General features: G+C 38.0%; 1 protein-coding gene across 1 annotated transcript; it reads left to right on the top strand.

The window, feature by feature from the left end:
• The first annotated feature begins 19,255 nt into the window (after positions 1 to 19,255).
• On the top strand, positions 19,256 to 41,694 carry triqk (triple QxxK/R motif containing). The gene is made up of 4 exons (XM_082185617.1): positions 19,256 to 19,342; positions 23,174 to 23,245; positions 31,002 to 31,087; positions 39,071 to 41,694. The coding sequence occupies exons 2-4, from the start codon at positions 23,185 to 23,187 to the stop codon at positions 39,176 to 39,178; spliced, it is 255 nt and encodes an 84-aa protein (XP_082041743.1). The 5' UTR covers positions 19,256 to 19,342; positions 23,174 to 23,184; the 3' UTR covers positions 39,179 to 41,694.
• The last annotated feature ends 30,395 nt before the right edge of the window (positions 41,695 to 72,089 follow it).

The raw sequence follows: 72,089 nt of genomic DNA, 5'->3' as shown, positions 1-72,089 counted from the left end.
GGGAGCACGGGAGGAAACGCTCTGTTTCTGAGTGGCGCGGTGCTCAGCGCTCTTTTTAGACTGCTCCCGCTCAGCAGCCTCATAGAAAGAACGGCGGGGGAGAAGATTCTGAAGTGCAGCTGCCTGTTTTGAAGCTTCTTGTGACTTCGCTACAGCACTATTAACTGCGTCTCCAAATAACCCTTGCGTGGATACTGGTGCATCTAAAAGAACATGTTTTTCTTTGTCCTTTATGTCACTTAAGTTGAGCCACAGATGCCTCTCAGTGGCCACCAGGGCTGCCATAGAGCGGCCGATGGATTTAGCCGTCTCCTTGGTGGCCCTGAGAGACAAATCTGTGGCTCTACGCAGTTCAGACACCGTATCAGCACTAATACCCCCGCCATCCTCAGAATCACCCAATAACTCAGCCTGGTAAGCCTGCATTATGGACATTGTATGTAAACACGCTGCAGCTTGACCGGCGGCGGCATAAGCTTTATGAACCAGGGAAGATGTAACTTTTACTGGCTTGGATGGAAGAGAGAAGAGAGATAGCTCGCGAGCGTCTCTTCCACCCTCGGCATCTCCCCATAACCATGCTCTTTATAATTGTGAATGGATGAATAGTGTGATGTTTGTGCAGTATACACTCGATATGACACTGGTTTCCCCCACGATCTCGACACCTCAGTGTGGAGATCGGGGAAAAACGGAAGGCTTCTGCACTGAGGCTGTGCACGAGATGGCAGGAAACGTTCGTCGAGCTTGCTTTTCGAACGAGCGCCCTGCCTATCTTCTGGCCACTCAATAGATAATCGCTCGACAGCTCTAGTGATAACATCAAGCAATTCTTCAAACGCATGATACTGAGGTGGCGAATCCTCAGACTCAGCGTCAATACTAACAACGTCCAACTCCTCAGAGCTGGACAATTGCAGTATTGGTGCCTCCATCGGGGGGGAAGAAACCGCAACGCGTGCTTCCACACCCTGATGAGAGGCACTGGATCTATCAGAAGGAGGCTGAGATAAGGCAGAGCCCGTCTCAACATCCACTGATAGATCCATTTGCGAACCCCAGGTCTGTGATTGCCGCCGTGCCTCGGCAGCGGCGGGACCAGAGCCCTGAGGAACGCGATCGGGATCGGATCACGATCGCGGGATCGCGATCGTGAACCGAGCCAAGCGGGATCGGAGCGAACGCAATGGAAGCGCGTCGCAATGCACACAGTCACCACCCTCGAGTGCTGACCATAGACTGTAAAAAATATGGACAAAGCGTCTGTGACGTCACCCATAGACTTTCTGAAGAACGGGTTTGAAGCCGTTTATGGGGGGTATGGGCGGCGCCATCTTGGAAAATCTTGGGAAACCCTAACCCCGCCCACCTTCTGACGCAGCGCGCGTCACTCAGCTCGCTCTGCTACTCCGGTTATCTCTGTGTATATTTTAGGCAACGAAATATGTTATAAAACACCACACTAACTCTTTTCGTTTTCATTTAAAGAAATCTTAAACATTATAGCCACACAAATGTGGTTCAGGCAACGCGTATTGATTATATTCACTGCACATAACGTTTGCCTATTTATAACAAAACGAAATATAAAACACAAACCTGCCTCTTTTCGTTTTAAATATAATATAAAAATATTAAACATTTTAATATGGTCCAGGCAATATGTGCATTTGTACTAAACAACAGATGTTGCAGTAAACAACATTACAGATCATCTTCGTTGTATTAAAATTTAAAATGACAAAACTCAACCCAGTCTCTTTTTGTTAAATTTCAGTTTTATCAATATTAGCTATTATAAAAGTATAAGTAAAAGGTAAAGTTACAAGAAGCTATACAAATAAAGCAAACAATTCAGTCAAACATAAAGTCATGCGCTCGATCTAGTCTAACCATACAACGGTAAAGTTAAATATAGCTTATAAAGTTATGAAACTTCCCCTCAGCCAAAACGATTGCCCAGGGAACAAATTATAGATTCACGTGACCAAAAATCGCCCGTTAGATATAGACAAGACGAATTATATCTCATGTTTAACCACTACAGAGACGCCAGAGTCCGCGGCAAACCTCAAAACGTCTAGCCGATGAAAGGCTGCTCCAGGCGGGGTACATCGCGCCGAGCGCCCGGTCATCGCTGGATCTCACAACTGGAAACAATTTTCATAAATCTTTATAAATAAACCACAGATTTGAGCTTTAAACAACTACATTCTCGCCTGAAAAACTCTTAAAACTACATTTCATGATACAGAAACAGTAGTATTATATGTCAACTGTATTAAAAAATGGCGCTTCTTATGTTGTCATTCTCCGTGGCGCTGCCTTTCAGCTGTCAATCAAGCTGTCAATCAAAGTTAACCACGCCCTTATTGTCATACATTTTATATCTAAATACTATCTAAACTAACGAGTTAGAAAAAAATTCACTACCCTCGCTGTTGTCAGGCATTCGGAACCTATCGAAAAATCCAATAAAAGTCCATGGGACCAACCTGTAAAAACATGATTTTATGCTGTGAAAACGGACATTTTAACATGGGGGCTATGGACATTTGCTCCCTTTTGGGACCTTCCCCTAGCGGATTTTCGATGTATAGCAGTTTTTCGCACTTCCGGGTAGGCTTCATTTTTCAGATCAGAATGTTGCCCCTTGGTGCTGACTGGGCATGCTCCTCACCCAAACAAACAACACAAAGAGTGTGAGTATCACCTCCCGTTAAATAACGCGGGCAGGGATGGACACACACTCTAAACTGCTGCTTGCTCGCCATACTGAATATATATATATATGTGATATAGACAGACAACACCAAATATACAGACAGATTTCACACAGAGCGCAACTGAAGACTCAGAAAGCTTTCGTTTTCTGTTTTGGGCCGGCTTTTATAGTTTCCTGGTACGTGACGTCACCCGCCTCTGACGTTCCGCCACACCATTGGACTGATTTTACATGTGCTTCAAGACGTCATCACGCAAAGCGTTCCCATAGCGTCAGTTTTCGACGCAACGGGAGTTCCCTTGAAAGGGAACAAGCATTTGTGCAATTGAATTTTTGTTCCAAAATCAGTGATAAAACCCTTGTGGCAGCTATTTTAATTGTAAAATTGGACAAAATTACTTCACAAAATTTGTTTAAAAAATAAGTAGAATTATAATCAACATATATGTTGGATTTATTTTTCACCAAGCTCATTCGGTGCATTCTGGGATCAACAATGTTGTCTATGGTGCTTTAAAATGCTTCCGTTGGTTATTTAAGTATTTGGAACCAAGCATTATATGTGGAGTACAAATACACATCTTGAGTCCCAATAATTTAGCAGTTTTGAAATACCGAGAGTGCAGCACAATGGACCGTATTTGACCGTATTGACTGTTAACCATGGCAACGCCAGGCAAATATAGCTGATGGCTTATTCTTCATACATTTGCCATTATGCATTGCCCCACAGGCTGGGTTTATATAGCATTTAAATGGCTTTGGAATAATCTCTCCATCTGAGGAAAAAGAAAGTACAGCTCCCACTCTTGCACAGCACCAAACCAAAGACCTGCTAATGGAGGACTGCATGAAGACAATTAAAGTGCCATCTAATTAAACTGTCTAATATGTATATTACAGCCATTACAGAGGCTGATTTGAAGACAGAATGTGTGCATTAAGTCACATTAAACTGTAATTGGAGTGGTTTCATTAGACAATGACTGGAGAGTAAAGTAAACAAATAAATCATGGTTTTCTGTTCTGCGTTCGTGTCTCCTCTTGCAGAACAGCAGTTAATAGAAAAATAAAAAGTCAACGCTGGTCCATGATGAAGATGGTATTTGGCTTTTGTGATTCATGCTACCTTTAACATATTCATTGAGTTTGCAACTTGCCCACACACATTAATAATCTAAGAATAAATCATATATGAACATACATTTTCTGTGAAATCTGATCAATACATTTTTTTCAAAGTGTAAAGTACGTTTACAAGACAATGATATGCTTAAAACGAAGACGTTTTTCCTTTGAGTTTTCCGCATACAGACGACACCATTGTCAAAACGGTTCCCATTCACACGGATCCGCGAAAACGGCTAAAAACCCTGCATGTAAAAACCCATCAGATGGAGATGAAACACTATAGACTGAACACGTAATATGCATGACATCATCGTTTTCAGAGATTCGCGTTTTTGTTGTTTACACGGAGACCGTTTTCAAAGACTTGCACTTTGAAACCCGTTTTCATAAGTTTCCGTTTTCAGGCACACAAAAGGCCGTTGTCGTGTAAATGAACGGCCAAAACGCATAAAAAGTTTTACGTTTTTAGTTTAAAAAACGGTGTTGTGGGTTAGTGGGTTGAACATTTAAATAGCATTTCAAATATGTAATAATATTTTCATTGCGTTTATGAGCTATACAGTCTCTGAACAAATGACACAGTCATCTTTTGCTAATTATTTATGATATTTATATTATATGAAATATAATTACTTTTAATTCATATAATATATTCATATAATTATTATATTAATTGACAAGTAATATTAAACTTTCCTTTTAAATTAATATAATACATGCATTGATATATAATACTTTGACACCACATTTTCATTTGAGCTCTTTGTGAACCTATGGCATATTTCTTTTATTCACATCTTTCACCCTGTGTAGTTCAGCTTCTTGCAGGAAGGAGGAATCAAGATCCAAAGAAAGTTTATTTTAATTCGCCAAACAAAATACAGGAATTCACAGGAGAAAGCATGCACTACACAACAACTTAACACGACTAACTCAGACTAACCTAATATATAATGAACCTACAAATATGATTAAACCATCAAAATATAAGGAAATTATTATTATGGAACAAAACACTAAACTTGCTTAAGGTAACTAGATAATCAATTAAACACACCTGTACTGAACTAACACAATCAATTAAAAACCATAGAAACAAACAGGTTGAGAATGGAGGAGAACTGAACTAATTAAGATGAACAAAGATCATAAAACAAACTCAATACATGACAACATAATGCATTGATACAGTCAGATATTTTCGTTCAGTTGCCTTCTCAAACTTTTGCTGCAGCAGTGTTTATTCCTGCCTTGTAAATGTGTTTAATTTCATTATAATTTTCAAAACTATCTCTTAGGGCGTTTTTCCACTGGGTTCGTTTGCTGCGGTCCGAACCCGAGTGCGCTAGTTCCCGGCGCCCCCCGCAGCGTTGGTCTGGTTTCACACTCAATTAGTTGTATCGAACCCAGGTGCGTTTGCAGTGATCTTACGTCATCACAAACGCACACGGAAAACGCATGGAGAATACAACTCGACTGAGCATAGCTGTAATTTGTCTGTTTTTTTGGTGCTATTATGCACAACATAGTGAGAGACAACTACGTTTATGTTCATTACATGGTGTAATTCTTATTCAGCACATATCCAGGGGACGCCGTGTTTCTGCTGCTCGCAGAAGATTTTTCACTGATGCGACAGTGATACGCATGCGCGGGATACTATACTTCCTGAACAAGCACGCACCCGAGTCCGTGTTGCATGCACATCAACGCGAACCGCACCACGGTTCGGGAGCAACCGAGCTCAGACCACCTCCTCCAGGTAGTCTCGGGTTCGGTACTCTAGTGCGCACCCGGGTCCGATGACAGCGTTCACATTAGCGATTTTTCATGCGAACCGTGCCCCGGTCCGCACTAAACTGCCAGTGTGAAAGCGCCCTTAATCTTAAGAAGAGAAGTGAATTGAGCCGTCTCTCTCGTGAGAAGTGAATCAAACTGACGCCCTCTCTATGTTCCGTGTGATTGGCTGGATCAAACAGAGAAGGTTTATGCCGAGCTTTGTGAGACCGCTGAACCTGATCTAAACCAGGTTGGATTTATCTGGATTTGTCAACTCTAAACCTACTCTGAAACTCAGAGTTTGCTCAGCTAGCTTCATGCAACAGGCCACTGTCTGGTTTCCTGGATTTCCCTGTTTGCCTGTATCTTGGACTCTGTTATTGTTTGGAATATATTCCCTGTGGTTTTGACCCTTGCCTGTCATTTGGGTTTTGATTGTCGATTACCTTTAATAAATGGCTGCGTTTTTGGATCTTCAACACGTGTGTGTCAGAGCAGATTGTGGCGCACACATCAGTTTAAATCACAAAGCTAGTTACTTTTTTTGTCTGTTCTTCTTAAAATGTTTAGTTTACATGTGTCTTCTGTGTATCTGAATAATCAGTTTGGGGTTCATGATCAGACTATATGAAAAGATGTCCATAAAAACATGCTCCGGTTCAGATATGAATTGTGATCTGCATTGCGATTGTTAAACTATTGCGGCATTCTGTGCAGAAACCGGTCTCATGCACACTGTTGTTACATATTAAATATAGTTAGTCATATTTTCTCTGTGTTGAGCTCTCCAGCTCAGACAACACCTTTGTGTTACTGTACTGAGGAAGCTAGGTCCCAATATACACACAGTGAAGTTCTTTATAATTTGCTTAGTAGTAAAATACCCTTTTAGTGATATACTGTTAGTGAACATCCCAAAGCTGCCCAAACTGCTGGAAGCGGCGTTTAGATTAATAGCCTATGTAAATATGTGCTGCGTTCTTTCCTCTCAATAACAAAATAAACACACAAGAAAGATGACAGTGGTGAGAAAACAGCAGTTAAGAAAGCATATGATCTTAGCAATGTAGATATGTTTGCACAAGCATTGCGATTCATCACTTCAGTGAAGTCACAACATGTTTTTATATATAGCACTTGTACAATAGACTGCTTTAAAACAGGGGTGAATAACCCTGCAGAGTTTAGCTCCAACTTGCGTTAACACACCTGCCTGGAAGTTTCTAGTAAGCCTAGTAAGACCTTGATTAGCTGGTTAAGGGTCAAACTCCTAAAACAAACTCCAAACTTTTGATTTTGTTTGAAAAGATGTCAGACCAGTTTGTTCTTTGATTTTGCTTCAATTATATCGGAGCCTTCACAACGCATGCGTCTGAAGGATAACAACGTAGAGCTGAACGAACAGCGCTGAAATGGTCATTTTTTTACATTTAAATTCTCTGCTGTAATGTGGTGTCATGCATAATACAGTGCAGTGATTGGATTAAATGGATAATGCAGAGACAAGCTCAGAAAACTGATGATGTGTATATATGCGTACTCTCCAGCCAGTCGCCACTCTGAATTGATGCATATACCTCACATTTTGTGATGTTGGTTCGACTTTGCTTTTTAAACTGGAAGAACAAAATGGCTCTGAAAAAATCACCACTTTTCCCTAAATTTGTAACATAAGGGATGCTATCATCTATGCTATCAACCTGTACATATGTTAAAACGTGTTTTAGGATTTCATGACCATTTAAGAATTATGAGATGGAAATATAGAGAATAGAAGACGAACAGAGAAATAACAGAGGTGGGAAAAGAAAGAGAGACAAAACACAAAGAAAGTTAATCAGGCCAAGTGTAAAGATGACAAAGCAATTGTGCACTAGACCCTTTAGACTGTAATGAAATGCTTTAATTGAACTCATTAGAATCTGAGAAAATTAGCACATTTGTGTGTGTGTGTGTGTGTGTGTGTGTGTGTGTGTGTGTGTGTGTGTGTGTGTGTGTGTGTGTGTGTGTATGTGTGCACTCAATGATTTGTATGATATTTCACTTTTGTCTTCATCAAAAAATCACTGATGCTAGATCCTGATTGTCAAGCCAGCGTCATGAAATGGCCATGCGAGAGCATCTGAACTCTCAGTGTGACACTGGACTCCTGCAGTCAGTCTCAAGAGAATAATGAGAACTCCACACAATGGCTCTGATTTCAGTCCTCTAATCAAACATATCTAAATGCCCCCCTGATTAAATGGCACTCTCAATTAATTATAATGGTGATCTTTGCTGAAGGGGACTTTACATGTAGCCTACTTGATGGAGATGAAAAAGTGCCTTCTAACTCACCATTGATGTGAGAGTGGGTTTGATTGAGCTGTCCACTGGTAATATTTTCAATTCCTTATGTTTTAAAAACAGATACATTCTACTTTACATAACCATCCAGTAAATTGTGTAAATATTTGTATACAGACAGGGGACACAGAGGCTTGTTGTCACATATTTTCTCCGGTGAAAATTTCTCTGGAAGTCAGAATGAACACAAACAATAAAGTTCTGGATTCAGAAAAAGCTATTGAAATGATTTTAATGTATGAAATATTATCATTTTCATCACATGAATAAATTACAGTATATTTAATATAGTTCACCCAGAAAATGTCATCATTTACTCACCCTCATGAAACTGTATGAGGTTATTAACTCCAAACTGTATGAGGTTATTTTAAGGAATTTCATTTTTAGAGAATTTTCATATTTTAAAGAATGTTGGTAACCAGACAGTTCATGATAGCCTTTGACTTTCAGAGTATTTTTTTTTTTAATACTATGAAAAAGCAACTGTTTAATTAGCAAGACTCTTTCAAATATCTTCTTTTATGTTCAACAGAAAAAAAAGAATCTCATACAGGTTTAGAACAACTTGAGGGTAAGCAAGCAGTGGTGGTTCTTGCTTGTATATAGCACCCTCACCCAAACATTTTCATTTTTGGATGAGCTATCCCTTCAGTGGAATATTGCAACATTTATTATAAATGATATATCTGTGCATCATTTTTATTTATTTTTATTCATGTGCCCTTTTACAGGCGTGAGGGTGAAACAAACTTATCACTCGCATGAGATCACAGCAACAGCGTACCACAACCTTCCAAAGATCCAATCAATTCCCAATAGACAAAATCAAGTCCAACCCTACATTTTTCTTGTGCAAGAAGAGGTTTCAATCGAATGTATGTCGCAATAAAGAAGAAAAGACAATTGCAACTTCCATTTCATTCCAACTTTAAATGTAGTTGTATTGTGTTCCTTTGTTAACCCAATTGTATGGTTCTTAATTTTAAGGTTTGAAAATCTGTAGATGGAAACAATAATTTATGCAACTGAACTTTTGATCCAAAGTCAGTGATGAAGCCCCTGTGACCGCTAGTTACAGTCTCCCTATATGTAACTAATACATGCATACATAAGGAAAAAATAAGTAAAACCAATGTGAATTAGTGGAGACATCACAGTGTAATTCACAGCAGTAATGCCTCCTCTGCAGTTGTGTTGGCTTTAATGAACAATTCCCACTCTCAATGGAACAGTGCAATACTGTATATGATGTGTGCCATCCAACTCAGTAAGTGTGTCATCCATTGGAATCTGCATCTGCAGATGATGTGTATTATGGAGCCTCTCCAAATGGCTCTCAACAGCCATTGGGTGCTCAGTGGATCGAATTCGCCAAAGTCGTTTTGACATTTCAAATTGCACTGGGATGAAACAATATCACAGTTTCGGGTTTCAATTTGAGGGCCCCGAGGGAATATTGTTTCAAACCATTACTTCTCATCATGGCTGAAATGGCTCTCCCCATCGTGTGCCGTGCCACTGTTAGAGCCCATGCGTCTTGGAGCACTGAGACGCACCAGTCCTGAGCTGCACCAAATGTACTGCGCTTTAAGCCGCCGCTAAGTACGGCGGTGCTGCCTTTTGACACTCGAGTAATCCTCCCCACTGACTTTGTTGAATACTCTCTACAGTAACCTCAGCACACTGATGAGCCTAGTGCACCAATTTATCTATTCCGAGTCAGACAGTGTGGAACTTTTGGAATTAAAGAACTGGCGGAATCACGCAGCTTTAATCTGCTCTCGCTGTGGCGGCGTGCGCGGGGAGTCGCGCACGTTGCCGTGGGAGGCGAATGATCTCTCCCGTGTCCCCCGCTAACCTCACCGCTCTTTCCCTGGGACGGGTGATGATCTATCTGTACTTATTATTCCTCCACCCTCCAGTGGCACGAGATGAATCATACCTGTCAATCGTGTCTCGCGCGGGGGCGAGCGTGTTTGTTTATATCGATCAGCGGCATATGTGACACAGCTGTTGACGGGGCCCGGAGCCTGCCGCGTTCGCTCCTGCTCGCGTTGGCAACCGTACAGTTGGCAGGAGAGCTGTGAATGCACACACGGCAAATCAATATAAACAAACGCGCAAGCAGATCGAGAGTGATGCTTTTTGCCTATGTAGCCAGTTGGGAGAGTAAAACAAAGAAGAAATTCATTTCAATAATGAGAGGGCCCCTTTACTCCCAGTCAGAGTGCTCTTGAATGTTCCTGATTTAGACATTTGAAACCGGAGTGTATAAACCAGTTCACTCTGCGGCCATCGTGTTGAGGTCCCTTAAAGGGTAACTCTCGCCAAAATGCACCTGAGGCAAACTTTCGTTTAAAAGCATAATTAGAATGGAAACGCCACTTTTAAGTTTGACCGTATTTTCGTTTTAGGTTAAAATGCCTTGTGAATGGGAGTGAATGGGGCACTTGTGATAGCATCAAAAATCACTATTTTTAAAACACTAAGGAGGCTCGATACAACATGAAACTTTGCTCAAAGTATCACCAGGCTCTACACATGAACTCGAGCATCGAGAACATTGTTTGTGTGCGAGTTTACTAAAAAGAAAGATTTTGAACAACTCACTGCAGTTGTGTCCGCCGGCATTTTGACAGTCAAAAATAGTCGATTTCCGAATGCGAATGAACTGACTCTGAATTTTAGTATTGTTTCTTATATGAGGATCCTTTTTCAAATACAAGGTCAATATTGATTTTTACTAACGAGAAAACAACAAATCATCCGTGAATTTATATTGAGCTAAGCTTTAGGAGCTTTCCATCTTTACTCTCCTCCCTGTTACGGAGATCGACTATTTTTGACTGACAAAATGCTGGCGGGCGGAAAACAGTGAGTTGTTCAAAATCTTTCTTTTTAGTTAACTCTTTGTTCACAAACAATGTTCTCAATGCTCAAGTTCATGTGTGGAGTCCCTGGTGATACTTCGAGCAAAGTTTCATGTTGTGTCGAACCTTCTTAGTGTTTTAAAAATAAAGATTTTTGATGCTATCATAAAAGTGCCCCATTCACAAGGCATTTAACCTAAAACGAAAATACGGTCAAACTTAAAAGTGGCGTTTCCATTCTAATTATGCTTTTAAACGAAAGTTTGCCTCGATTAGATTAACAAAAAGACCCTAGGTTGCATTTTGGCGAGAGTTTTCCTTTAAACAACTATTTTTTGTGTATGTAGGTAACAGGCATACAAGTGCAGAATTCTATTTATTTAGATAAGGATTTATTTAAATCTAAAACTGCTTGTCAAGATGAATTTTCAAAAACATATTTAAATTCAGCCATAAAATGTGATATGCCATACATTTTGTTGTATATTTCTAATTGGTCTAATCTGGCAAATGTACATGTACATTCTATCGTTAACAAACTTTGATGCTTCTATCAAAAAGCTGATTGGACCTTTCCACTGAAAAGTGGGACTTTTTTCTTTTTTAGCCAAGTGTAGATCTATTTCGCTGATATACAGTAAATATTCAGTATTCAAATAGTTATTTTAAATTGTAATATTACTATTTTGACTGTACTTTTGATAAATAAAATAACATGCTGGCAAATTACTACACGTTCGACGCCTTGGGAGTGAGACTGGATTGCAAATAAATAAAGAAGAATAAACATATCAAAATAATAATTTGATGCATTGATGATAAACAAAAACATCAGTTGATTAAAGTCTTCATTCAAATGATCTATTTATAAAAATTATTAATTATAATTAGCACCATTAATTTAATTTCCATTACTACATCCGCCTTATTGAGCGCCACAATTTCTCCTTTTTATTTTGTTCTTATCATCCTTACACTGTCTATGATACAAAGTGCAGAAGTGCAGTGAACAGTCTGCTGGTTAAGGCTGAGTACATTCCCCAGCATCTGGCCGTGGTTGCTAACCATTTATGGGTGTTAATTTGTGCTACCACTGTTTATAAAGTTCAAGGATAATTACCACAGAGGTCAAGTCACAACAGAAATTAGCGAGTCAAGGGTCTTCTCTGGTCTCACAATGTGTCTAGATTTCTTCCACCCCCACAGAGTTGGGGCTCTCGGGTGATTAGGGTAATGTTTCAACATTACTAATGCAGATGTTGGCATCTGGGCCCTTGCTTGTGTGCCGAGCGCTTCACAACGAGCGCATGTAAAGCTATGTGCGCGGCTAGTTCACTGCCTGAAAATGCATTTGCTTTGGAGCTGGACTTGCCAGTATAAACAGTAAGACTGATGTGTTCAGCGTGTTGATGAGGGAGGCCGGCGGCTGCACCTGTGTAAACAGAACACTTTCTCCCCGAGGAACTGAGCTCCACAGCTGCAAGACAGACGCCCATCACTGCCACAGGAGGCTGTGGAAATGAGGAAACTCTGATCATACATGCAGATACCAAACTAACTATCACCTAATCTTAAAGTGTCAAACGCTACCAATGTCAACTTGTCTTTTGAAGTCTCACAGCAAATCTTGTGGAGTCATTGGAGAACGGAGCACCTGGTGTGAGGCCGGTTTCACAGTGGCTCGCGAGCTTCTAATGATTAAGTGTTTGCTGAGGAATATTCGACACAGAAACACATGTTCCTTTAACTCGGGTAATTGCATAACTCAGTTTCTCAGGTCACAGAACGTTTTTCTGAAATTCTGCTTTTAAAAAAAACACTTCACAGTTTCAGATTTCATCCACTAAAGGTCTTGATCTTTCTCAGAGGTTTGTCATTGACTAATCCCGCAAAACTCCATGGGGAAGATAGTCAACACACTGGGTCTTTTACGAAACAGAAATTAGCATTATGTTATGTAAACTTTACTTCAAAAGAACTCTTCCTCATGCTTTTGAAATATAGAAATTGCTAAATAAAGAAATCAAGAAATAAATAAAAATAAAACAGATGCTCTGTGATATTTTCTTTCCCTGTTTTTCTCTTTATAGTTAAGTTTTTTTTAGAGACAAAATCAGATACATCAAAAGGTTTTAAAAGCTTAAGTAAAACAAAATATTTGCCATCAAATATGATTAAAGATTAGAAAGAATGTAACATAAAAGGGGCAAAACAAGAGACAACAACAACAACAGGACATCAGTATCAGGCATCTGGCCAGCAATGCTAAAATATTTATTTATTTTTAAATATTTATTTTTTGGGATGCAGTGAGAACAGACCTTGAGGATATCAATACTGAATTAAAAATCTCACTCCAGTAGCAAAGTATAAATATGGGCCAAGACATATGTATAAGATTTGTTGGGGGATGTTGACATCTGTCGCGTGTTGGAGATTTGCCATCCAGAATGTTGCTGTGCGTCTGTTCTTCACAGCGATGGAACGAGATCCCAACCTCCATCCGATCTGTTGAGACCATCACAATGTTAAGGAACAGCTGAAGACTTAACTTATCAGAGCACTTTAACATATAGTAACAACAAACAAAGGCACATCCAATAAATAAAGTTTATTTTATAGAAAATCTCATATTCTTTCTGTTCTTTAGGTTTTTGCACTTTAAATGTATAAGTGAATACTGTTATTGTGAATACTATTGACCCTTTTATGATATATTGCTTATTATACAAAAGCTAGTTAGCAACAAGAATGAAACAAAAGTCTTTCTGAGAGAATCATTGAATCATTCACTCAAATAATTCATTCAAATGATGTGAAAATTATATTATTGTCAATATTTTTGTTTTTGTTAATACTTTTGTCAATATTTTTGTTATTGTATTTATTTAATTGGGGTGTTACTGTATTTACAAAATCTAGTAACAAGAATGAAACAAGAGTCTTTCTGATAGAATACTGAATCGTTCACTCAAGCAATTCGTTCAAATAATGGGATTTAAAAAAAAAAATTTGAGTATTAGTCAACTTATTCTAACCCTAACCTTACTAGTCTACTAATACTCTACTAACACTCTAATGAGAGTTAGAAGACATGTAGGTGCAACATTACTTAGTCAACAGAATGTGTTAAAGGGACCATCAAAATAAAGTGAAGCTGTTTTATTTTGTTTTTATTGTTTATTATTTTAAAGCTGCAGTCCGTAGCTTTTTGGGCTAAAATATGATCCTTTTATATTATATATAATTTTTTGAGCAAGTACATAACCAGCCAGTGTTCAAAACTATCTGCTTGCCGTAGCTCGATACAAAACGGTAAGCTTGTAATAATGTTTTTAATTCCAGTGGTACTGGTGGATTTCCGCGGGAAATTCGAGCATGTCTTTGCGTCATTACGTCACATCTGTACACATAAAGAAGAGTCTCGGCTCATAGGTATATTGAGTGTGAGGTAGTTGGTGGTGGAGTGACGACTGGAGATTCACCCGTGTAAAACGCGAAAGACTTGGGAGAAAAAAGAGAGACTGCAACCGGGCCCATGCGAAAACAAGGACAAATATCAGAAGGGCATTAAATGTAGTCACGCAATGCTGATGTTGTTAACATTAACAATTTGAGAACAAAGTATAATTTGCACGGTTTGATGTGATATGATAAGCGATCGTTAGATTTAATCGGAGCGATTTACTGCAATGCTTTTTTCCCCTTAGTTGGTCAGAACAAAAGTGGATGTTACTTACTTGTTCAGACGACATTTTCCGGTGAAAATTCTTATGTTGGTCATACTTCCAAAAAGTAGAATCTGTGATTGCGAATGACAGTATCCACACCACCAGCCCGGTGATTGATAGCCGTACATTCTCCTCAAAACACTGGATTCATCCGCGCTGTGCCATGCCGAGGCACAACGCACGTGACGTTGATAATTCCGCGAATAACTGCAATTGCAGATTTCGAACAGAGATGGCGACAAAGAGGAAAAACTGCGGACTGCAGCTTTAAGTTAAAACAAATTAAAATAGAAATAGAAAAGTGTATTAATGGGTCAAGTGTTGACGAAATATGTGTATATATAGCGAGAGCCCAGGAAAGAGGAGTGCTAATGGAGAACTTTACTGAGATTTTATTCCAGAGCGATTAAAGACAATATGGCAAGGCTGCTTCATGTTTGGGATGTTCTGGAAGCCATGAGTACATGGCTCCACAGTAGCAGGGCTAGTGCATAGAACAGCACTAACTTCAAGGTAAGATATGCAGTTATCAGTGCATGAGACATTTATGAGTCGGTGCATCTCATGAGCCCAAATTCATTTAGTGGCTATCAGTGCTCGCACACTGTTGCCAAAAAGGAGCTTCTGTGTAACAGCGATAAAGCTAAGAAATCCACCATAGACTTCAGGCATGGAATAAGAAGAGAGATAAAAATATTATATGAATGAATGAATGAATGAATGAATGAGCGTGTGTGTGTGTTTGGGAGCAGGGTTGAGGATTGGAACTGTACTGATTTTTATAATAACTGAATTTTATGGTAACTCTTTTCATGTCAGCTTTATGTTTTTTCAGGGTTGTTTTTTTGTTTCAGCGATTACTTTGAATGGAGAGATTGTGTGTTATTCAGTTGGAATTTTAAACATAATGTTTTATGTTTTCAGTGTATTCTGAAAGATCTAAGGAATTAACAAAGCAAAAGATAAACTATAAGTTTTGGTGTGAATTGGCAGCAGTTAGTCAATTCATTTCATACATCCTTGCCAGTAGGTGTCAGTACAAAGTCCAAGACCACTGGGATGAAGAAACCAAAACATAAAATTAAAGGGTGTTTCTCAAAACCAAGAATGCAAAGAACGGACTTGTGTTCTTGGGGAGAACGCTCTTGCTAGTTGTTCTTGGAAGAATGAACTCACAAGGTGACGAGCACATAGAACGCTGCTGACAGTTTGAGACGATGTGTTCTTGCTGGTATTGCGCAATAATACCCCAGCACAGACACCGTCTGCAGTACCCAAACATTACGAGAATTATTGACGATAACTGCCAGGCTTTATCGCCCAAGCCTACCCTCAGCTCAGTCGAGTCTGTGAGCAGACTGGCCGGTTGGCTCGCTAGGCCCGCAGGCGCTTATGGAGATTCTCACTTTCGAAAACGTTTGAGCACATTTTCGATTCGCCATAAATTTTCGTAAAAATGCCATTATTTGAAATCTACACAGTTGATTTCTCGCATCAAATGTTCTCAGAAGTGAATTTAGTGATGAAATAGCATACGAAATTGTAGAAAAACGACTTATTGACCTGCCTCTCCTTCCTCAAATGCCGAAATGAATGCTGGGATATTTCTGCCGTCAAGTTCACACAAGTTACCAACCGATGCATCCTCGGTAAAATGGGCGTGTCAAGAACACTTCCGGGATTTTTAACCGTTCTTGCCAAAATGCAAACTTGTGTATTGGGACAGTGCTTGGGCCACAAAAGATGACGTTTCCCAAGAACACAAGAACAGGCAAGAACACAGATTGAGAAAGGCCCAAATAGTAGGCTATACTATTGGCTTCAGTGTTTCTTTTTAAGGTCACGATAAAATGGAAATAGTGACATCTCTTTTGACACATCCAAGTGTAAAGGTTTATCGAAAAAGGAAACTGGATGTTAGATTGTAGGGCGTTGCACTCAGAAGTGGAGGAAGATGAACAATACCTTAAAGAGCCGGAATTTAACACACTTCACCAGAGAAAAGGAAGGTCCAGTTGTGAAAGTTTGGTTAAAAATAATAAAGATTTTAATTGAATAAAATAAAATGAATTTAAATGAATAAAAAATGTATGCATGCATGCATGATTTGTTCACATTACAATCAATAACAAGCATTTGCGGTGAATTTTCATTTCATGAAATTTTATTTGCAAATGTACAGTTATAATGTAATGTAGCAGACAGTCAAACACTCAAGGGACTTCTCCTGTGCTTGCACTCTTTTAAATACTGCAATTAAGGACCACTGCCTAGAGAAAGACCGAGAGAGAAAGAGAAAGTAAGTGAGAGATTGTCCCGATGAGTGCTCTAGCGAAACTGTGTGCCAGTCATTAGCAAAGCATTCTCCCAGTGGGTTTTTATCGATTTACCATGACTAATGGATGGTGGGGGGAGAAATCACTTTAATTAAAATTAGTATTGGTAATAGGCCTACATGCAAATTCAAATAATGCTTTGCACGCAGTGAAGATGACATGTGCATGTTTTCCTTGTACTTGTTCGGCCAATTGTCTCCTGTTTTCCTCATAAGCAGCTCATCAGTTCCTACAGCTGCGATTTTGCTGGAAATTTTCTGTCTGTACTCTAAAAAAAGTATAAAAATCCATTTCACTAAATCTTCACTGAGGAATCTCTTATCACTCCTAAGGACCTGCTGTTTGTTATTTTATGAGGCCGAAGCTGTCTGTCGCATCTCAAGCAAGGGTGGGGTTCATTGTGGAATCGTGTGCTGATGAGTTCTCATTTGTCAATTCAGTTAAAGTATGGATTCTCTGACAAGTGTTATTTCTCATGGCGCCATTATAGTCTCAAGGGACATAAATATCTCTTTTGAAATACTATCAATCTGCTGGAGAGAAGAAAAAAAAGCACACACACAAAAAAAAAAAGATACAAACAAATCATAATTTCTTTCAGTCCAAAATATTCAATGTAGTGAAGCCTAACCTCTTTGAATTAATCACAAAAGATTGGGAGCAGCATGCAAATGAGAAAATTAATTATGCAAAACACATGGTAAGCAAGTCTCTCCCTCAACGAAGATGGCAGGGCTTATTTAAATATTTGAAAAAAGATTTTTGCCCGGAGTCCTTGTGCTATGAGAAAAGCTACATGTTATATGTTGTAGAAGAAACAACATTTACTTATTTCTCTAAAAACCCCTTTGGCTATTGAATCAGTAGCTACAAAATGGTTCCATTCTCTTTGCACCAAGAATGGTTCAAAGGACAAATCAGGTCATCAGTTTCAACCACATCCACTTGTGTCGCTTTATCAAAGTGCATGGTGCAGAAGTGCTCTGTATATCTGTGTTCTCTGCTGAGTAAATAATATGTTATACAGGCTCATTATAAGCAAATTAGATCTATTAGTTACCGCTGCGCTGCTCTCAAATCAGCTGCCCATAGGAGAGCAGAAAATCATTTTAAACTTCAATAAGTTACAAGCAGTGGCAAGCCTCTCCATAATCCACACTGCCCCAGGCAGCAATAAGACTCGATACAATTATGCAGACAAAATTCAACACAAACAAAAGAAATGGAAATTAGCCTTAAATAAAACAAAAAAGGGGAGAGAGGAGTATAGAGAAAACAAGTTGGTCTCTTGCTGTCTCCCTTTCGCTTTTTCTTTCATTCTGACATTTCACATTGTGCGTTTCAAAGCATTGTGTAAAGATCTCGCGGCACAAACATGTGGGATTGTTAAGGTAAATTAGTCTTCTCGCTGAGAAGCTATACGCGGTTTATTAATGTGATGCATGAAGCAACAAACGTCAGCTCTTATAAAGAATTTGTGAACATAAAACATAAATGTGAATTGTACGTGTGAATGTAAACTCAGTGATATATATCAACTTTAAAAGTTGTCACATTATTAAGAAGTCTTCTACCTTACATACCTTTGGGAATTTGACTAAGATTTTGCTAATTGTTTGCATTTTGTTATGCATACAACTTATGAATTTGTACTGCTTGAGGGACTAAATGGCAAATTTGTTCTATGTATTCATGTTTGTCTGAAGCATACTATTAAAAATGCCGATATCACACAGGAGGCCACACAAGCCAATTTTTTAGTTCAGATAATATAAAGGCTATCAACTGAAATTACCCCACTTTTGATTATGTTTTATAACTGACTAATTTGCCACAATTCAAAAAGATAGCCATACACCCAAAAATAACTTGTAGTAATAATAATAATAAATGCTTTCTGCTTCTACTGCTAAAAAGAAAAAAGAGAAATTTGTTCAGTGATTAAAAACCAGTGTTTAAGCTAATGTTTCCCATTGAGGTATAACTAAGGAAATAAAGAAAAGTAATTTGTTCAATTTTATCTGCATGTAGCCTACATCATACAACACAAAAGTAGTTTTGAAACTGAAGGCTAATTTACATTTTAAAAGATGGAGAGGACAAAGGGGTTGCAGTTCATGCATTTTTATCTTACATAAGCCTGTGAAAAGCATCTTTAAAGAAAGCCTACATTTAAAAAATGTGTACATACATATACATTCTATGTATAAAGTTTTTATTTTATGTGTGTGTGCTCAGTCTTTTCCTTCAATGCATTTGACAGCTTGTGTTTGAAGATTTGGTTTGTGGGTCCGCCCACCTAATGACGTATTGGCGTTTATTTGAAGGGTTTACCTCGCGATTGGCTGAATCACGCATCCATTTGAAATACACAACGCTGAACCAGGAACTACAGAGAGGATTCTTCCCGTCTTTTAAGTGGTAAGTCTGTGTCTTCATACATAATGCTCTCGTTTTACACTGCTAAGAAATTTGCCTTGCGTTAGATATCTGTTACAGACCAGGGAAACCAATAAGCATAATTTTAGCGATCTTTCGCGCGTTACATTTTCCTAAAGAATCCAAACATTCGTGTTTGCTTTAGCGCCCGCCCCCTCACAGTTTGTGATTGGTCAAACCTCTATGTTTCTGTGTTGTGATTGGATATTTCCTCAGACTGTCTTAGTTTCAGGTCAGAGTGCATGATACGCAGGATGAAAACTGGAAACAGTGTAGATCTGATGCAATTGCATTACGTGGCATTCAGATGAGTCCTGAGTCCACTACATGACTCTCTTTAAATAGATGTTTTGTTCAAATACTGATTGGTTGCATTGCATTTGTGCCAATATGCCTATGTATGCCACATTGACATTTGCATCACTGAAATTAACTAACATTCCCTGTAATACTATTTTGTTATATTTAAATTGTATACAAGACTAATTCAGTTCAGGTTATGATTCAGCTCTTAGCTGCACTCACGGTAACCTTTTGTATTGAGCACTTACTAAAATGCGTGGCTAATGATGTCTTTATTTAATTCTTTTTTTTTTTTTTTTTTTTTTAAATGCCCTAGGTACTTATTTTAATCTGAAATCTCTTTCAAACCAAAACCTTTGTAGTTTAGCTTCTGAAAAAGCATAGTCTACTGGTCTCAATTTGAGTCTTCAAAGGGCTGGTACACATAGCCCTTGGCTATCCCTCTATTTGTGGATCGACCACATAACAGCTCACCCAACTTTCTATGTTGTCTGCAATTTGGAGAAAGTTATCTTTGGGGATTTGCAAGCTTTATGTCATACATTTTTCTAAATATTCTGTAAGCATGTCATTAACAGTGTTGCGTGTCTGTTGGCTGGACTGTCTTGTGAGGTTTGTATCAAAGTCTGAATTGTTCAAATTGCACACTATGTGACCCTACAACTAACTGGTCGCTGCATTGAATCATCCCAGTTTTACAAAGCCTACGGCTATATAGGCAGAAATAAGAATTTTCTAGAAGATTGGTATGTTTGCCACTTAACAGCCCATGTCAACTTCCTTTAGTGGTCACATTCATTACAAAGGAAGTGTTTGGTCATTGTAGGATTGTAGGTCATGCCCCTGGGCTTGACTCAAACCATGTTGTGTAAACACATTAATGGTCCTCTTCCTCTGGCATCTTTAGAAAAGTAATCCATTCCTGTTTCTCCCACTTTGTTGTTGCATGTGGAGCCATTTTAATTACATCAACTTAAAGTAAAGATTAAAGACTTCAAACGTAGGATTCTGAGTCGACCCTTGAACTCATTTTACAGGTTTCAGCTCACACGGTCATGTCTCGAGAGGATGAAAACGGCCTCATAATTCTCTTCTTTCATGCACCTCTGCACTTCATCCAGCTCTTCTCTGTTTTCCATGCTAATCAGTCTGTGCTCTTAGCACAGAGCCTGCACACCTTTCCTCAGGAGATCTCCGGCTTATGAGCCAAAATGGATCAGGTCGAAGGTCTACGGCTCGATTTCTCTGGGAGAGGATAGGTCAGGGAGGTTTAAACATCATCAGAAACAAAGACTTGCCCTTTGGCTCATGCACCCTTTTTTCCCAGTCTTTAACAGAAGAAGCTGTATTGATTGCAAATAGTATTGTGAGAGGCGTAGAATTTTGATAAAGCTCTCCCTGACCACCTCACAATAAAAACAACTTATGAGACTGAAAGTATGGCAAATGCTTTAATGCACTTAACCCATTACCAATTTCAAAATTCCTTGCCTTCCGAACTAACAATTATAACATGCATCACAAGATAAGGTGCCTTTTTTTCTCCTCTGGTTTTTTTCACTTCAGTTGCTATGGAAATCAATCTGAGATCTCTATCGGGAAAGTCAGAGTAGTGTAAAATGAGATGGAGTGTATGCTCCTCTAATATAAATGGACAATCTTTACAATGTTAAACTCACTTTAACACTGCATTGAATTAATCCGACACATTCAGATACTAGTACATAATGATTTTGGTCTTATTTGAACATTTTTGTAAATCAGCCAATGACATGACACTCGTAATATATATATATTTTTTATCCAGATCTTTTCATTTATTTGAAAATGCATGAATTAAATTCATACAGGCAGTAATTTAAATGTACCTCTTAATTTATGAAGTTTTTTATTTTTATTATATAATATACATGTATATGACAAGGCAAGATTAGTTCAGGCTGTAAAATGGCATCATGGTGCGACTCAACTAAAAACTGATATTTATGAATTAATAATTAATGATATTCATATAAAAAAAAACTTTTTTGGAAAAGGTTTGCAAATTTTGGAAAATAATGCTTAAGGATTCCCTCAAATACATTATTTATTTTTACTTTATGGTTATTGGTTACACCACATGGCATTTCTATCATTACTGAGTCTTAAAAAAAATTATCTTTACTTGAAAATGATACAAATATTTTTCAAAACCATATGAAACTAACTTTAATAACAAATAGTATCTTTCTGAGGTTTTGGCAGGCACGTGTGCTTTAAACTAGATTTTAAAAATATTTAATTTACCCAAAGTTTTAATGATTTATTATCTATATGTAACACAAATAAATTTCTACCCACAACTGATTAATTCAACATACCAGAGGAATTCAGAGCAATTCAACTCTAGTAAGGGTGACTTGCAGGCATTGAAAGACTTTCAAATAGACTATGTCTCGGATCGACCTTCGCATGATTGAATTCCTTGAAGTCTCTGCCACCTCTGGGGATGTGCCTCACATCAAATTCCTCTTTCTAACTTCAAGATGCTTTCCGTCTTACACAATCACCCATGACTTTTGCAGCAATTTAGGATGTGATTCTGAACTCTGAAAGTGTAAGTGCAAGGCTGTGGTTCACAACTGGTGGGTCACAACCTGAAAAAAAGGAGAACAGCAGGGGGGGAAATCTGCTGAATGTCAAAGGTTTACAGGCATGTTCTCATCCTCAAATCTGTGAAAAAAATTATTACAAAATCATTTACAAAATTGTCAGTTTTCTTAGTCAGCTTAGCATAGTATTATGAATATTTTACTATGCAGTTCGTGGTAATATTAATAATTATCAAGGACTTATCTTTCTGTACAATGAATCATTTTGTTGCATTGCCGTTTAATGTAAAATTTCTCTCTTATAGAAGACCTTTTCTTCTATAAGAGTGAGATTTTACATTGAATGATTTTTTTCTGTATAGGATGTTAAAGGGTTTTTTCAGACGCTTCATATATAGAACCTTTTAGGGGTTCCAATCATGGGCTCATTTTATGAATTCAGTTTTAATTAATACATTTTTATTGTGATTAAGCAGTTAAACAGCTTGTAAACATACTTTAGCACTAGAAACAGTTTTAACTTGTTAATCATAAAAGTATTATGCAATCATTTAAGACATGTCTCCTTATTTAGAACCTTTTTGCTATTAAGGGTTCTTTAAATTTGAGTCAGGAACCTTAGTGTTCTATATATTTTTTTTATTTTTTTTATTTATTGAAGCAAAACCATTTTAGAACAACTGTCCTTGCTGATTTATTGCTGAGCAGTGTTTATCCATTCATTCATATCCATGTAAAGCAAAAGTACTGCCCTTTGGAATTTTGAGTCATAAGTAAACCATAGAAAATCTTTACTTGAGGACTGCAGTAGCATTTTATATTGGATTTCTGTAAGCAAACAGACAGCTCTCACTGTTCACTGCGTTTACTTACTCTTTCCTCATACTTGGTGTATTTTTTTATGCTGTTTCTCTCTCAGGTGAATGAAGGATGGGGAAAAAGGATGCAAGTTCTGTCAAGCAGCCGGTCGACCAGTACCGTAAACAGATCGGTGAGAACCTCTGTTCTTTGTATAGTCTTTATTTTTTAATATGGATGTTAGTATAACCTTCATCAAATATTCATCCAGTGTTTTATTAAAGAGAGTCTGAAATGCTTTTTCTCCTTCATTTCAGCCACTGTGATCATATTGCTTATGAATTTTACGCATGAACACACTTGATGGTCAGAATGTTCAGCTGGGAACCGGACAGTTTGACTAAGAAAACCCCAAAATAGACAACCTCATAGCCTATACTGTACAGTCTTCATATTTAGCTACTAAAGTATAAGTCTCTGAACCTCCTTTTGCTCTGACTTATGCTTAATCTTAATTTAGCATTAGTTTTAGGAGGAAACAATATGACCTATCAATCATGGTAGTACCAGTTAGCATGTCAGTTGTGATAGTGGAAAGAACATGGGGTTTGTTTAATAACATAGACGGTCGGTATATGGATGCTAGGGGCTGTATGAGGCAAAGCTGTATAAATGTCATTTCCACAAAAGCAAATCCAATTTAGCTGCTAAAATAACACAGTTTAAAGCACTGTGAGTTTACATATTGGTTGTGCATGTAAACACACTCACTGATGAAGCAACATCATTGGGTAAATGAAATGGTAGTTTATTCTGATTAAAAATCATGCGCTATTAAACACCGAGTGAGTATTCGTTGTGCGTTTCGCTACATTTGGTCTTTTCACAGGGAACGTTTAGCCTCTTTTACCCTAAATACTATCTTCCTAGTTTTAGAAAAACTATGATTTTTTTATTTCAGCTTAAACAATATAAAAAATATATCAAATATTTTATATATAGTAATATATCAAAATACACTGCCGTTCAAAAGTTTGGGGTCTGTAAGATTGTTTTTTTAAAATAAATTAATACTTTTACTTAGCAAGGACGCATTAACTTGATCAAAAGTTAGACATTTTTTAATGTTGCAAAAGATTTCTTTTTCAAATAAATGCTGTTCTTGTGAACTTTCTATTCATCAAAGAATCCTAATTAAATATATATCATAGTTTCTACAAAGATATTAAGCAGCACAACTGTTTTCCACATTTATAATAGTAAAAAAATGTTTCCTTAGCACCAAATCAGCATATTAGAATGATTTCTGAATGATCATGTAACACTGAATACTTTTGAAAATTCAGCTTTGCCATCACAGGAATAATTACGTTTTGAAATATTTATTTTTGACTGTATTTTCAATGCGGCCAACTTGAAGCCATTGCGAAATCTGTGTGGGGAAATCTTTCGCCTTCACGTGAAATTACAGATCGTGTGGATTCCTATTGAAATGATTTCACCCATTAAAATTTCGCCAAACAACCGTGAATGTGACCTGACCTTTTGGACTTTAACTCTGAGTAGCTTTTAGTCCAGTTGTATCCTCCATTGTACATCTGGAAGTTCTTAATTTTCATTGTAGGGTTGAGATATGGAGACTTAGTTTTGTAATAGCGCTGAAAAGATGTCTTTTTTTCATTGGCACATCACTGATGTAATTTGCAACCCAGTGCACGCCAGCATCATCTCCCCGCTGAAAGAACCTGTCTCATACGCATGATTTTATGCGAGTTCATATCGCACCCTTTAGTAGCACTATTAAGCTTGCGTTTCTCCGTCACCTAGCCTTATTGTCCCTGTGCTGCATGACTGTGCTGGCAACATAACAAGCTGAACTCCTGCTGGAGCCTGCGATTCTCAGACATATCCCATTTTGTTTTCTTTCTTTTGCATCTCATCAATTCAAAGTCGTAACAGCAGGTTGTGGACAATTGAGCCCCCCCCCCTTCCTCCCACTCTTTCCATCAGTTTGCTTTGAAAAGAAGTCTATATCAGCCTATTTCAGAGAATCGCTGTTTAACAAAAAAAAAAGCCCAAAATAGCGCAAAGCAACACAAAGGGAGAATACACATCGTAATTTGAGATTGTAATGGGAAGGTAATTTCTATCTTGACAGGTCTTGCTTTCTTTCTTCTTCTTTTTTTTTTAAGGAAGAAATCTTTTGTGATGTCAAGTACCTCGTTGGGCTGCTGTAGACACAGTGACTTTAAATACTGTTATTAAGCTGCATAATGGACTCCAGAGAGCTGTCAACCACCAAAAGGGTTCCTCAGGTCTGTGTGGTCATCCCCCTCTTGAGTCAAGATCATTCACACAATCCTCTCTGCCTTTGTCCAACAATTATTCGCATGACCAAACACTCAGACTCATCCCTGCCGATTAACTCTCTCTGTTTGTGATCGTTTTAGTGTGAATGTGCTGATCTGTATATGGTCGTGATATCTCTGATGTGATGTGAAGGCTGGATGGATCTTGCATGTTACAGATCTTCTCAGTTTTCTGTGTGTTCTGACACTGGCCATCACTATCATGTCCCTGTGCTTTTAGCTGCTGTTCAACACTTGCCACATCCTGTGTGCAAAGGATACACTCGCTCCCAGTGTGAAGACAACAACTCTGTGTTGTGTGGAATGAGTTGTTTTATTTTCAAAGACAAAGTTCTTTGTTTTTGAACTCTGTGTTCTCCCAGTACATGTGCAATCTGTTAGTGCTGGATTCAAGTTTGGCACATGACGGCCTGTTCACACTAAATCCAAAGTGTTTGGCATGAAAATATACTGCATTTATCTTTTGTTTTTGTAGTTTTAATAATTTTTATCGTATTATTTATATTAGGTATTTTTGTACTTATTTATTAAGTTCATTATACACATCGAAGGAGACATGTCTCTCCAGTGTTCAGATTAGTAGTTATTCAATATGGGGTTTTCGATGACAGATTCTTAAACTTTTGCATGTGGTTGCCTCGCCTGTAAAATTTAACATTTAGTTAAATCTGACATTGTGACAGTTTGACTGTGATATTTTGTGAGCCTTCATGAAACATGATCACAACAAATTTCAGTATAAATCTGCTCATAATTTCACTCATATTTTGTGCCCATTAATTAAATGCAGAATTTAATTAACACAGAAATATACACTGAAGAGCCAAAACTTTATGACTAGTCACAAGTGAAGTGAATATTATTGATTGTCTCCTAACAAGGCCACATTAAGGTCTGGTTAGATTAGATGGTAAACAAACAATCAGTTATCATAGTCAATGTGTTGGATGCAGAAGAAATGGGCAAGAATAAAGATCTGAGTTACTTTGACAAGGGACAAATTGTTATGGCAAGGCGACTGGGTCAGAGTATCTCTGAAATGGCAAGGCTTGTGGGTTTCTCCTGGTCAGCAGTGGTGAGAATTTACCAACAGTGGCCTGAAGAGGGACAAACCACAAACCAACGACAGGTTGTTGGACACCCAAGGCTCATCGATGCAAGAGGGCAACGAAGGCTATCCCGTCTGGTCCGAGCCAAAAGAAGGTCTACTGTGGCACAAGTAACACAAAATGATGACCCCTGTCCACCAGCGAAAGCACCTACGATGAGCACGCAAGCATCAGAACTGGACCTTGGAGCAGTGGAAGAAGGTCACCTGGTCCCATGAGTCCCGATTTATTTTACATCATGTGGATGTGTGTGCAGTTTATCTAGGGAAGTGATGGCACCAGGATGCACTGCGGGACGATGACAAGCCTGCGGAGGGAGTGTGATACTCTGGGCAATGTTCTTCTGGGAAACCCTGGGTCCGGCCATTCATGTGGACGTAATTTTGACACATGCCTTCTACCTAAACATTGTTGCAGACCAGGTACACCTCTTCAGTGTTCCCTGGTGGAAGTGGCCTCTTTCAGCAGGATAATGCACCATGCCACACGGCACACATTGTTCAGGAATGGTTTGAGGAACATGATGAAGAGTTCAAGGTGTTGCCCTGGTCTCCAAATTCCCCAGAACTCAATCCAGTTGAGCATCTGTGGGATGTGCTGGACCAACAAGTTCGATCCACGGCGACTCCACCTCATAACCTACAGGACTTGAAGGATCTGCTGCTAATATCTTGGTGCCAGATACCACAGGACACCTTCAGGGCTCTTGTAGAGTCCATGCCTCAGTGGGTCAGAGCTGTTTTGGCAGCAACAGCATGTAAGGCAGGTGGTCCTAATGTTTTGGCTCATCTGTGTATTCTTCATGTGTAATATGAAGGTCGAATTTCATAGAGATGCAGAGTTTTGTTGGCACACAAAATATGCCAGAAATTCAGATTTGTTTGATCAGACCCTTACAATTTCTTCATCAAGTTATTTATCTGTTTGTTGGCCAAATTGGGCAGTGGGTTTATCAGAGCTTTCTTGCAATCTTATAACAGGAATAATTGCAGAATGCTTTTCTCCACTCTCCAAAGAGCTTGTTTTCTCCCATAATGAAATGCGATTTGTGAATTTGCTATATCACGTTAGAAAAGCACCAGGCTGATGGAAGGGGAATCTGTTTGTGGATGAGGAGTCATGGCTTTTCAAAATGAAATCGGCTGCAGCAGTTTTGAAAGGCACCCTTGGCCCCGTGGGTTGATTCTTGTCACGTCCTTGTCAACATCTGACAGCACAGTGTGTACGGAGGGGTCATACCGCTCAAGTCCACAGGAAACAGTGGCACATTATATTAGAGAGCCTCCACTCCGCTTTTGGAAAACAAGCAGGGGGAGGTTTCGCTCTGCAGCGATGCAATTGAATGGTGATTAATGAGTGAAGGTGCGTTCAAAGCCCGCCTCTGTATCGCGGGCCAATTTGAGCTCAACAGCGGTGAGACGGCAGAGCCAAGGAGGCCAGCGAGTCGTCATAATCATCGAGTCCTCACGCAGAGAGAAACGCCTCATTGAACTCGATGGCGTGTGATTCAGCGTACTGGCAGGACCACAAAGTCTCGCTATATAAACAATTTATTTCAAACTCTGATATGATTACAATTAACTATTCATTTGGAACAGATGTCTGAGGCTGTTTGTTGTGGGTATTTACACCACAACAGGAAGTTTCAAGAAAAATAAGACACACACCTAATCTGTCCCAGTTGGCTTGGAACAAAACGAGTTTTGCTTTCCACGCCGTGTAAAATCTCCTCAGGTGCAAGCGTAAAATACTGTAGACTCAGAGAGAGGTAGAGAAAGACAGTCATATGTTGAAGGAGTGTTTTGAAGCTGACATAATTCCTTTTTTGTTGTACATGCTGAGGCAGGTTGAAATTGAAAATGCTTTTTTTTATTTGAAAACCCATAAGCTAGGATTCACACTACTCTAAGCTCCGCCCCCTGGCTACTATTGCTACATAATACCCCATAGGAATGAATATTTATATGAACATTTATTTTTATTTTGTTAATTGGTTATACTTTTTAAAAATATTGGGTCTACCATTAAATGCCACCATTTAGTGGATCTCAAAAGTAAAAATACCCAACAACCGTATTCACAAGTAAAGTAACCTCTTTAATATACTCTTATATGTGCTAAACTTACTATTCTCAAACAAATTTATTTTCAAGTGAGAAATGTGCATCTTAACAATTAGACATTATTCAAAACAAAGATAAAGATAAGCATTTTATTTATTGTAGATTAATGAATATTTATTTGTCATAAAGCAGAAATAAAGGAATAAAACTAAATTCTGCATTAAAAAAAATTCATATTGATCATTTAAAGCCAATATTGGTGGATATCTTTTATTATTATTAATTTACTTTGGAGCTTCTTTTGAAATTTTTTTCAAGTGATAACACCTGTTAAATTTCATTAAAAATTATCCAAACATAAGATCTTCCATAGACGTATATTACAAAAGAAAGCTTGGCTGATAATTTGACAAACAGCAACAGTTGCTAAGATAGGATTGGTCAGAATAGTTTTTTTTTTAATGCTGGACTTTTGCACGAATGATTGGCATTAATGCCCTGCAGTCCCGTCCCATGGAGACCAAACTGAGAACTATTCCAGAAGTCTCTGCAAACAAAAACAGTGTTCATTATTTAACAGCTCAGTGTGTGAACCAAGCTTCATATCCCATCATTCAGCTCTGGAACAAAATAGCAGGATGTTTACCTCTGATAATGGCCTCTTGCAGGCCCGCGTCGCACGCAGAAGGTGCACCATAAGGCAGGAGAGACCTGCGAATGTCCCTGGGGAGGGGTCAGTGTCTAGCTTCGGCATCTGAGAGTGTCCAGCCCTGCAATCTGCAGTCTGAAGATGGATAAGGACACTCTCTCTTTCCCCCACTCCATGTAAATAAGTCTTAATGAGGCAGGAGTTGCACTTGAAACGGCCCCTGTGTGTCAACAGCTCTCACGGAGACCTTGAGTCTGACCCGGGTCTGCCGCAGCCCGCAGGACGGCCCCCTCCTTTTCCCACCAAGCTGTTGCCTTCCCATTTTTTGCTTCTTTTCCTTCATCTGTTTGTTTCTAATTAGAGACACGACGCTCCTCGCACACCTTGCACACATACGCTCCAGGTGGCCGCTTTGCCTGGCGGGTTCGTTGCAGTGAGATTGCCTGATGATAACTGCCACTGAGTGTGCCACTGTGTTAACACAATGGAGTACGACCACTGCTTACTGCACGCTATGCTCTGTATATTGCATACTACTTTTTTTTAAAATAGGGTGGGAAACAGAATTTATTTACAGGTAAATGACAAATAAGAGTGTTCATGATAAAGAAGGGAATCATCTTTTAAAGCACACAAGTTCTTAAAAATGTTCATAACGTAACTGGTTACATTACATTTTTGGTAAATTACATTTAAACGTATGTAATAACAATTCATACAAAGTTTTACTTTTACAACAAATACATCTTAATCTTTATATTTAAGTGTATTCTAGTGTTTTTTTGTTGTTGTTGTTTTTTACAAATATAATAAATTATTAATAAATTATTATTTTTAAGTTTTTAATATCAAATAGTTTCTGCATGTTGCCGGTTACACCATATGACCTTGATTTGGCAGACTTTTGTTGAAATATTAATAAGCAATGAAGCATTTGTTACAAGTGTTTATTCTTTTTTATGAATTAATCATTCTAAGAAATTATGCCAAACTAGGTTTTCTTTTGAATTTCAGGTTTTCATTTAATCCATTTAAAAAAAAAATTCTCCATTACAAAAAACATGCTCATAATATAATGCTCATAATATAAGAGGTGTATTCAAGTCATTGCATGTGTGAAAGGCATTTTATTGTATTTTGGAAGAAATTAATAATTGATAGGACAAAAAAAATGGTCACGTCATTGACCCTTATACCACAGTAAACGCAACATTCTTGTCACATGACCTCTTTATATTGCATATAATGAAGAAACGGGTACCATCAGGGGGGAAAAAAATACATTTTGGGCCATTTTTTATCTACTTTTTTTTTTTTTTTTTTTTTTTATGTTTTAACTCTTGCCATTTCTGATCCAGTAATAAGTCTACCATTAATGTGGAATAAAAAAACTTTTACGATTTTTGTCCGTCTTTGTATATTTAAGATAAATCAAGTCTAAAGCAGCCCTGCATAAATTAAATGCTAATTTGTCTTATAAGGTGGCACAGAAGGTTAACAGCCTCATATTAAGGCATGTTAATAAGGGGTAAAACAGGCAAATACATTAAGACCAACTAAGAATGTTTCAGCAAAATCCATTAGTTTAATGATTCATAATAGAACATTGATGAAGACGATTGCAAATGCATTATATTTGTTTTATTAAAACTTTGTTTAGCTGTTAAATGAAAAAAGCTTTCAGCCTAACTCAAAATGCAAATGTAACTCCAATTGTCACATGGTAGAAATGACCCGTGCGCCTCATTTTCTCTCTCAGGAAAACAGGATTACAAGAAAAACAAGCCGGCGCTGCGAGCCACTCAACTGAAGGCAGAGGCGAAGAGGAGTGCTCCGGGAATCAGGGTGAGATGGCTGTCTTTCATTCTCATTACCTCCCCCTCTATCCCAACTGATCCCTCTCTCCCCCATCTGCCAAACCACACACACACAAGCATTATTCATCACACCTCTCCAACCTGAGAGCAACTCAAGCAGTCTCCATATTGATGAGGCAGAGAAGAGTCGTTTGACTCTCAGAGGACTAGCTCTCTTTCTCCCTTTCCATCTCCATTGCTTTCTCTCTGTTTTTCTTTTTCCCTCAGCTGTCACTCCAGAATAATAATCCAGAGTTTGAGGGAAAAGCCTTTTTATTCACCATCTTTGTGTGATTTCCATTTATTAGTGGCACTGGTTTGGTCAAGCATACGTAACTGTTACTGTTGCTCATACTGCTCCTCCTGGATGTTTTAAACTACTTTTAAACAGGAAATGACGAAATATTTACTTGCATATTTACAGCAGGTCTATTCGCACGGGATTAGTATTACCTGAGGTCATTTTTCCGGACATTTTTACTGAAGGTAAAAGTCGCCATAATCTTTACTGACATTATTCGTAATGATTACTGAGATGGCACATTCGGACGGGACTAAAATCACAGAGAAGCTCTGGTTATTATTACTTTACCCCACCTCTCCATATTAAACTAGTCCCGTCCGAATAGGGCTTTTGAGACCTAGCTTGGGCCATTAAAGGGCCATTACACCCAAAAACAAAAATGCTGTTATCACTTACTCACCCTCATGTCGCTCCAAACCTGTATTGATGAAACCTGAATTAAAAAAAAAAAATTTTTTGGAACATAAAAGATATTTTGAAAAATGAGAAGTTTTTTTTCTTTTTTTTCTCAATAGTCACCAAGACTGGTTACTAACATTCTTCAAAATATCTTCTGAATTTCACAGAATAAATTAATTCATCCAGGTTTGTAACAACATGAGAGTCAGAAAATGATTACAGAATTTACATTTTTGGCTGAACTATCGGTTTCAGAACATCTTAGCAACCATATAGTGAGACTGAGTTTTGCTTGAGCAAAGGCCACTCATGATTTCTCTAGTCTAGTACATGTAAAAAAAAAATATATATATATATATATAATTTTATATATACAGTATATGTATGTGTATATATATATAATTTTTAGATTTCTTTTTTCTTTTTCATTTTGCACAAAAATGTATTTTAAATTGATTAATGCCTTATTTTTAATGTAGATTTTATTTTTAACAGAATGAATTAAAACTGCTTTAGAATTGTCTGTACATATTCTCTCTTCATCCCTGTTAAGTTTGGCAGGGAGCTTATTTTTGTTTGGTTTTTGGCATTGAGAAATTGTGGTGCAATATGTTTGATCAGTTCTCTCAGAATCCAGAGCTCCATAATGGGCATTGCAGCCAAAACAGCTAGTTACTAAGACCGCTCACTGACAACAATGATCTGAAACTAATTCATAATTCATAAGCTGCAATATTTTCACAGTGGACTAAACATTGTAGAAACGCTGGGGCACGTCTGCACATAGCTGAATACAACTTAAAACGTGGCATTTGCTTGCATTGGGTTTAGTTTGCTATGAAGAAATCAAATGTGAAGGCTGAAGATTAACTGGTCTTAGCAACTCAATTGTTATTGTAAAAAAGCCAAGCCCTCATTACAATTCTTCTAAGTCTCATTAGTCTTTCATCCAATTACTGAGGCTTAAGGCCTTGTCCACACTAATACGTTTTTATTTGAAAATGCATATTTTCCTCTCCGTTCTGACCTTCCGTCCACACTGAGATAGTGTTTTTGTCAACGAAGACAGCTTTTTGACAACGCTCTCCTAAGTGGATGAATTTGAAAACAGCGTTTTCGCATTGTAGTGTGGACCGTGAAGGTATTTGAAAATGATGTTTTGTTTTGTCATGTGAGTGACGCATGGTTTATACCGGTATTGTTGTGTCTGCTATTTACTTTCATAGTGTTGCTAAAGAGAATTGTTCCTTTGTAGAACCTTCATATTGCATTCCTGCATAGTTGACAGAAAAATATGCTGACAAAGACATTTTAGACCATACAATTTTGAGTCCAACCTGGATGCAACAGTGAGTGGTGGGATTTTGCTCATAAAACAATCGTGCCAGAAGAATAGTGCGAGAACTTTATTATGTCTGCTCTCTCTGTATCATCTTGTGAACTTTTGTTATGTTTTACGGATTTTAATCATTTTCAGACGTTTCAGTGTGGATGAGCAACTTTTGGAAAACGCTTGAAAATGCTAGTGTGGATGCGGGAGTCACTCCATTTTTTTAAATGTATCCATATTAATAGACAGCCTAAATCTGAGGAAATGATGAATTCCATGTGCATGTTTTAAAACAAAAACATCTTGTCCATAATGACTCTAAATCTTAATTTCGGACCTACTAAATATCTTTCCACAGGTATGTGTGAAGCCTATGATCTCAGTGGTTAAAACATTTGTTTACTGCTGAAAGCAACGTCCCCTCGTTCTGCCAGAAATGTAGTTTATTGCGTTCAGATTTGGTCATTGGCTTGGCACGTTTCTGAGGAACGTGGACGCTGATTTGTTTGTTCTGGTCCGTAATGTGACTAATGGACCCCTGAGCTCCACACTTGAGTTTTGTTCTGGCTCTGTGGAATGCCTCCTTGGCATTGTTTTTTTTCTGAGGAGTTGACTCATACTTTTACCACTTGTTTTTCCACAGGCCATTTTCTCTGGCTGTGCATGCTTGGCAGGTGGCTTTCCATCTATGACCATCCCTCACTCGACCCGCCGAAACGCACACACATTCTTCTTTTTCATCTTCCATCGTTCTTTAGCGTTGGTCCCGTTTGTGAGTGCTGTATGAGGCTCTGGAGAGCAGGTTGAGGCTGAGGTTTGGGCTGTCTTGGGGTCCATGTTGGCAGCACGCTCAATCTGCTGTTCTCCACGCGGTGGCCATTTGGTTTGCTGGGATGTTGCCTGCCAGCTTGGGGAGGCAGCGGGCGCTCGACCACCTGCTGTGGGCACTGCTTGGCTCCCTGGTGCCTGGCTGAGCGGATGGCATCACCTGGCACAGAGTAGAGGTGCTGGCGGCCTCAGCTGTGTGGGGCGTCTGGCCTGAAATAATCAGTGCCAGCTCACTAGCCCTGGAGCTGAATATCGTGAGCCCGCTGGCCAACTTTAACTGTTTCACTCTTCACTACATTCCATTGCATGCATAAATAAGTCAGTGATTTTTAGCTAAGATTCTGAAATAACCAAAAGTAGCACCATGTTTTTTAGGCATGTTGGGGATAACCAACACCAGGATTAAGTATAATTTTAGTGTAACAATAAATTCAAATTCACTTCAATGTCAAATTCAAAGGTGATACTTTCTGGCAAAAGAGACAAACACCTAAATTAGGTATAATGGAACAATTCTTAGAATCTAAATTCTAATTTAAATTAGGGGTACATGGTTATTACAATTCTAGTCAATACCATTAAGCCGTTATTTATTTTTGTGTTTTAACTGATAAGCAATAAATTGCAGATATTGAAATTCTATACTATTTTGTCCAAAAAAACTAAATAAATAAATAAATTTATAAAAACTGTAACACTAAAAATAAAAAATGACTTCTTTTTTTTTAACTAAAATTATAAACACTAAATAATAAATACTTTATAAAAAATGTGTTAAAATAACATTTAACCGTGTTATTACATTTTTCGTTTTTAAAGATTAACTTTCAGTGAGCGTTAAATGGCAAAGGTAATCTAAAAGTAATAATAGAGGAAATGAGAATGCGCAATTTAATATGCAATATCAACTTTTTTTTAAAAGCTCTATTATCAGCCAATATTTGAAATGGCACTAATAATATTGTGCATCCCTAAACTAAATTTAACTTGTCGACATTTCTTTGTGTGCTGCAAGGGCATGCAGTACATACATTTAATATAAAACACTCTTTTGTAAAACAGCACAGGGACGTTTCCAAGTATGTGGCCACAGATCTGTTTGCAAACTGTGTTTATGAGTCCCATTCACACCTCCGTATTTTATCCGGTCTGTCAACACTCGTATGAGTGAAACTCTCATTTTTATGCCTCGCACACACACCCTTCCTCTCTCACAAACACACCGCAGCACACCAGCCAGCGGTCGGAAGTGGGTGAGGTATTACAGCACACCTGGGTCGGGCTGAGATAACTACACAACCACTTAAAATGGGGGAGTAAATCCCACTTCAGCTGTTTCTGTTGGACGCTGATGCTGGTGTGCCGTAACGCTCCTGGCCGTAAGGGCCAATGTTATGAACACAGGGCTATATGAGATAATACCACAGAATTCTTTGAAACTAGAAGACCGTGAGAATTCATACAAGGACACATGAGGAAATGTGAGTGTGTGTGTGTGTGTGTGTGTAAAATACAGTGGCCTGTCGCCAGATGAATGGGAACTCACTCCCGGCATGCCACAGCTGCTGTTGAGAGCCACATGATGCTGTTGGGAATATTCCAGCGTTTTCCATCAGAATGTGGGAGACTGAAGCGTAGGCCGCTGAATTATAAGCTTCTTCAAGACAACAAGGTCTCCTCTCTTCACTCACATACCCTCATCTGACAATTTCATTTTCACACAGCCTCCTCTGGACTTACTGTATGTCTTTTTCTCATAAAAGAGTATGAGACCACATCTGTATTCATGGCTTTTTACTTGCCTTTTCAAGAAAGGATTTTTGGGGCAATGACATGATTCTCCTTTTTTCGTGTCTAAATTGCAACAGGGTTGTTTAACTAAACTAAAACTATGAAAAATCGTTGCAATAGTAATAAAATCGTAATAATTGTAATAAAAAAAACTTGAGCGAAGATTGCAAATGTTGTCTTGGCAACTTACTGAAATAAAACAAGTTAAAAATAGAAAAGCTGATGCAAAATATTAATAAATAAAGGCAAGATTAGTCATATGGAGTAACTAAGAAAACTTTATGACCTTCATATTTCATAAATGTGTGATGGATAAAGTTTGTACACTTAACATGTATGGAAAATATGTTCAAACATTTTTTTTTTAAATGTAATTGTGTTTTGTGTATTTTCATCATCTTGGACCGTCTTATTAGTGATTGACCTTCTTGTAAACAGGACACATTCAACTACTTTGTCCTTTTTTTTGTTACTTAAGCCTGTATTTAAAAATTGGAAAACATTTGCCACACAAGAGACAAACGCAAAACAATTCCCTTTGGATGCGATGACACTTAGGCTCCGACACAAAGCGGTTAAATAAAGAACGTGAATCAGCATAGGCCTCTGGTAATGTATGAAACTGAAGTGCATGAAATTTAAAAGTTTTCCAATTAAGAGAGGCTTAAGCTGTTTGGAGTCTGGCTGGAACAAGATAAATGCAGCGGGCAGCGAGTGCTAATGAGGACATACACACTGATGACTGCTGCCGCAGCTTGTACACAGATAGTCATGGCTGTCGTGGAGGCTTTTAATAGCCCCTTACAATTTATCTGCTAGAATTATTATTAGCCTCCTGTTTGCTGGGTGGCTTATCTCGTCCTGCTCGGGGTGGATTTGCTTGCTGCTCGGTGTTTGATGTGTGTGTGAGTTTGTGTGTGCATGTGTTTATGTGTGAATGAACACAGGAGGGGGAATAGATGGATGTGTGTGATTATTATTTCACTTTCTCTCTCTTTCTGTACTGCTTTCTTTCTTTTCCTCTGTGCTCCTGTCTTTGAAGAACATACTTTAAGATGACTACAAGAGGATACATGATGCCATGGATTACTGATCAAACAACAATAGCAGGCCATAGGCAAAATTATTTGCATTCATCACATTCCTTTAGCTTATTAATGCATTAAGGTGTTGTTTAAAATAACAGATTGTGCATCCTATCACTCCCGTTTTATCATGTTGTGCTCCTGTTTACATACCCTCTTTTCAGAATTTGTTAGATCTTCAGCATCTTAAAAAAAATATACATTATTTATGTATTTATTTATTCCTTGAAAAATCTGCATAACTGATATTTAAGCTTATCACACAAAGCAAAATAAATGAAATTACACACATGGTCCCGTTCAAAAGTTTACATCCCCTTTGATCGTAATATGTGTTGCCTCCTTGAGCATTTTATATCTGGTGTGTGTGTGTAAAGTGCCCCTATTATGCTATTATAAAGGTTCCTAATTTTTTTTTTTTTTGAGGTCTCCTACAATAAATTTACATGCATCCAAGATAAAAAAAAACACTTTAAATGTATATTAATATACACTGCACATCACCTCATTTCTCAATTTAGAGTGATCTGTTATCAGAGGTAACTGTTTTAGTTATGTATTTCAGAAATGTACATATACAAATCACATTTAGCTAAAAACGTATTTATTTAAACAATGTAATAGTTTAAGGCAGAAACAATGAGCTCATTGAAGTAATGAATACTTAAAAATAAGTTAACTTTCTTGCAGATTCTACAGGGGGTGTATAAACTTATGAGCAGACCTTTGCCATAAAGTTCTCACAGCTTTTAATATATCCTTGCAATTTTCTCTAATTGCAATTCTTGTCTAGAAAAACATCAACTTCTAGTACACTGAGCCAAAAGTAAGTCTCACAAGCGCACAAGTTTTGATTAGAAAGTTTGATAACGAGTTATCAAGATAAAGAACAATTGCTTAGTTAAATACTTGAGTGCTCCTAATGAAACAGGTTGATGAGGATTGTAATTTAACACAAAAGGTAATAAATGACTTATTTAAATCTAATTCATGCTTGAATACCACTCCTTCAGCCATCATCAATTTAGCTCGGGCATTAAGCTCCCAACAACTCTTAATTAGAACAAAGACATTTCTGGGAGATTAACTTTCTCTGAGCCTGCTGGGTCTGCCAAACCCTATTTGTGTCACAGCGAGAGTAAAGATAAAGAGCTCCAAATATACTGATACTAATACTGAACATTTGTGGTGTGAATTGCATATCTGTGTTTAGTGATGATCAGTCTTGAGTCGGATCATGCTATGAAAAGGAGAGCGTTTCATTCTTTCTTGAACTTCTAGGGACTGGCATTGCAATTAATGGGAATTTTAAAGCAGAATTAACTAAATATGTATTTTAATAATGCAGCATGAACATTCCAAGAACATTCTTTTTTTCTATGTAGACTTCCTAATGAGTAGATTAAAGGTATAGCGGAGGATGTTTTACTTCCTGGTGGGTAGCCTATACTATTGGTCCTCCTAATTGTCAATCATTCTGGTGAATCAATCAAACTTTTCAAAAAGTGGAGAGGGCGGGTCTTATCTAAAATTTGGAAAGATCCTCCGCTATACCTTTAAGGTTAATGCAAGATTAAAGATTCATGCAGGTTCTTCATAACAGTTGGTTTCTGGGTTTTATAAAGCATTGAATTTATGCGAATAAAAGGTTCTTAGTTGAACTTTAAAGTGTTCTTCTATGGCATCAGACTGTAAAACCTCTTTGTTTCAGATCTGATTTGTAAGAATGAACCAACACATTTGAGTCATTTTAATGTTTCCACACTTAAGTCATGGTTTAAAACAATCACAGTGTTTAACATTTAGGGGCTTTCGCACCGGTGGAACGTTTTCATAGTTTCAATAACTATTGGCGAACGTACCCTCTTTTTGGCTTGTTCACATCTTTTTAGGGGACTAAATTAGCTCCTACGTCAGAGTAGTCAAACCCAGCACAATTGGAACTAACTAATTGGCGCTTAAATGTTGTCATTGTTAACTGGCTTACATCACTTCAGAGTTCCTACTGGCGGTGCGAATGCAACCAGGAAAATGGCCAGAGGGGAACATTTAGTTCTCAGGGGACCGCCCTGATGGCTAGTTCCTGTAACTGTGTTCTTATAACTATCCGGTGCGAAAGCCCCTTTTATGGAGTAATTTGATGCTAGTGCTCTGCGTTAATTCTTATTATTAACTCTTATTTAGCAACGTCTGAATCCGAAAGAGTAAACCGTTTTTCATTTTCTCTGATTGCAGGACGTCATATTGGTCATTGTGGCTGTTCTGGTCTTCCTGCTAGGCATCTATGCATTCTTCTACCTCAACCTGAGCACTGAGCTGGATCTGGATGTGGACATGGACTGAAGGACTTTTCTCAGATATGCCATCTCAGAGGATTCTGGGTGGCTGGATACATGAGCCATTCATGAAGTGCCATAGTATTACACATTTCCTTTCAATGTCCTCTTCTATGCCTTTTAAACCAGCATAAACTGCGTGAAAGGAACGAATATGAGTCTTAAAGTGCGCAAAAGCATCACAGATTTTTTTCCCCCAGTGTTTATCCTTGATAATTTTTTCGATTATTAATAAAGCTCCACATGCCCCACAGCTTTGAGATCAGAAGAACCAACTTGTTTTCTCTTTGGATCTTTTAGTTGTAAAGGAATAGTTCATCTATATATCAAATTTCTGTAATCTTTAACTCCTCTCATGTCTTTTAAAAATGCATTCGGCTTTCTGCATGAAACACAGAAGGAGTTATTTATGGCAGAATTTCCAGTCTGTTGTTTTTTATACAATCAAAGGCAAAATTTTCACTGAATAACAACTTAAATTTCAGTGAGTTTTACACAAAGTTATGGCTTCAGGAGACTTGGAATATACTTTTATGATACTTATGCATGGTGCTTTGTGGAGTTTAACAACTCCTGGCTCCCCTTTGTTTTGATTGTATAAATTCTAAACTTCTTCTTTTGTGTTCCACAAAAGAAAGTCATCCAGGTTGGGAATGACATGAGGGTCAGTAAATGATGACCGATTCTTCATTTTTGGGTGAACTATCCCTTTAAACCTCTGGTGTTCTTCGTGTGGCAGTCAAAAATGACAAGACAAAAAAAAATCCCAATGGAATGAATGTACTATTTTTTTAAAGTTTTATAATGTTTTTATTTAATGTTTTGTATTTTTAGGGGATTTTATGGTACTAAATAAATTTTACACATAGTAGTTATAATCCGTTTATTCACTTTTTGAGCATAGACCTAAAACATTAAATGCTTTGGAGCACAGACTTAAGTTTGGTCTCTTTTTAAAGAAGACACTAGGCAGATTATTGCTAAATTATAGAAGTTTACATTTTCTTGTTATGAAAAATGCACAAAAATGCTATTTTCCAATTGTATATGAAATGTATAGTTTTCAAAACAAGTTTTTATTCTAACTGCGAGAAAATCAAAGCCATAAATCTAAACAAGTTGTGTTCCAAATCTGAGGATGATATCTCAAAAAATTTGCTTTCAGTATAATTTTGTTTGGGCGCAGTACCAAACGTTTCCACTAGATGAAAGTAATTTCCAAAGCTGTCATTTTTGACCGAGGAGTGCAAATGTGACTGGGGTCAGGACCATTTAACCTTTTTTTTTTTTTTTTTTTTTTTGGACCATTTAACCTTTTCGAATCATGTCCATGATTTATTGATTTAATTTCACAAAGCAAGTGTCAAAACTGCTACCGAGTTTTGTACCATTCCAAAGAAGTAAAAAAATCCAAACCGTTAATCTTTTTTTTTTTTGTCAAAAATGAACGAAGAGTACCAGAGGGTTAAACGTTTATCACACTATTGTTTAATAGCACAGATGTATACATTTTTTTTTATTAGATTGGTTGGATTTACCTGCTCGTGCAAATTAATTGCATAATGTCTTACTCTTCTCCTATCCTGTGGAGAATTTGTTTAATATTTCAGGGTTTCCCCCCCTAAAACCAGGTAGATGAAAAGAGATTTTACATTCCATACCACAAACACCACCTTACAAATCTAGACATCTCAATGCTGGAGATCAGAGACAATCTGTGATCTTGTTTGTGTGTAATGCTTGCATTCTCTGTCTCATCGCACAGCTCGTTAGCATATCAAACATCACAAACTTTGGTTATTGAAAGCCGAAAGAGCATCAGTGAAGACGCCAAACATTACCATGTAGACCTTGATGTGCTCCCTGCTTTTGTATGCGTGTGTGTGTGACCTCTAGAGACACGTATAGTACAGAACTTGAAGCATTATCAATCAGCGAGGTACTGTTACTTTTAGCTAGCGTCTTTTGATGTATCTCAGAAGATGAAACGCATGGCCCTGCCTTGGTCTCTGACATCCAGTGCTTCCTTTACACACTGCTGGGCCTGTGTGTGTGCGTTCGTGGGAGAAAAGAGAGAGTTGTAGGGTGGAAAATGAAAGGCTGAAGCTGATGACATTCAAAGTTCATTTACATTCTCTTTGTATAGCGCATTGGATCTCGTACAAACGCACAGCTACGACTTATTTCGTTCCAGGCCAAGAGAGTTGTTTTATCTTTCCCTGCATGAGGTGTATGTCTCTAACTCAGGACAACTGCTTTTCTGCTCAACCCTTATTTTCCTGGGATGTCTGACTGTTATCATTAATTCAAGGATTGATACCCTATTGAACAAAACATTTTTGTAGTCTGTCTTTGATTTAGACTCGAGAGCTTTCCAAATTCTTTCATAGTGAGATTGAACTAAACCAAAACAAAGAGTCTCATGTTCCTTGTTGACTGTTTTGCTTGTGTTTCTTCTCTTGTTTCTATCATACTTGAGATAAAATAATAAACATTTGTCAAACCACATTGATACTGATAAAAGCTTATTGTGTTTTTTTTTTAAATCGTATAACAACGTTGAGCTTATAAATAGTATCTGTTTCAGTGCCTTGTGGCGTTCGACTTGTTAATGCCAAACAAACACACACTAGGGGGCTGTTTACATTACATCGTTTTCAACTAAAAAAGGAAAACGTATGCGTTTTGGCCGTTCATTTACACGACAACGGCGTTTTAGGTGCCTGAAAACGTGAACTTTTGAAAACAGATTTCAAAGTGCACGCTTTTGAACGGTTTCCGTGTAAACAACAAAAACGTGAATCTGTGAAAACGATGACGTCATGCATTTGCGTATTACGTGTTCAATCTTTAGTGTTGCGTCGCCATCTAATGGCCTGCCAGCAAAATACAGCGTTTTTTGTCGTTTTCGCAGATCCGTGTGAACTTCTCCATTTTAAGCATATCGTTGTCGTGTAAAAGTAAGATTTGAAAACAGATTTCAAAGTGCACGCTTTTGAACGGTTTCCGTGTAAACAACAAAAACGTGAATCTGTGAAAACGATGACGTCATGCATTTGCGTATTACGTGTTCAATCTTTAGTGTTGCATCGCCATCTAATGGCCTGGCAGCAAAATACAGCGTTTTTTGTCGTTTTCGCAGATCCGTGTGAACTTCTCCATTTTAAGCATATCGTTGTCGTGTAAAAGTACCCTACAAGACTGAAACACATCGCCCTGTACACATATATAGACTCAAGCTGTGTTCAGATTCATCAGGGAAACATAATTTAGGATATCAAAATTTTGTATTAATATGATATAATGACAATTACATAATAGTCATAATAAAGGATGATGATTAGAAGTATTGAATCGTGTGCACTGTGACTAATGGGTAAATTTCCCTGTAGTGTTTACTTATCAGTTTTGTTTGCATATATGTTATCTATTAGTTGCACACACCTAATGGCTGGTCAGCCACATTTCAAAACCAATTTAAAATAAGTTTTGCACACTAGGCTTCTTTTTTTTTTTTTTTTTGCAGACTATAGCAAACTTGCCTTGCACTTTGCTTAACACATAAGCAATCCCCTTCATTCCTTAATCTCATTGTGCCTGGTTAACCTGTGAAGCTGGGTTATTGTGTTTGTACGTGGTGTGTGCGGGCAATGTTTGTGTAAGTTAGCAACTAAGGCTCAGCTGTTGCCATGGTTGCCCTGGCTGTAGAAACCCTCCCGAGAGGCCACATGCTCTCGGGTTAGCGGTGTGAGCGCCCCTCTGCCTCGGTCATTAAGTCAATGGCAGTTAAACTGTAGGAGCCCGGCCTAACCATGCCCAATGCCACCAATGCCAATTATATCCAGTATCAGTGTGTTAGATCATGAACCCTGGGTTACAGCTGGGAGCTGCTCACATTCACACCCCACTACACTCATTAGCAGCAACAGGTGGCCAGTAGTGGGCAAACAGTGGAAGCCGAATGTAGCTCTGGAAAATGGCACTGCATCCGTAATTATCTCTACAACTGTGATGGCTACATGTGTTTATGAATGTGCTATATATATACTGTATATGTATGCTGCATAGATACACTCTCAGCAAGGTACTTTTTGCATACTCTTTTATGAGTACTATGAGTTCAGACATACTTATTTTGTCACATACTATTTTTCGACTATATAGTAGAGAAGTATGCGATTTCGGATGTAGCCATGGTTACATGTGGTTCGGCACAGCAATGACGATCAGCTGTCCTTCCTGTCTCCCTGTTGCACTGTCTTGGGTGTCTTATATTACGGACATTGCAGTTTATTGCTCTGGCCACATCTGCAGTCCACATGCATCCCTGTAGCAGGTCAGGTTCTTCTGGTGGTTTTCCGAGTCAGTAAAAAGTTTTCTTGAGTGTCCAAAGTTATTGGAACTGATTAAAAATCTGACGCTGTGCATTTTAAGTACAAATTATTTATAAAAACTAAACTTCAGTGCAACAAATTTGCAAATGTCACTATTATGTTATCTTATTTGTTCCACTGTCATATTATTTTTCCTCACCAGAGTTTGTTGAACCTTTACACCTCCTGCACTTTCTAGTTTAGTTCTCTGACCTTGGTTCCTTCATCTCACCACTATCTTTGTTGTTACCTTCATTCCTAAGGAGGAAATGCTGGTTGACTGGTCTTATTGATCTGTGGTATATTTCCTGCAACATTTGTGTCGATTTCTGATACGCTGCCTGTTATAAGATCTCAGGCCTTACATGGCGCGCTGTAATTAATGTGCTCTACAAAAGGTTCTACGACCTTGGCTGCCTTGTCATCCCAGAGATCCTGGCTAATTGGAAATGATCAATTGAATTTTATTTCCACGCCTTTACATTGGAATTAATCAGGTGCTTCTGAGGCGGCGTTTACCGTGACCTTAGCAGAGCCTGCCAGGAGTTAGCGTTCTATGGCGCCATAGCTTTGGGTGACAAATGGACTGGTTGCGGTGGCCTGAGATTGTCTCATTAGTCATGTGAAGTATGTCAGCTGGAGTAATTACTTCGGCTCAGGTCCACCTCCTGCTTGCTAAGCTGAGAGAGCTTCCCACACACGTACACGCATTTCCCTCAGACAAAAATGCTGTTGGTTCTGTGATGAATCATGATCATGGTCCAGAAGTAGTGTGAAATGGAAGTGTTCAGCAGTACTAGACCTGCAACCAGTCTATCATCCACTGCCTCTGGCTTTTTAAATGTAACTACATTTCTGCCTGTGCTTTTTTGCTTTCGTTCCAAATGTAAGTGTTAAGAGTCAAGTCTGAAATTAACAGCTCAGACTTGTGCAATGCTGCACTTAAATTGATGATTTATGCAAGTGCTCGGCTGTAGGAATATTTCTTTTTTCAAAACCTTTGGGTAAGACTCCAAGCTGATCTGTTTAACTTTAGATAAACGTTGTTATGCTCTGTACTATGCTGCATTATATTCAATTCAATTCAATTCACATTTATTTGTATAGCGCTTTTCACTCCATTCCATGTTTTCTTATATTACAGTTTTTCTCAGTCGCTTTGGTGCATTTCTCACATCACTATTTACATTTGCACAACAGTTAATGCAGTTCTCAAAACAATTAGAACAAACTGCAAAACATAGTTGATAACCTGCAAAAGCGTGTCACTTGCTCAAAATGGATAGCTCATTCCTCAAAAGCAAGTATTTATGTCAATGAAAGTGTCAGTGTCATCAAGATGAAAAGTCCTGACACCATTGTTTATGAACAAGATAGTCAAATGGCTTTGTCATGTTTTCATTATGACAGTTTACTCTGTAAATGTTTTCCAATGCAAAAAAGTCAGATCTTGGTGACACTACCTGAAAATGCTCAAGACAGCACTATATACTATTTGCACAGCCATTTGAAAAATACAGTAAAGTTACACATTACTGTATTTAGTGAGGTAACTGAGTACAAGACACTGAATATGTATGTTTCACATTTTTACTGCATAATATGCTCTTTGCAATTCTAATTTGTTCACAGCATTGTGCGAAAGAAAAAATACACCCTTATTTACAACAAACATAAACTCCCTTTGGGTAGAGCTGTGCACAACTGGAAACAATATTGCAGTACATATTGGAACTGAACATACAACATACATAGTACTGTAATCATTCATGCACATTCAGACGTTCCTCTCTGTCTGAAAGCTGAAATTCACCTGAGAGAAATTTTTCAATTTAGGAGACATTTTCAAAAAAAATAAAAAAAGATTTAATTTTTTTTTGTTATTTTTTTGACAGATTTTGACAACTAGTTCAACATTTTTGTATGTAATGACTCAAGCAAAAACTGACATGACATAAGTAAATGATAATGTTATAAAACAGCAGAGAGTTGTATGAAAGCAATTGATGCATGTCCAAAAGCATTTGCAATTTGTTGGGAGGAATGAGAAACTGCTACTAGGATGTGCACAAATGACTAAATGTTGTGGAGGTTGAACTAACTGTTGTGCAAATGTAAATAGTGATGTGAGAAATCCACCAAAGCGACTGAGAAAAACTGTATTACCAAGTGGCAGCAAATATATATTGAAAATAGCAGAGGGCCTAACACAGATCCTTGCGGCACTCCATAATTTACTGATATTATCTTAGATTTTCCCCGTTTAAATAGACAAAATGGTAACGGTCTGATAGGTACGATCTAAACCACCTTAATGCCTGTCCCTGAATACCAGTGTAATTTTGTAGTCGATCTAAGAGTATTTTATGATCTATAGTGTCGAACGCAGTGCTAAGATCAAGTAAAACTAGTATTAAGATAAAGCCTTGGTCAGAAGCTAGAAGTAAGTCATTTGTAATTTTAACGAGTGCAGTTTCTGTGCTATGATGGGGCCTGAATCCAGACTGAAAATTTTCATACATATCATTATTTTGCAAAAAGCACAATTGAGCGGACTCAATTATTTTTCTAGTATTTTAGACATAAATGGAAGGTTAGAGCATAAATGGAAGATTTGGCAGATATTCTAAATAATAAGCAATGTTTTTTGCATTTTGCAGGGCTTGCGTTTTCAAGCATTTTGTTCAATATTTTATGTTTTTCTTTGTGAATCCCTCTTTTTAAACAAGTGTAAAAAAAAACAACAACAAAAAAACATTGTTGCTAAGTTGTCTTAAATGACATTAGTTACTTACCCTCATTGTTTCCTCCTCCTGTGGAACATGATCAAAAATAGTAAAAACAGTAATATTGTGAAATGTTATTTAAAATAATGGTTTTCTATTTAATATATTTTAAAATGTAATCAATTCCAGTATTGGCAAAGCTTAATTTTAAGCATCATTACTCCAGTCTTCAGTGTCACATGATCCTTTAGAAATCATTCTGATGATTTGGTGCTAAAGAAACTTCTTCTTCTTCTTCTTCTTCTTCTTCTTCTTCTTCTTTCTTCTTTCTTCTTCTTCTTCTTCTTCTTCTTCTTCTTCTTCTTCTTTCTTCTTCTTCTTTCTTCTTCTTCTTCTTCTTCTTCTTCTTCTTCTTTCTTCTTCTTCTTCTTCTTCTTCTTCTTCTTCTTCTTCCTTCTTCTTCTTCTTCTTCTTCTTCTTCTTCTTCTTCTTCTTCTTCTTCTTCTTCTTCTTCTTCTTCTTCTTCTTCTTCTTCTTCTTATTCTTATTCTTATTCTTATTCTTATTAATGTTGAAAACAGTGAAAACACCCTCTCCAAATGCGTTGGTTGGTTATTTTTCCCACTCTAGCTAGAACATTACAAATGCGCAAATAGATTTAATTTTTTTTTTTGTTATTTCATAATAATTATGAAAAGACTGGACCTTCCAAAACAATTGCATCCACAACCTGTGACATGCAGGGCAACATAATAAGGATTTTAAGCATTCAAAGCAGGTCAGGTTTTTTTTTTCTTTTTTTGTATATCCGCTCTCCTCTCAGTGTTTCCTGTGTATTGAGTGTGTGTGTTCAGTATTCAGAACACTTCCTGGTCTAGCTGCATGCTCCAGTGGAGCACACACTCGTTCTCACTGACTGCACAGACACCTGCAGCACTGACAGACAGGCGAGAGACGAGAGGAGGGTCACTCTCAGGAGAGGCTCATTTACTTTCTCTCTTTCTCTCTCTATAGTTTTCCCTCCCTCTTACTATTACCATCGTCTCCCCTCTCCTCTTTTACCCTCCCTTCATATTCCTATGTGACAGGTGGGCCTGGCAGCCCTTATAACATAGCCCCAATATGTGTCAGTAACAATATCCCACTCAGTCATTAAGGGCGAGCGAGCGGCACCGGAGCTCATGATCCACATCACACTCAGCCTCTAATCCCACACAGGGAACACCTACCTTCTCATTTCTCTGTCTCTTACAACATTCTTTTCCCATCTCTATTTTTCTCCACCTGTCCCTCGTTATTTTTGCTTTCTTCTCCCACACGTGCGTTTTTTCCCCCTGAAGAATTATTTAGTGTAATGCTTTGCAGCGGATTTGCATTTCAAAGAGTCTATGCATATGCACAATTAGGGATGATTAGGCTATACAATTGCATTTTGAGCTTGTAAAGCAGTCTGGTGCACGTTACTCTAAAGAGCTTTATATCAGTCACTCACAGAGCAAAATCAAATCTATATTTGTGCATATTTTAACAACAGATTATATTATTCATACGCACTGCAGTAAAAATATGCTGTTTTTATTCTTAAAAGAAACAGTTCTCCCAAGACTGTAAATTCAGTTGTTATTCTTATTTTTTAATATTGTGGGATTTTGGCATCATTAAAGCTGCAGTCCGTAACTTTTTTGGGTAAAAAATTGTCCAAAATAAATTTTAGAGCAAGTACACAACCAGCCAGTGTTCAAAACTATCTGCTTGCCTTAGCTCGATTCAAAACGGAAAGCTTGTAATAATGTTTTTAACTCCAGTGGTACTGGTGGATTTCTGCGGGAAATTCGAGCATGTCTTTGCGTCATTACGTCACATCTGCACACATGAAGAAGGGGTTTCGGCTATTAGGCTATGTTGGGTGTGAGGATGTTGGAGGTGGAGATTTATAGCCTTTTCTCACAGCACTTGATACAATTAAACGTATCAATTTGATGGCGGATCCAGAAAGGTTCAAACGACAATCACCAGTGACAACTGGAGATTCACCCATTGTAAAATGCAAAAGACTTTGGAGTGGGCCGAGTGGCTGCAGAAAAAAAGAGACTGTAACCGGGCCGATGCGAAAACAAGCATAAATATCGGAAGGGCATTAAATATGGTCACACAATTCTGATGTTGTTAACATTAACAATTTGAGAACAAAGCAATAACTGCAATTGCAGATTTCGAACAGAGATGGCGGCAAAGAGGAAAAACTACGGACTGCAGCTTTAAGTATATGTTAATGCGGGCTAAATTCTTAATTATACATTTTCGGCATATTTTGTTCTTTATAATATTTTCATTTTGACATGAACTGTTTTAAGGTGACAATATTTTGACTGGAAAAATACAAATTCAATCATTTTTGTCTTATTTTCCAATTAAAAATATCTGTATACCTCAAAACAAGACATTAATAAATTTGCATAAGAATGCGGTCACATTTACCATTGTACGGCTAATTTTTGCAGGCAGAATCCAGTGATTTAAATAGGATCCCATGCAGTCGGGAATTCCACTTGAAGTTGAAAGATTTCCCATGCACATTTCGCAGCAGGTTAAAGTTGGTCATGTGGGTTCAAGAGTGAAAATGGATTTGTACTTCAATTATCGCTATGCTATTGACGATAAACAATGGACCTTTAATGTCCGCAAAAATTTGCATATATGACAGCTCCATAAGACATTAGGATTATCTTAATATAGGGCCTATCTGAATTAAATTGTTTTTTTCTTATCCCATTGCATTGGCAAATTGTTTTAAACATAGATCCAGAGAAAAATTGTTTATGCTTAAAAAACCCCCAATTCATTTAAGATATATTCTCTGAGAGCAAGTTCTAATATCTTATTTTAATCAGTTTTTCTTCACAAGTAAATGTATCTTCTTTTAAGCATGTTTAAATGTTTTTCCTGAAAAACAGGCAAAAATATGAAACATTATTATATATACTGTATATTTATTACAAACTTTTCTTTTGTTGTTGTTTTTGCCATAAAAAAAAAGAAAAGAAAAAAGATATTACATCATGAAGGACATTTTAGACAACCTAGGTTCTTAAAGTGCATGTGGCAACATTTCTGCAAAATGATAATAAGTTGCTTCTTGCAATTTTCATATCACTTTAAAAGTCCAGTGAGTGGCGCTTAAATCATGTTCAATTGTATCCGAAACAGACGAATGTGAATCTGGTAACGTTGGTTGTTCGTATCACGGCAGTTCGGGATTGAAATGTTATGGGAGTGTAGTGCTGTATCCGAGCTTGAGTTACCGAGCAAGCTTACTACATCAGATAAGTCAAACATATGGAGCTGACTATGTGATGCAAACATTAAAATCTATTCGTTTACAATGCATTAAGGTAAAAGTGTTTTGAGGTCACAACATAGTATTGTGCAAGGAACCTCATGAAAATAAGTCAACAGTTTGCCACTATAGGTTTTTTTATTTTTTTTATGCCAGTAGTGTTCATTTCAGCTGGAAACTGCAGTGAACTGTATGAATAGTTAAGTTTTTGGAATAAAAAAAAAAATGTAGGCCTAGGTTGCATTTAGATACATGTTAATACAGTGTATAGTTCAGCAGAAGGATCTATGGCCTCAGATTTACCTCTCAGGACATCAACATTCACAGTGATAACTACTAATATTCGATTAGCATATTAGGGCACTTGGAGGCTGTGATGTTTTCATAGGGAACAGAACAGGAGGGCAATGAGACAGCAAGCCATGGCGTGTGTGAGACTGATGTGCATGCATTAGCGGGATTGGCGGCTGTGTGGATTAGAACACCTCTGTGAGGTGTGTGGTAATGCCAGACTTAAAGGATTTCAGAGCCTATCACACACCCTGATTGGATCCCTAATCCCAGATGTGCTTTTAATATCAGGACGGAGCAACCAAAATGGAATGTGTGAAGGGAAGGAAGGGACACAGTGAAATCTGATTCATGAGTTTGTTTAAGAGTCCTGCTGCATTCATCCATAAGAGGAAAAAGGAAGGTAAACAGTGATGAATAAATATTAAGCGGTTTAGAATCAGTTTTTGAAATATGTAGGCTATCTGTGTGTTTTGGACAGCACATCGCAGGTGTTCAACAGGTGAGCTATGACACTACGCATTGTCTATTTGCATGCTTTCTTTTCCTCCGCTGTCTCTCTGTTTGCACTCGTTCATTGTGTTATTCATAGAAACACACCTGGGCTCTGCGCACCTGGTCCGGCTGGCCGCCAGAGCATGGCACATTGCCAGTTCCTGTCTAAACCAGGAACCACACATGTACACGCACACACACAACATCCAAGCCTCCGCTTGATAAGCAACAGCCAGTGAGTATTTCAGAATTTAATTGTACAGAAAATATTCCAGAGCCACAGGTGCAAAGGCTGTAGAGAGATAAAAAAATATATAAAAAAAACTTTCAGGAATGCTTTGATTAGTATATCAGAAGACAAAATTCACATTAGACTTTATAAACTACAATTCACACAAAAAAATGACATCAGTTAGACAGCAAAAATCCTGTTCTTAAAAGGATTAATAATATTTTCATCTTATTTTTCTAGTTTAAATATTTTTAAATACTTGATACAAGATACATCTACTTGAGAAACAACACTGCAAAAGATTAAGGTCCAGTTTCACAGACAAGGTTTAAGCCTAGTCCCAGACTAAAAAACAGACTTTCACTTAAAAAAAAAAAATTCTTCTATTATAATTCTAAAAAATTATAAATCTATATAAAATAATTATTTTTATTTTTTTATAGTTTATACTATTTATTATGTACATAAATGAACCAAGATGAACTTATTTAGACAAGTTGTGAACCCTGTTTTGTTTTCAGACAGTTGAATATAAATTCTCTGAAACGGCTTTGGAGACGGCTTATGGTAGAGAAATGAACATTCAATTCACGGGCAACAGCTCTGGTGGACAATCCTGCAGTCAGCATGCCAATTGCATGCTCCCTCAAAACTTGCAACATCTGTTGCATTGTGCTGTGTGATAAAACTGCACATTTTAGAGTGGCCTTTTACTGTGGCCAGCCTAAGGCACACCTGTGCAATAATCATGCTATCTAATCAGCATCTTGATATGCCACACCTATGAGGTGGATGGATTATCTCAGCAAAGGAGAAGTGCTCACTAACACAGATTTAGACAGATTTGTGAACAATATTGAGAGAAATAGGCCTTTTGTGTACATAGAAAAAGTCTTCGATCATTGAGTTCAACTCATGAAAAATGGGGGCAAAAACAAAAGTGTTGCATTAATCATTTTGTTCAGTTTAGAACGGGCCTTTAATATCAGTGGCTTCAGTTTGGCAGCAGTGGCAAAAGATGAGTAGGAACGGTCTATCAATTTCCCTGTAAAACCTACATTCACGTACACACATATACCACCGCATAAACCAGCCCTCTACCCCTCCCTAGCTCTTTTTGCCTGAAGCCGGCCGTCTTTGTTTCACCTGGCTGAAGGTCTCCTGTCTGCCATGAACAGTGAGGTCTGTGTGGGGCCCCTGGGGAGAGATGGGAACCGAGCAGGGGCCATGAGAACTGCCCTCAGCATGAAAGCAAGGGCACTGCCCCGTAACAAGGGCACAGGGTGGAGTATGCAATTAAAGGCGCTAAACACGTCCACCGCCGCTCTTCTCTCTCTGAGGTCCACCGCTGTCCCCCAAGGGCAGGAGAGACCAACCGCCACTCTTCCACACAGATGCTGCCGTCCCTCCCTACAACAAGACCAGCGAGGGACCCCGGCATGGCCTGCGGGTCAGTAGGGGTCAACGCCAGAGATATTCTCTCAAAGAATGGCTCGAATTATGAAGGGATGTCTTTCATCCTCTGATTTCTTTGCTTTTTCTTTTCAATGGTCATTCTAGATGTTTAGTGCATTGTGATATTATAGTAGGACAGATTGGTGGGAGATTGAACACAACAGAGACCATTCATGAGATCCCATGTGAAGTTGACTCAGGTCTGAGCAGAGCCAAATGTCAAGACTTTATTCAGTCTGTCCCAGGACGTTGCATTATGGTTTTATTTTCAATTTGTTCAGTTGGGGATCTGAAACCACTAGTGAAAATGCTTCTAATCTGCATTTTTTTCAATTTTTGATTAAAAAACAAACAAAAAACGAATTATCAACTGAATTATCAAACTGAAAAATAAACGTATTTCAGAATGTCTTAATATTTCGTTTACCCCCCTTTGCTTTAATGATAGAAGCATTCAAGCTGCATGAACTCAACAAAACCTTATGAGAATAATCCAAAGAGTATCTTGTGCTTCAAGAGAATCTATACATCTGTACATAGGATTTCACATTGTTGTGTGTTGACAGTTTGAACAGGTGTCTCATCCTGCCATTAGAAAAAGCAGCTTTTATATTTTGCCATTTGACTCTCAAATACTCCCAGCAAAACACACAACTGTGAGTGTGTTTGTGTTTTTGTGTGTGTGTTTGGTCCTGGTAAACCCGGGACCAAATGAAAACCGCTTATAAATCATAAAAAAAAAAAAAAAATGAAATGAAATGAATGAAGAAATGAAGATGAAGAATTCAAGAAATGAATGGTTTTACACAGCAAGGATGAAAAGTGACAAATACATTTATAATGTTACAAAATAATTATATTTCAAATAAACACTGTTTATTTGAATATCAAATAATCTTGAACTATCAAGATTAAAAAAAATGATTGTTTATTGAGCACCAAATCAACATATTAGAATGATTTCTGAAGGATCATGTGACACTGAAGACTGGAGAAAGCGTTGGCATCACAGGAATAAAATATATTTTACAATATATTAAAAAAGAAAATAGTTGTTTTGAATTGTGATAATATTTTCACAATATTACAGTATTTTTGCTCAAATAAATTCAGCCTTGGTGAGCATAAAGACTTCTTTTAAAATCAGTACTGAATACTGAAAAAGCTCACTGGCCCCAAACTTTTGAACAGTAGCAAAGTGTACATTGAAGTTTTGACTACAAAAAACAAACAAAAAAACAATTCTATTGCACTTTTGACCATTACATTTGAAGTGACTTAATTTAATTTAAGAGAGTTTTGAACTAATACAGAATCACTGTTAGAGAAAACATGCGATTTTTGGATTACTGACATGTACATTACTGTAGCCCATATGACAACAACATCCCCGGTCTCCCCTACAACAAGACTGCATCAAGACTCTATCTCTCTCTTTAATTATTTACACTGAGGAATGCAGACCATGAGAAAATGGCCAACTGTTGACAAGTCTTCTCCTCTTCCAACAGGGACCGTGTTCCTCAGGTGTGTGTGTGTGTTACGACATGGTTCTTCTGAGGGAGGCTGAGCTGGTTGTCCAGTTTAGTATACTACAGTGTGTTTTATGGTACAAGCTGAAGACTAGAGATGGGAAAGCTGCACACATAATATGTTTTGACAGCTGCGGCAGCCATTGTGTGGCCAAAGCGAGCACCTACCAGTGCCAAACCCCTACTTAATGATGGGAATGAGAATGGCACACCTGTGGCCCTAATCACAATCTCACGACCAGACCTGACCAATAACGCTGGCGCGATGTAGTCCTAACACTGGCACACATGGCTCCTCATGGGCCCATTCAGCTCGCTACATTTAGATTTAAATGAGCAGCAATGATATCTGGAGGAAGCAAGAGATAATCAGCTCTGTTATGTTTATTATCACAATTATTTTGATCCGTGCTGATTTGTTTATGGCTGAGATGGGATCAAATATTATTAACGCGGGTCATGTGGTACAAACTGAATGTAGATTGCAACTAAAATGAAATTTGCAGAAGTAATCAGTCAAAATTAAAAGTTTGAATAGGTGCTGAACGCTTATCCTAGATGTTTTTTGTTTGTTTACAAACTGAGTAAAAGTCAAAGCTATTTTCTGTGGTAAATAAATAGAGCTTAAATGGATTGTTCGAACTAAAATGACTTGCATGCCATTCCAAACCTGTATGAGTTTCTTTCTTCAGCAAAGCACAGAAGATCATAACAGTTTTGCCTATACAATGAAAGTCAGTTGGGTCTAAGACAACTTTGGACATTTGGACAAAAAAAACAACAAAATAACAGAATGATCTTAAAAAAAATCTTCTATTGTATTCCACAGAAAGAAGGTTGTATGGGTAAGTAAATGATGACAGAATTTTTATTTTGGGGTGAACAATCCCATTAACCTGAGTTTAACTTGAAATATTTCTTGAGCATTTCATATTTTTGCTTGTGCCCGTAAAGTGTGTGAGAGAGTGTGAGGAGGGTGAGAGAGTGCCTTGCTACCTGTGCGCCATTAGAACAGAAGCTTGTGGTTATAGAGCGCTGCGGGTTGAACTCACACCTCGTGGGTCTTATGGGAGTCTGGAGGTACCCAAGCGAAAGTTTCCTTCCTCTGCTCCCCGGAGACATGGCGCATGTGGGAGAGACAGATCACAGGCCTTTACACACACTGGTACCGAATCGCATCTCTGCATATTTGCCTCCTGAGTCACCCACCGGCAGGTCATGAGGTCAGATCCCTCCTTCTCTACGCATCATAAGTTAAAATACAGACACTCACACACCCTCCTGCATTTACTGTACAGAGAGCTTAAAAGTCAGGTATGTGGTAGTCATAACTTTCATACATTTTCATTCATTCATTAAGTCATGGTAATTAGGGGCCAAGCATCGAAGGTGCATTTTGTATCCATTAGTCTTCTTCTAGTCTATGGCAGCCCACAGACCCATATGGTAAAAAGTTGTGAAATTTGGCACAGATAGAGGACAGTCTGAATATTAACCACAGCAATTTTGGAGTCTCTAACTCAATCCCTCTAGCGCCACCAACTGTCCAAAGTTCCACTCGTGTTTATGCTGATAACCTTTTAACTGTCGGGGCTTGAAACAAAATATTTTTTTCCTCTGATTACTTGGCTTAAGTAATTGGTTAAAAAACGTTTTAAGTTTTTACGTTTTTAACCCCACTTTTTCATACTCGTCCTAGACGGTTTGTCCAATTTTCAACCAAAATTGGTTCAGATCATCTTCAGACCATGCTGGCAAAAAGATCGTAAAAGATTTTTGATAAACCTACCCATTCTCAAATAACGCATGAACGTATTGGACAAAGGCTATATTTCCGCAGCGCTTTAGCGTGTCATCACAAGCATGACCTAAGGTTACATGCAGCATTTCGGCACAACACCACCTACTGATCAGGGAAGAAATGGCTATTTTATAAAACAAATGGCTATTTTTGCTTATAACTTCTGAATGGTTTGTCCAAAAATCATTAAACTTTTTGATTCGGTGCTACATACTGAGTCAGTTGATACCCAATTTTTCGGCCATTTTGAAATTTGATATCAAATGCTGTAATTTATGCACGTTAGCGTATCTTTACAAAACTTGGAATGTGTCATCAGGACCATGCCTTGAAGGTACTCAAAAGGTTCCGCAACATGACCAATTTTTTAATCATATTGTTTATCAAAGGAAGCTAACTGGGACTTACATTTAATTTACTGCCCTGAGAACAAACATATACAGTATGATTATGCATTTTATAAATGTACATTTGCATCTCTGACCCAAACTTCGACAATAATTTATTGTAGTTTTTTTTAATATATATATAAAACTGCATTTCTGTTTCAATATTAAGAGATAGACCACAATGACTCATGGGAGATTTGCTAGATGTTATGAAAAAATGCAATGCAATGAAATTCAATGACATGCTACATAAGGATGTAATGCATCAGCAGCAGCAGTATATAGACATACACACTTTTTGACCTAATGTAAATGTTAGTTAGCTTATTTTCTTCCTCTTTTATCATGGACTGTTTGATAGCATGACAACTTTTCACTGAACAAAGCTGTGCATTATTTGGAGGTAAATGCGACTTCAAATGCAATATCATAAAACATCACTTGATTCTGTAAATATTTGTTTCAGCTACAACAAACTCTGCATGTGAATTGGCTGACACTCACAGCCAGCTGATTTCTGAAGATGAATACAGATAGATAGATATATCTGTCACATACACAGCCCGAGTCTCATCATCACAGCATCATATGAAAGATCTCAGCACCAATATGATCAAAGTCCCACTGGAGCCACTTCCATCCTCATTCCTTCTCCCTCACTGCATTTTCATCACCAATGCACCTGCTTCATATGTAATGTTTGCCGAATTTGTTTGTGTCATGTTGCATTTATTTCCATTTAAACATCTCCAGGCCTCTTTGTTAAAACAGAAATGGAGAGGAGAGAGAAGAGAAGAAAATGAAATCTATGTTTATCCAATTGAAACTGCATAGCAATTCCAATTGAATAGGGGCCACAAATTTTCTATGCACCATTGATGTTCTATTCATCTCAGTTAATGTTGTTACTTTGAGGGGCAGAATTGCCTCTCTCAGTAAAACTGGATTATGGGCATTCATAAGAGGTTCGCACACACAAAGACACTTTAGAAGCCTTGGGATGTGCAGGGGAAAGAAAAACAATTCTGCCAACTCCTGTTACTTCAGCTTGAGTTTTTTTAAAGGGTTGATGAATAAGTGCAATTTGGGAAAACTAATGGAGAGTAATGCTTGAAAAAAAGAGGATGATGCGAAGGTAAATTAAAAACCAAAATACAGATTTGACAGAATTACACACCTGTAATTTAATTGCCGATATGATGACAGAAAATTGCTATTGTTTAATAAATGCAATCAATGTGACTTTCCTGTTATTCACTGAATTAATGTTAACTAATTAAAAATACATTACATCCAACAAAAGAAAGTACTTTTTATGGACCAGTGTTGTTAACCTTAATGGAAATCTAAAACTATTCAAATTAGTTTTTTGGTTAATAATAATAATAAAAAAAGCTGAAATGAAAATGGGAATTAGAAATATTGCCTTTTCAACTAATGAAAAGTTGAAGTTGAAGTGATGATTAAAACTCAAATACAAATAAATTATATTAGTTGTATTTGAGTTTTAATACAATTAAATACAATTAACTTTGAATTGAAATATTTAAACTATTAAAAATGTCATAAGCACACCTAAAATTACTAAAACTTAAACTAAATTTCAAATTAAGGTTACACTTTATTTCGATGGTCCACTTTAGACATTATTCTAACTACTGTATAAGTAACTTTGCAACATGACAACTAACTCTGATTAGAGTATTAGTAGATTGTTAACTTAGAGTTATAGAATAAGTTGACGTACTTGCAAAGTTACTTAGAAAGTCTGTTGGAGGACCAACAATATTAGCAAGTGTTAGCAGATATTAAGCAGACAGTCTAATACTTTAATGAGAGTTAGTTGAAATGTAGTTGCAAAGTTATTGTTAGTAAAATGTATAAAGTGGACTATCGAAATAAGTGTTACCAAAATGAAAAATAAAAGCTAATTCAACATGTCACGTTAAAAGCTTTGCAACTTGTCTTGAAACCCCTGCATTGTGTTTCTTTCTACGTTCTATGTGATCTATGTGCATTTCCTATAGCACCATCTAGAGTGGTACTGACTGCAAACTCACAATAACATGATGGTGGTATTTGATGATTGAATTGCATTTTTTAAAATAATTAATCATGCTAAATTAAATTGACAGCTCTAGTTAAAAGCATTAGCTTTTGAATCAAATTGGCCTCACACAGGCTTCAAAAGCGAGTGCCAAGCAGGTCTGAACAATGCTTAAACATACGCCTGAAAAAAGATGGAATCAAGTAAAAGTTGGGCATCAGCGCTGTTGTGTGTTTGCGTGCGTTTGGGGGAGGTGAGTGTACACCGTCTTTGCCAAATCAAATTGCGCCTTTGCGGGCCACTTCCAGAGCTTTGATAGTCTCAGCAGCAGGGGAGGACGAGAGAAAATGGGCATTTATTCACTGGGCTTTGAAGAGAGCTGTAAACAATCAGCCTAACGGTGTGGCCAGAATGATGGGTCCTGGCAGAAGGAGCCGAGTGGTGAGGAGGAGCTGGAAGCGCGAGTCTGCGCGAGGGCAGCTGCCACAAAGACTTATGGAGTGCCTGGGGCCCCTAAACACACACACACACACACACACACACACACACACACACACACACACACACACACACACACACACACACACACACACACACACACACACACACACACACACACACACACACACACACACACACACACACACACACATACACTCACTGCCCACTCAAAGAGCTGTCTATCCCATTCACAAGCACCCTAATCCTCTCTCTCTCCCATTGCGTGCATGCCTGCCTAAATGGCAGCCGTAGTCCATCACGAGCCAGTCGGGACTCTGTTTCCATTGAGTCCTGAAAGAGAAACTTAACTTCACTGTGTTGCACTTGAATGTGCCTTTGGTTCTGTCATTATGAAGAAGCCATTGACTCAATATGGCTCCTGGACAAAGGCTGGCCGGGCTCTGTATTGTCAGGAGTGGGTGAAGTAAGTAAGCTCTTAAGCTTGGGCCACTTTACACCTGCAGTTGATTTGAAGCATATGGGCCTTTGATAGGCCAACAATTGCTCATTGATATCACTTGATATTTGTCCTACACAATATTCAGATTGTTAACTGAAGGAGAGATTAGCCCGGTCATGTAGCTATTGGATAGCACAATATGGTAAATGATATGGAAAATCTGTGTTCAGTGGGGACAAAACAGTCCAAATTTAATTTGGAGACAAAACATCTCAGGGAGTTCAGACGAGGGTGTACGCTGCTCCAGCACCTGTTACTCTCACCAACACTCTTAACACACACTAAAGGTTTCAGTTAAATCATTTACATATCTGTTTGTTGTGTGTGTGTGTGTGTGTGTGTGTGTGTGTGTGTGTGTGTGTGTGTGTGTGTGTGTGTGTGTGTGTGTGTGTGTGTGTGTGTGTGTGTGTGTGTGTGTGTGTGCGTGCGTGCGTGCGTGCGTGTTTGTGTATGTGTGTGCGTGTGTGTGTGTGTGTGTGTGTGAGGCTTGAGAAGCACTTCTCACCTGTCCTGTTCTGTGGTTCCTGATTCATAGCTGTCCACCTGACAAGGCATGATTCTCAGGAGATCTTGTAATACACACACAAACCAAAAAAAACATGTTTTTCTTTCTTTTAAAAAAAAATGTGAAGCCCTAAAACGAGAGTGATTTAGAGCTCCATTACACTTCATTAAAGAGAATGTGCATTATTATGAATTTGACACATGTGTGTGTGTGTGTGTGTGTGTGTGTGTGTGTGTGTGTGTGTGTGTGTGTGTGTGTGTGTGTGTGTGTGTGTGTGTGTGTGTGTGTGTGTGTGTGTGTGTGTGTGTGTGTGTGTGTGTGTGTGTGTGTGTGTGTGTGTGTGTGTGTGTGAAATTATAATAATGCACATTAAAATTCATATATATATATATATATGAAGACTTCAGATGCAAAAGCCTCTAAGTGCCATCTGAAATTTTCTTCTAGAATTATAATTTTTATCAAGCTTGCATGTTTATGTTCAGTTATTTCACTTTAATGGCAATGAAAATTACCTATTAATTGTCAATAAAGTGAAATTACTGAACTTAAATATATGAGCTTGATAAAAATGCTCATTTTAGAAGGAAATTTCAGATGGCACTTAGAGGCTTTTGCATCTGAAGTCTTATATATATATATTAATTTGTTATTATATAATTATATATTTATTATATTTCACACATTGTATGATCTAGAATGGGCAAACAACACACACACACACACACACACACACACACACACACACACACACACACACACACACACACACACACACACACACACACACACACACACACACACACACACACACACACACACACACACACACACACACACACACACACATGGCAGATTCAAACTCACATCACTCGCATAAGCACCATATAACATGTACGGATATTTGCATATTTGCTAACTGCTGTGCCAGTCTATTTTCTGTTTTAAAGTGTTTCATTATATTGCAATGGCAAAAGGAAACATACTGTCTTCTTTTTAAAGGGAGGGATGGTGCTATTGTTGGTTGGCATAGTTTGCAATGTTAGCCAGTGATTTACAGTACAATGAACAATATTCCAGAAAACAACAAAAATGCTGCTACATGATAAACTTGGCTTGCATTCCTCCACACTCTTCAGTCCCTTCGGCTACAATATGGACACAACTGATTTGCTTACCTGTATTGCGATGTTTGCATTTATGTCTGTTGCTTTGGGTTTGACACATTATTGTTTGGGTGCAGTTTATTGTGTGTAATATTCTGCTGAGGGTTAAATCTGTGTGTGTGTGTGTGTGTGAGAGACTGTCTCTCTCTGCGTGTGGGGAGCCTGGTGGCGGGACACATTTGGGGGGCTGCTCATCTACACCGCGCTATGCCCCATCAGCTCCATCAGGATGTGGGAGAACAAAGCCTGTACATTTCCACAGCCACGCGCCTGCAGGGAGAATACTCATCATAATTAGCCCAATGATGAGGCGCTGTGATGCACTGCACAGCAGGTCCCTGTCTCAGTTTCTTTCTTTTTTTTTTCTCTTTCTATTTTTCTTCTTTTCACTTTTGTGGTCTCTGAGGAGAAAAGGAAAGAAAAAGAATAAGGAAGATTTTAACTTGACACTGTTGTTTGCAAAAATCAGTGCAATTTTCTTGTTGCAAAGCCAAATCAAAGTCTTTTTGTTGTACTTTTTGTGGCGAGTGAATTACACGTGTTGCGTGGGACTGTGGAATGAATTGATTGTTGATATTTTAAGATTAATTATATGGTTGAATTGGATTTTTAATTCTGTTTTGTGTTTAAAAAAAAAAAATATATATTTATACAGTGCCCTCCACAATTATTGAACCCCCTGGTAAATATGATCAAAATGGGCTGTAAAAAATAAATCTGCATCGATTATCCTTGTGATCTTTCATTCAAAAAATGTGAAAAATTCTAACCTTTCATTGAAGTAAAAGAATTGAAAGTGGGGGGAAATCACATTATGAAATAAATGTTTTTCTCCAAAACACGTTGGCCACAATTATTGAAACCCTTTTATTAAATACTTTTTGCAATCTCCTTTTGCCAAGATAACAGCTCTGAGTCTTCTTCTATAATGCCTGATGAGTTTGGAGAATAACTGACAAGAGATCAGAGACCATTCCTCCATACAGAATCTCTCCAGATCCTTCAGATTCCCAGATCCATGTTGGTGCTTCTTCTCTTCAGTTCAGCCCACTCATCAGGTCAGGGGACTGAGACGGTCATGGCAGAAGCTTCATTTTGTGCTCCACAACAAATTTTTGTTTTGATTTTGATGTTTGTTTTGGATCGTTGTCCTGATGGAAGATCCAACCACGGCATATTATAAGATTTCTAGCAGAAGGCGTCAGGTTTAGATTTTTTATCTGTTGATATTTGATAGAATCCACAATGCCATGTATCTGAACAAGAAGTCCAGGACCTCCAGCAGAAAAATATGCCCACAACATTAAAGATCCAATGGTATATTAAATTGTACACATGGGGTACTTTTTATCCTTGTGTTCACCAAACCCATCTAGTGTGTTTGCTGCCAAAAAGCTCTGTTTTAGTCTCATCTGACCACAGAACCCTGTGTTGTTTGAAGATCCAGTCGTGTCTGACAATTAAATTTGCTGGAATTTGTTTTTGGATGAGCGAGGAGGGTTTTTTTTAAACCCTCCCAAACAACATGTGGGGATGTAGGGGTTGTTTGATAATTTTTTTTTTTAGGCTTTCTGACCCTAAGACTCAACTAATCTCTGCAATTCTCCATCTGTGATCCTTGGAGAGTCTTTGGCCAGTCAAACTTTCATACTCGCCGTGCATTAAGACAGTATAGACACACGTCCTTTTCCTGGCAGATTCATAACATCTTTAGTTGGTTATAACTTCTTAATTATTGCCCTGATGGTCAAAATGGGGATTTTCAATTCTTTAGCTATTGTCTTACAGCCACTTTCTAGTTTGTGATGCTCAACAATCTTTTGCTACGCATCAGAACTATATTCTGTGGTTTTACTCATTGTGATGGATGATTAAGGGGATTTGGCCTTTGTGTTTCCTCATATTTAAACTTCTGTGAAACACGAAGTCATAGCTGGACAGTTTCATGTTCCTAGTCACCCTGGTGTACTAAAAAAGGTAAATATTAATGGGAATATACTTCAGAGATATTTTACTCGTAAAAAATTCTAGGGGTTTCAATAATTGTGGCCAACATGTTTTGGAGAAAAACATTTATTTCATAATGTGATTTCCCCCCACTTTCAATTCTTTTACTTCAATGAAAGGTTAGAATTTTGCACATTTTTTGAATGAAAGATCACAAGGATAATCGATGCAGATTTATTTTTTACAGCCAATTTTGATCATATTTACCAGGGGGTTCAATAATTGTGGAGGGCACTGTATATATAGGCTATATTACATGTTATGTTAATTTATGATTGTGGATAGTAGGCCTATAATATGAATTGGTCCTAATTACTTTCTTAATGCATGTTTATAGACGGTGGATGACATTCCCATTAAAAACATATTGTCTTTGTAAGGCCACGCAGGTGAACAATTTGCATTGTTTAGTTTTTAGTGTTTACCTCAAGGTGAAATAAATAAAATAATACTCGACGTGTCACAAAGTTTTTGAGCCACAGAGGGCGTGCTCACTTTAGTGGCTTCAAGACGTCTTATTAGTTGTCGTCATCTATTAATAACTAGCTCGCGCTAGTGTGTGGGATTGAAAACTGGACCAGGGTGAACAACTGCAAGATATTCATCGTCTTACAAAGTAGGCACACATTTATCTACACAAAAACTTTGTGCTATATTGTATGCGCGCCCAGAAATGATTGTGTAGTAATTATAATCTTCACGCACTGGCATGAAGTTGGTTTGACGTTGGACGTTCGATATTCGCATTTTTAGGGACCGTCTCAAAATTACATGCGACATTGGTATTTAAACGTTTCTAACTTCAATAGCATTTGAAGACAATGACTTACAGTCATAAAACCAACTGTACATTGTTCACCCAGGTCTCATGTATGATGCACACCTTTTAGATTTTTGATATTTATGACAATAAACTGCTAAATCATATGCAAATATTGTTATGTATTTCACTACTGTATGGGGTCATACACAAAATATGACAATATTTAAAGCTCAATAGCATTTGAAGACAATGACTTACAGTCATAAAACCAACTGTACATTGTTCACCCAGGTCTCAGGTATGATGCACATAAATTTATTGTCCCTAAATATGCGAATATCGAACGTCCAACGTCAAACCAACTTCATGCCAGTTCTTCACGCAGACGTGTTTTAGCAATCTTTCGGTAATTTTAGGCCTACGTAACGTTATCCCTTAGTACATTTTTATTTATTTATGAATAGTTGTTTATGAACCATGTCCTCATAAAAGTGTATAAGCCTGGCGATTGGTAAATCTTGGCTATTTGGTCTATTTAGAGTTTATTGCGAGTTCAATACTAAATTGTATTCTTTTAAACTAGCTATTTTATTTTTGTGTAGGCCTAGGCCTACGAGTAACAAGTTATTAGGCTAAAGTGTTTTGAATTTTTTTATTTTTGTTCATTATTCTGTCAAGATATGAAGGTCATTAGTGAAGTTCTTTTAATCATATATAAATGTTGTTCATAATGAATTCCATAGTAAATCTTGATTTTCAGTTCCATCTTAAATGTTGTAGGCTATTGTGAAAGATTAGTGTTAGTGTTTGAAAAAAAACCCCGATATTTGATTGTTCCCCTGTTTTGACTATGCCCTTATAATATTTAGGCCACCACACTGTAATTTAGAGTGGATAAATGTAAAATGTCTCGGAAAATGTTCTCCTTGCAAAAATACGTCACAAAATGGCGATGGAAATGGATGTAAACTGTAATATTACTCAAGGTTTAATGGGTGTGAAGCTATTCAGTTTTTCAACAATGAATACAGAATTGTTTGCGTTTGGCTCGTTTACCAGAAGTAGGCCACATGTGGAAAACAAACTAATTTGAATGAGTGAAATGTACATTTGGAGTCAGAAATTAGGGCGGGTTTGTTATGGAATCACCTTAGCGATTATCTGCCTCCCCACCTGGAGCAGTGGCACTATGCCCAAGTGCCGCTTGCAGTATGTTTCACTACAAAACAACATGCCTTTCAAGCCTGAAAACAGTGCAGTTTACACCCATTAAATCTGCATTTCATCACATATCATCATGCTAATGGTTTGACAATGAATACAGCTGTTATTGTACTGGAAGTCACAGATAAAAGCTTCTGCTAAATGACAAGTAAGCAGCTGATGATAGAGATTGTCAGCAGTAAGATCCACTTCATTGAGAGAGGGCAAACAAGACTTTCGGGCAAATCACAAAGCAAGGCCCCTGTAACCAGAGGCATTCATATCTGCTAAAACGCTTCCCTCTATTTTCTATTTTATGCGCCGGTTACATCGTTTCAACAATGTTTGCTGCCCTGGAGATATCATCAATTCATTTAGTTTCACGTAATTCATAGCTTTGCTATTCCTTCTGTGTATTGACTTTTTACTTCACTTGTATAGTAGAAATGGAAGCTGTTATTATGGTTTTGGGTTTGCATGTGGTTTTTACAGTCTATGGGTTTGTTCTGAGTTTGATTAATGCTGTCTGGTACCATATGAAAGAGCTGTAGCTCTAAGACATGTCTGTGAGGTGAGGATGGTGAGGAGGTGTGGTAGTGCAGAGTGATCCGTGTGAATAAATGTGTCAGGATATCACCAGCTCGATAGATTTTAAACTTGTTCACAATGGTGGTCACTGAGACTGACACTTACAAATGTGCTTATGAACAGATCATCTCTCCGATGATTCCTGAAGGATCATGCGACTCAAGATTGCAATGGCTGCGGAAAATGTAGCTTTGCCACAACAGAAATAAATTGCATTTTAAAATGTATTAAAATAGAAAGTAGTTATTTTAAATTGTAATATTTCTCAATATTTCACAGTTTTTACTATTTTGATTAAATAAATGGTGTCTTGGTGAGTATAAGAGACTTCTTTCAAAAACATAAAAAAATCTTACCGACCCTAAATGTTTGAATATAATATTTGGAGAGAAAGAAATGCAACTCTTGCTAAATGATGAAATAATTTCAGTAATAAATAGGCTAAATCTACAGTATAAACAAAAAAGTTCTTGCAAAAGCTGTTTACACAGACTTATTAATGACATTCCAGTCTTATTAGATTTATTCACTCTTTAATCAAAATACAATTGCTGTGCTGTATGTTGTTGATTCAGTAAAAAGAACAACTCATTAGAGTCATTCGCTATGGAATCCGACTCAACTCGTCATGTTCTAGGTTGTTGATTCACTAAAAACAATCGACTCATTAGAGTCATTCAATCTGACTGCACTTGTCTCGCTGTCTCAAAATGAACCATCACTGAAGTTACTTAAAGGGATACTCCACTTTTTTTGGAAATAGGCTCATTTTACAACTCCCCCAGAGTTAAAGAGTTGAGTTTTACCGTTTTCGAATCCATTCAGCCAATCTCCGGGTCTGGCGGTAGCACTTTTAGCATAGCTTAGCATAGATCATTGAATTGGACATGACCATTAGCATCTCTCTCAAAAAGAGAGCGCCTGAAAATAGTCCCCAGCTCGGTAACCAATGAGTCCAGCTGGGGACTATTTTCAGGCGCTGCGTCATATCATTACGCCTGCTTCACTCATACGGTACGGCAGCAAAGTTTCTTGATTATTACGCAGGAATGAGAGTATAGTTCCTAGCCATATTAGCCTAGAAAATCACAACTTTTCATTTTCCGTCAGTCTTAGTACACGATGTAACTATAGAAGAGTCAAGTTTTAAATAGGAAAAATATCTAAACTCTTTGGTCATTTTTTTGAGAGAGATGCTAATGGTCATGTCCGATTCAATGATCTATGCTAAGCTATGCTAAAAGTGGTACCGCCAGACCCGGAGATCGGCTGAATGGATTCGAAAACGGTAAAACTCAACTGTTTAACTCTGGGGGAGTTGTAAAATGTGGAGTATCCCTTTAAGCTGGACTATGACTCTATTGTTTTCTAGATCTGCTGTACAGCCGAAACTAATTTTTGTTGATTTATTTGACTGTTGAAACGATCTGTATGGTAAAAAGCGCTACATAAATAAAGGTGATTTGTCTTGACTGTATGTTTTGTGGTCAATTCAGTTGCAGTTTTGCAGAAACATTTATCAGAGCATTTCAGTATTTCATTATATATTGCAAAACACCACAATTGAACTCTCAGAATAAAGTATTCCAAAGCTGTGCAGTAATTTTTGTCTTTCTCTCTGAGTATGCTGTGATATTAAATAGCCAGGCCTTTGCCTTGCTGTAAGGTCAAGACTGTTAATTTGAGCTTCAGTGTATGTCTGAGCACTGAGGCACGTGTATTTATATATTCGCGCATCCCTGAATGTGTGCTTGTGTGTGATGAGCGCGCATCCGCATGGACGGACCATATGGGCCCGGGAGGAGGCTTCTGCTGGGCAGAGCTGACAGGCCACCAGTATGGCCTTGTGCTGCAGTCTGGGTTGCTCCAATGCTCATCCGTCCAGCCCCTGCATAAACACACTGACACACACACGGCGGGGTCCTCTCGTGGCCCAGGCAGATGGCACCCCTTGCCCACATGCCAGGAAAAAGCATGCAAATTAAAGGTTATACCCAGCAGGTTTGAAGCAGTGCCAGCACGGGGTGGCGCAGCAGCCCTGGCCCACCTGCTTCTCAGCCTGGAGACATCTGGCTCGATTTTGTGGAATGAGCACAACGCTGAGAGGAATAACTGTCATCTGTTCAGCTTGTTCTGAGGAGGCCGTGCTGCGCGTCTCCCTAAGCCACGAGAAGGATGTTTTCACTGCTTTAAAATATCTCATTAGTTCTCATCTACAGTTTTAGTCGAGCCGTTTTTGTGTGCACGTGTATTGAGCAGCTCTACTTGTTTTTCTCACAGAGAACCTGTGACTTCCCATTTTTCAGTGTAGCAGTTCATGCTTGGAAAAACTGGGTCTTCTGCCAGGTTGTCTTGTCTGTAAACACTGACTGGAACAAACAATTTGTGATGTCGGCTTAGGCATAGAGTTTTGTGAGATCTGTCCTTAATTCTTTCCCAATATGCTCGTGGTGTTTGTGTTAGTCTCTGAGGATTGAAATATCATGACTCAAACTGAGTTAACATATGTTCTGACGTATTTCAAGCTCTGCTGGCTTTAATACTCTGTTCCCAACATGTATCTAACTGGAACTGTTTCCAATTTAACAAGTTGAGGGAGCTGATGACAAATTTGAGCCAGGGTGATGTTTTGTCATGGTAGTTATTTTAGGGCAGTTGACATGACATGTAGTTTCACTGTTATAGACCCTTTTCACGGACCATTATGACGTGTGTTTTAACGGTCATCGGCATCGCTTGCAGCGTTTTTTATATTTTCATTTTTAAAAATATGTATGTATATTTATAACACTATACTATTACCTTTATAACCAAATTACCAAAAAATACTAGTTAACACTGCTGTGAGGGTGTTTCTAATACAGTGGCTATGGGAGTGACGGTAAAGTTCACATCTTTCTCTCTTCTGATTGCTTTTATCAATCTCTCTCTATTTTTTTCCTCTTTTTGAAAGTTGTGAAAAACACTATTGTGGAGTTTTTCATTTGCTATTTGAGCAAATGGGAACACAGAACATATATTTAATGTATTCTCTCATTCACCGCTATGGAATCTTACCCAACTATGACGACTTCTGCTTCAGAGAAACCCGGAAATGTGAAAAGGGTCAATTGTTTTCTTTTAGAATTTCATCACATGAAAAATGATTTCATCATTTGGTATTTAAATAAAACTGATTTTGCACATAACAATAAAAATCTAAATCTATTTGTGACAGCATTGCTTATTTTAATGGGTTAAACTCCCACCAGTCTGACATGGATCCGCTTACATGAGTCAAATACCGCCTTGCTTTAGAAAATACTTCTTTGCAAACTTTTAGTCACAACGCTGTCGACTTGGTGCAAGAATTCAAAGAGTAAATGTTTAGTGGGAGTGAGTTAAAGGGATACTTCAGGATTTAACATTAAGCTTTGTATTAGTAGAAAACCTGTAGTATTTTCGAATTACTGTGCTTTCTACCCACATATTCCCCTGAGATGAGAGATTTATGTATTTTTTGTATGGAAAAAATCCTCCGATGACACAAAAATCGTCATTTTGCGTCATCGGAAGATTTTTTGGCCAGAGGCTAAAGACTACAGCCAGTAGGAGGGGCTGTCCCGCATGTTTTCAACCCACCCATAGAGGGATCTCACTCACAGAATGTACACATAGTATCAGCCATCTTTCTTTGGAAGCTAAGCTGGCAGACTCTTGTTCTGTGGAGAAAGCTGAGTAGTAGGGGTTACCATCCTCTTTTTCCCGGACATGTCTGGCCGTCGAGATCGTCCAAAATGTCCGGGATTCGGCTTTTGCTTTCTGCAGTCGCCATTCATTGTTTACATGCACACCTTTTGTTTCAATCTAACTGAATTCATTCCAATTGGTGAATCTGAATGTAGTGTTTACATGAACGCTAAACAAGTGATCGGTTGATGTGCGTTTTAACATTGCTAAGAAAATTCCCGCTCCTCCGTGAGAGATACGAGATCGGTGCGTCTCAGTAATGACGCCACCGGCCTCGCGCCGTTCTCCCGCGCCCCTCAGTCTCGTCCTGCTCGCCACAGTAAACATAATGAATGGCGACTGTAGAACGCAATAGCCGAATCCCGGACATTTTGGGCGATCTCGAAATCCCAGGCAAACTCGTCACGGAGTCTCACTAGTAGCCTAACGTTGTTGTTTTCAACTGCTCTCTCTTACCGGTAGGCGTGGCTTGGGAGTGGCTTCCTAGGGCAGTGAAGCAAGTGCATTATGGGAGTTGTTGTCTTTCATCCACATAAGCCAAAAATACATTTTCTGGCTTTTCTCAGTCTAGAAAGCTCCAAATTCAAAAATAATTTCACATTTCTTCTACATAAATGACCTTTAAATACACATTCATCTTTCCAGAGGTGAAGTATCCCTTTAATATCGGTTTCCAGTGAAGGATCCAGTGTGTTGTAGTCAGTGGCTAAAGGCTACAAAGATTGTAAATATGGAGAGAAGAGAATGCAGAAAATCTGAAAAATTTGTTGTCAGTGTCAACATTTCAAACTGCATTACCACAAACATTGTTTTAGGCCGAGTAAACATTGTTCATTCACATACTACCGATATTGTAAAAGTGAGCTGAAAATCGGCAAAGTTGCACTTTAAGTTACTTTGTTACATTGTAGGACTATTGAAATTAGAAAAATCAGTATTGTGGTTTAAAAAAAGAAAACCTTGAATGGCAGTCAAAGCATCTAAAACACTTTCACTAACACGCATTTGAAGTTTTATCCTGAAATCTTGATGAAAATAAAGATTTATGTCTATTTCCATTAGTCAACTTCCTTATTGAATTTCAACTTGGTCTTCAACATGCCCACTCCTTACGCTGTGGATGTTACAGGTCTGTTTGACCCCTGCAGCAACCCCAATATCACAGGGTTAAAGCCAGATATGTTCCTAGAAAAATAGGCTTCTAGCTGAACTGAGTGTGTTTTCATGTTTGTGTGTGCAATTACCTGCTCAAGTCATGATGGGGCAGAATGCCAGAGGTCACAAGTGTTTTCTCTGTAAAAGTTCTTGTACCCTTTTAAAACATATTTTTCCACGTACATTTAGTTGTTTGTTTGTTTACGCATTCATTCTAGATAAAATTCACATAAAGAATTTTGAAAAAGATTGTTTGTTTTTTTAACTGTGCCACAATATGTAGAGGTACATTTTTATGTTTTATGTCCATGCAAGTAAATCTAACCTAAATAAAACGCTTTGTGGGCCAACAACTGGCAGTGTTTTAGCATTGGCAATTATTCAAATGGTAATTATTCAAAATGCTTGATCCCAATTTAATAGCTGTGAAACCAATTTAAAACCCATGTGCTACTGTAAAACTGTAACCATATCAAAAACACCTAAGTTATGAGTGGAATATAGTTCATCTTGCCTCTTGTTATCAGATCTTGAAAACTCACATTTTTAGTTTCCATAGTCCATTTCAAATCCATACAGAAATGCCTATCTCAGTGCAAAGTCAAGTGTGTATTTCATATTTCTCCCCTTATATTTTCGTATTTTAAAAGAGCGGTCAAACTGCCACATAAGTGTCTGACTCAACCTGTAGTTATAATATGGGTATAAGAGCACTTGTTTGAGATTGAAAAATAAAAGCAAAATATTTTCACAGTGATATAATTACACCGGTTTAGCCCCACATTTCCTTGAAACCTTTTATCATAAATCATTTTCCATGTTTAGATTGCTAACTAGAGCAATCCATCTATTTCATCTCTCATTGCGGCCGCTGTTTCCTACCATGTGCTGGCCTGTTTCTCTTCAGTTGCACCCTCTCCACAGCGTATCTTTAGACCACTATGCTCTATCTGCCTATGTGTGCTTCTGAGTGGATGACATAGGAGACCCTGTATGTGTGTGTTTTTGACGGTAGTTAAGATAACGTATTACCTGCAGAAAAACTATCTCATGACTGTAGTGGTGAGTGTGATTGTTTTTGACAGTGGTTAGGAAGCATTTAAATTTACGTTGAAACTGAAGTAGTGACAGATCTTTTCTTCCATATTCTGAGGATTATCCAAAAAGGAAAAAAATGTAGGGTCAGACTTGGTTCTGTGGATTAGTTGTTGATTAGGGACTGGAGGCAGATCTGAAAGTGAGCTTGTAGTTGATTGTAAAAAGTTTTGATGTTTGTAGCATAGATAGTATATCATTTTAATATCGGCTTACTGCACAACAGTTTATCGATATCACATGCATTCCAATGCTTATGTTATGTTACTTATAACTCGTTCCCCCAACGGTGTATTTTGGTAACGCATTGCCATTGGAAAAAGAGAGAACATGGCTGTTGTGTTGGAGCGTGAATGTGTGTGTTTTTGCTCACAGTCAGGGTGTTATCCAATGCCGTTGTCTCTGCGCTCCCAGCTGTGATTGAGGGTGATTGAGCACAGCTTTGATTGAAAGTGAAGTGAGCACTGTGTGATGTCCCATCTCTCGACCCCATGCTCCTCCAGTTTGAGTGGGAGATGGAGGGGCTTAACCTCCCGCCCAGCCCCTTGGCCTCTCAAAGAGCTCGCTATCATATCAGCACTCCCGCCATGCACACCCCAGGCCACGACGGACAATTGGGTATGTGTCCAGTGTCCGCAACCGGTGTGAAAGGCCATCATGGTTTTTTTTTTCATCTGGAGATGCAAGAACCCAAACCCTCATCCTTTACACATGCCAGTGTAAACAGGTCGTATACTGAGAGAATAAGACTATGTCTGCATATACATTTGAATAGGGATGCACCGATATAGAGATTCTGGACGATATCGATAACCAATAATTCTTTATGGGCCGGTTTCACAGACAGGGCTTAGTTTAAGCCAGGATTAGGCCTTAGCTCAATTAGGGCATTTAAGTAGTTTTCATAAACGTGCCTTAGAAATCTTGAGACAAAACAATGACACTGACAAATTTAAGATACTAGTGCAAAATGCCCGTGCAAAATCAGTTTTTGTGTGTGTTTTTAGTAATTGTTGGTTTGGTGCCCGTGAAAGAGACTGTGAACGCATTGAATTCAGGGAGCAGGCT

Source organism: Leuciscus leuciscus, assembly GCF_965113295.1.
Source record: "Leuciscus leuciscus genome assembly, chromosome: 12".
Lineage (NCBI taxonomy): Eukaryota > Metazoa > Chordata > Actinopteri > Cypriniformes > Leuciscidae > Leuciscus > Leuciscus leuciscus.
The sequence above is the reverse complement of the archived record's forward strand: the minus strand, read 5'-3'. Positions and strand labels throughout refer to the sequence as shown.

What these genes read in the sequence shown, in the direction of transcription:
- triqk (XM_082185617.1), top strand. Translation starts at nt 23,185, where the DNA reads ATGGGGAAAAAGGATGCAAGTTCTGTCAAGCAGCCGGTCGACCAGTAC. An exon ending in CCAGTACCGTAAACAGATCG is followed by an intron (nt 23,246 to 31,001) that starts GTGAGAACCTCT and finishes TTTCTCTCTCAG; the next exon opens with GAAAACAGGATTACAAGAAA. An exon ending in GGAGTGCTCCGGGAATCAGG is followed by an intron (nt 31,088 to 39,070) that starts GTGAGATGGCTG and finishes CTCTGATTGCAG; the next exon opens with GACGTCATATTGGTCATTGT.